A 72,089-nucleotide genomic window follows, 5' to 3' on the forward strand; every position below is an offset into this window, starting at 1 on the left:
TCCAGTTGGGTCCCATCAATGAAAAACAGCAAGACAAAACTAGAGAGTGAAAGGAGAGTGTGGTAAAGTGAAAATCTTGATTAGTCCAAAGGAAAGGATTGTTTTCTATTTTGTCAGCCCAGAGAGAGTATGATTTTCAATTTTCAAAGAAAATAACTTCCAAAAGAAAGCCTGCATAGCCAAGTCAATTAATTCTAAGCAAAAAGAAAAAAGCTGGAGACACCACACTACCTAACTTCAAACTATACTACAAAGCTACAGTAATCAAAACAGCATAGTACTGGTATAAAAACAGAGATATAGACCAATGGAACAGAATACAGGCCTTGGAGGCAATTCCACACATCTACAACCATCTGATCTTTGGCAAACCTCACAAAAACAAGCAATGGGGAAAGGATTCCCTGTTTAATAAATGGCGTTAGGAAAACTGGCTAGCCATGTACAGAAAGCAGAAACTGGACCCCTTCCTGACACCTTACACTAAAATTAACTCTAGATAGATTAAAGACTTAAACATAAGACCTAACACCATAAAAACTCTAGAAGAAAATCTAGGCAAGACCATTCAGGACATAGTAATAGGCAAGGACTTCATGACTAAAACACCAAAAGCAATGGCAACAAAAGCCAAATAGAAAAATGGGACCTAATTAAACTGCCAAGCTTCTGCAGCGCAAAAGAAACAATCGTTAGAGTGAACTGGCTGCCAACAGAATGGGAAAACATTTTGCAATCTATCCATCTGACAAACGACTAATATCCAGAATCTACAAGGAACTAAAACAGATTTACAAGAAAAAAACAAAGAAGCCCATTCAAAAGTGGACAAAGGATATGAACAGACACCTTACAAAGAAGACATATATGTGGCCAACAAACATGAAAAAATGCTCATCATCACTGGCCATTAGAGAAACACAAATCAAAACCACATTGAGATACCATCTCACGCCAGTTAGAATGACGATCGTTAAAAAATCTGGAGACAACAGATGCTGGAAAGGGTGTGGAGAAATAGGAACCCTTTTACACTGTTGGTGGGAGTGTAAATTCGTTCACCATTGTGGAAGACAGTTGTGGTGATTCCTCAAGGACCTAGAAATAGAAATTCCATTTGACCCAGGAATCCCATTCCTGAGTATATATCCAAAGGATTATAAATTGTTCTATTATAAGGACACATGCACATGAATGTTCATTGCAGCACTGTTTTCAATAGCAAAGACTTGGAACCAACGCAAATGCCCATCAGTGATAGACTGGACAGGGAAAATGTGGCACATATACACCATAGAATACTATGCAGCCATAAAAAATGATGAGTTCATGCCCTTTGTAGGGACATGGATGAACCTGGAAACCATCATTCTCAGCAAACTGACACAAGAACAGAAAATCAAACACTACATGTTCTCACTCATAGGCAGGTGTTGAACAATAAGAACATATGGACACAGGGAGGGGAGCATCACACACTGAGGTCTGTAGTGGGGAAGTAGGGAAGAGACAATGGGGTTTGGGAAGTTGGCGAGGAATAACATGAGGAGAAATGCCAGACATAAGTGATGGGGAGGAAGGCAGCAAACCACACTGCCATGTATGTACCTATGCAACAATTCTGCATGTTCTTCACATGTACCTTAAAATGCAGTAAAATATATTTTAAAATAAATAACTTATGTGCTACAAGAATATTGTAAAATTCTTCTATATTTTCTATTTATTGTGCTTCATTTTATCATTCACGTAGAACTCAGTTGAAGGGGCTAGAAGAGTACAGCGTTTTATCATCTGTTTAGTTGTTTAGCTGCCTAAAAAGAGTACGACCTACTATTTCAGTCTATCAAGCAACAGAATTTTTATTTTTTAAATTACTTCATCGGATACTACTTTTACCAGTTGTTGCAAGAACTTGTAATATGAATTATTCTCCCTTATTATGGAAAATTTGCCACATTGGTAAAGAGACAAAAATAATAATAATAGTAGCATGATGCTGGTATTTTCTTTGTTGCATGAATGCCTATTTTATTGGTACTTGTACCTTTTTACCAGTAGGTCTTCATTTATGGATTTTGGTCTAAGCAATTTTGGTGCACCCTTGTATCCAAGTTTTACATGTCCCTTTATATTATAAAAACTCCTACTGTTAGCCAACCACCAGACCAGAGAAGCATAACAAAGTATATTCCTATGGGTAGTTTCCTGTCTAGCCACTCATTCAGTCTGATGTCTATAGTCTTTTGCTTTGACAATAAGACAATAATAATAATAGTAGCATGATGCTGGTATTTTCTTTGTTGCATGAGTGCCTATTTTCTCGGTACTTGTACCTTTTTACCAATAGGTCTTCATTCATGGATTTTGGTCTAAGCAATTTTGGTGCACCCTTGTATCCAAGTTTTACATGTCCTTTTATATTATAAAAACCCCTACTGTTAGCCAACCACCAGACCAGAGAAGGATAACAAAGCATATTGTTTAGCCACTCATACTGTCTAGCCACTCATTCAGTCTGATGTCCACAGTCTTTTGCTTTGAATTAAGTCTCACTTACAATACACATCTTCAGCCCAAATTCCATTAAATTAAGCAATATTAAAGAGTGTTGTGTAGAATTTGAACTTAATATTTTGTTCATCACTTCATCTTACATCTTTTGCTGCAAGAGTCCTTGTGAACTTTTTTGACAGCATAAGACATTTTAAAATTTTTTATTTGTTTCTCAAGGAAGGTTTTTTTTTGCAACAATCTTTAGAGTCGTGTTCTACTATTATTAGAAAAATCAATTCATTTTTGTATTTTCATCTTTGTTTCTCCTTGTTGAATGAAAAGAGGTCATTTATGGCCTTGTATTTATCCAAATAGCACACGGGAGAATACCTTTTTGATGTCTTCATTGCACACCTGAACTATATTTCTCACACACACACTCACACACAGAAAATATTCCAAATATATTTTTTGGAACATTTCTTTAAAGTTTTAAACTGGAAGGCAATTAGTGTAAGTTTTAATAATACAGCATTCTAAAAAGAATCAAAAGAAGTGTAGGGCATGAGCAGATCTAGTGGAACAACTTAATCTGTGTATGATTTCCTCTCTACCATTTATAAGGTTGCTGTTCTAGGGACCAGTTCTCTATGTCTCCTTTTCCATTTGGCCCAGTCTTCAGTCTAGGAATACCATGGTATCCAATTGCCCTTTCAAGATCAGTGCCCAAGCTATTAGGAAGAATCAGTAGATCAGAGAAACATTACCACATGCTGATTTCCTTTTTGAGTAGCTTACTTTCTTGTATGTCTCCCAGTGCAGATAATTACGAAAGCTGCTTATCATAGAAAGTAAGGGTCTGGCTTGCTCGATGATGTGTTTGCCATTGCCTTCATTCCTCCCTACTGAAAATTATGAAGTGCCAGAATTTCCTGTATTTGCTTTCTTTAATGTCATACTACTCTCAGGAAGAAGCAATGCATCTTTCCTTGATTTGTTCTGAAGTATATTACTTCAAGTCCAAAGTAGACTGATTAGCCATGGTTCCTACACCATGTAGGCTCACTATGTTCAGGTTCTTTTAGACATTTTAGCCTTGAATTACCAGGTAATTAAGAGCACTAGGTAGCCAAAGAGTTTAGATATACCCATGTTTAATACATTTACTTGTCTGAAAGTCATTGTCAACAGCTTCTCCTTCCCACACATTAATTCTTATTAATTTTTAACTGCTTGGAGTCCTTTGTTTTTTGGCCTGGAATCCTTAAAGGAGTTTTTACTCACTTGATTTCAGGTGTACTGTGCTTTCACCTAAAAACTGATATAGGTATTCCAAATGTTTCATCATTTCCCATTTTCTTTTTTAAATCTATATTTTCTATATCCAATTTCATCTAGTCTTATGGCTTCAACTATATCTACTTTGTGGATGACTCTCAGATATCACTCTCTACTTTTGTATTTCCCATAAGCTCTGGTTTACCCATGCAGATGATTTCCTGCTCATGCTTGAATATTCTGGTAATATTTACTCAAAGCAATATGCCCAATATTGAGATCATCATCATCATCTATCTTCCCAAATGTCTCTACCTGTTCATTCAGATATTCAGTGGTTCATTTATTCATTGTTGTATTTAGCAAATACCTCCTTTGTAGCAGGTCCTTTTGCTGGGGGTAATCAGTGAAAGAGGTAGATAAGGTAATGCTCCTGAAGAAAATTGCACACAATTAAGAGACACACATGCATATAAGCATACAAACATTATGCAATATAAGGCCAAGATAATAATAAGTTTGGGATTGGATGAAAGAACAAAATGGGGAACCTAATCTTAACTTGGGTGTCAGAAAAACTTTTAAAAGGAGTAACTTCTAAATTGAGCACTAAAGCTTGAATAGTAACTAGCCATGTAAAGGGGAGAAGGAGAGAACAGGAGTGTGGGTATAAGAACAAACATGGCACACAAACAAGTTCTTTTTCTAGATAAAGCACTAAAGTGAAGGCAGTATGGAGTAGTGAGTTTTGAGAGTGAAAGGGTAATCACTAGCCAAATCCATAAGGGTTCTTTATGTTGTGTTATAGAATTTGGACTTTATCCTGAGAGACAGGGGAAGTATTGGAGGGTTATAAGGACAGGAATCACATGATCAATTGAAATTTAGAAAGATCATTCTGACTGCAGTGTGGAGGTTGTATCACAAGGCCAAAGGCAGGTGAAAGATGAATCAGAATGAGAGGTCTTAAATGAAATATAATAAAATATTTCATTAGAGTGGAGATATTAGAAATAGAGAAAGGTTAAAGTAATACATATTTTGAAAAATTTGGTAATTTCTCTGTTTAGGGCCCGAGGAGAAAAAAAGAGGCCAAAAATTGTGGCTTGATCATTGAGAGGTATAAGGACACTTTCCGCTGAGATACAGACCAGAAGAAGAGAACAAGGTTAGGAAGGAACACTTTCCACTGAGATATGGACCAGGTTAAAGAGGAAAACTTGAGTTCAGTCCTGAACATATTATATTTGAGTATACAGCATGGTATATGCAACATCCTTATAAATATCCTGTGGTATTTATATGCATATATGGTTAATAGAGAGTTAATGGTCTGAAGGCTAGGAGAAATATTTGAACTGGTATTTTGCTTTAGTAATCCTCAAGACACTGATATTTATTGAAGTCATGAACATGAAGAGACTTCCAATAGTCAGTATGTATAATATGAGAGACAGCCCAGACAGAATACAGTCTATTTAAGGTCTAGAACATAGAAAAGAAGTCTATGGAGGAATTGTAGGCTCCAATAAAAGTAGGAGAAATAATATTAGAACTTCATGTAATATGTTTAGAACATGTTGGTGTGCACAGAGGATTGAGTGCAGTAAGCACTTTACATGGATGCCTAATGTCAAATTGGAGAATGTGAGGTCAAGGCAACTAGAAGAAGAAAGTGTTCAAGATGGATGGAGCTGAATATAGAGCTGAATATAGCCAAGATATAAGTATGGTATACACTGAAATATATTTATTGTATTTAACAGAAGAAAATCACTGGAGAGCTTGTGAAAAGCAATTCCTGAGGAGTGTTGGGGGCAGTAACAAATGTACAGTAGGTTTGAGAAGTCAGAAAAGGTGAGAAAATGTTTCCCATGCCTTGCCAGCAACTCCGTTAGTCTATTTATCTAGGATGAAAAATACAGTCACCTTTGATTCTTTTCTCTCATTTGTCTTCTGCTGCTCATTCTAATTGCACAATGACCCTTGGTTCTCTCTGGCTTCTCTTTGCCTCTAAAAGTGGCTCTAAAAGAGCCACTTCTTGTTTAATCCTGCATTGATACTCTCACACTACTACTCCACTCTAGTTTATGGAAAATCATACCATAATTAGTTATTTAATACCCAGTATAAATAGTGCTTGATTGAGTAACCACCCCCCCAATAATTAAGCAGTCTACTTTCTCTGAACTCTTACAACACTTCGTCTGAACCCTTTTTAATAACACTTATGACTTTTTGCTTTGAGTGTAGCCATCCATATGCATGTCTTATCCCCTTTCATAGACTGTTAATATCATTAGGGAAGAAATCTTATTGATTTTTATATTGTATATATTTCCTAAAACAGAACATCTAAGTACAAATTTTGGTTCTGCACAATTTTGGCCTGTTGGACCTTGAGCAAGTATTATCCAAGTCCTCTAAATATTTTTTCTTCCAAAACGTGACAATTTCCTATGCTGCCTATTGAATATTCAAGATTGTTTTCAGAATTTATGAAAGTAGTATAATTGAAAATGTTTCAGAAAGTGATAAAATATAAAAGAAACTTTTTACATTTTTACTGTGGTCGCAGGAGTTAGTAGTAGTAAGTACTGAGAATTGCCACTCTATTTAGACATGCAGAAATTCAGCCAATCACAACTTTCAAGGTTAATTTCTTCAATTTAGAGCATAACACCTACAGTGAAGTCTGCCATTTATTTTGATGAATAATTCATGGAACATATATTTTGCTCAGAGATGGTTTCTTTTCCTAGGTGTTTATACCAGAAAACTTAGCGAATTTGATCGAGTGCCTGAGCCTAATTGATCAATTAATTTTTTTTACCTTTTAAAGTACAATATTAATGTGTGCTTGCTGTACAAATACAAACCATTCTTAAATGTATACATAAAAACTGAAAACTCACTTTCCATAAGAAACACTGTTAAAGTGTTTAGTATGTTTATGAAAATTTATTTTACACACACACACACACACACACACATTGTTTTTTGTTGTTGATGGTCTCTCTCTCTTTATCCCTGTATGTAAATGTATGTGTATATGCCTGAATATTTATATATAGTTATATAAATATAATATAATTTATATTTATATAACTTATACTAAGTGTACATACAGATATTGGGGTAGGTGGAATAATGGGCTCCCAAAGACATACACACCCTATTGCCCAAAACCTGAGACCATGTTACTTTATGTGACAAAGGACCTTTGCACATGCAATTAACATTAAAAATTTTGAGATGGGGTGGTTATCCTGGATTATTCAGTTGGACACAATATAATCTGATATCCTTAAACATGAAATAGGAAAGCAGATGAGTGGGTCGGATAAACGTGATATGAGAAGAACTGGATCTGCCACTGCTGGTTTTGACAATGGAGGCAGAGGGCCATGAGCCAGATAATATAGAGGCCTCTAGGAACTGGAAACTGCCTTCAATTTATAGCCAGCAAGAAAACATAGACCTCAGTTATGCAACTGAATTCTGCCAAAAAAATTGAAGCAAGGAAACAATACCCCAAGAACTTCCAGTAAGCAAGGCAGTCCTGGTGACACCTTGATTTTAGCACACAGAGACCCGCATCTGACTTCTGACTACAGAACTGTGAGATAATAAATTCGTGTTGCTTAAACCACTTTAACCTGTGGTAATTTATTATGCCAACCATATAAAATTGATACGGACATAAACGTCTTCATATAGCTACCTATATAATTTCACATATTCATTCTTCTTAAAAATTATACATGGACAACTTTTCATATCATTTACAAAGAAAGCTCACTGTGTGCACAGTTTTTTCTCATTAGTGGTATAGTTTTGTAGAAAAAATAGCTAAATAGAACAGTCAGAGAGTAGTGCAGCCAAATTTCCCTTTAAGAAGGTTCTATCAATTAATACTCCTACCAATAAAATGTGAGAGTGTACATATGCCATATCCTGGCTACAACTGGATATTGTCAGTCATCTTAACGTCATGGCCTTTGCCCTTTCCAGGACTCAAATTACTTTTACAGCTATTGAGTACCATTATTTCTTCTTTTTATGACTCTCACATGTATTCTAATGAGACACATTAGAGATCCACACAGGATTTTATAAGAATGCCCTCTTGTCCTAGCAGATTTTCTTAGTCTTAGATGAACTGGCCATACAAAACTTATTAATTCAGAAAACATTTTAATAAAAACAATTTTAATAACGACAATTTTAATAAAAAGGTCCATACTCCTAGGTCTCAAAGATTGTGCTTTAACTCAACTGACTAGGCAGCTAACTCTGCATTTCAACTGGACACTTCCTGTACCACAGTAGATGAAGTTACTAACACTTATCTCAAGTGCAAATTAACTCCTCAGTCTGTTGCTACCATAATCATCCTTTCCACTCTACGTTCCAAGAGTACTAGTTTCTAAGCGACCTAAATGAAAACAGAGAGGTGTCTTGGGATAATTTATGAACACCTAATAGTTAATATGCACTAAATTAAGGTTAAGTCTCCAATCAAGTATGACTTAGAAAAGTCTTTCAGGGAGAACATACTTAAAATTATTCTTGCTTATCAAGTGTTCCTAAATTCCTCCTAGACCTTCCTTTAGTTTTTAAGTGACAAAATATTTTAAATTTGCTAAACTATAAAAGGCATGTACCCACCACTAAGGTAAAATTTAGACCTATTTGCCTGAGATACAAGGTTATTTTTTTTCCCTGAATATTTTTTTAGTTACCACTTGCAAAACTTTGTATGCCTAATGGGTTCTTGCTATTATTATTTGTATTATTGCCTCTGCAGTTGATGCTATTATTATTATTTTGATTAGTGTGAGTATATGTTTGATTAATGACCCATTCCTTAATATTTATTGGTCTCTTCAGGTGTTCAGGTTTCCTATTATTTTTTCTCCTCCTCCTCCCCTCCCCCCTCCTCCTCATTCTTTTATGAGATGGAGTCTCACACTGTCACCCAGGCTGGAATGCAGTGGCACCATCTCAGCTCAGTGCAACCTCCACCTCCCAGGTTCAAGTAATTCTCCTGCCTCAGCCTCCCAAGTAGCTGTATTAAAAACAGCCACCACCACACAAAGCTAATTTCTTTTATTTGTAGTAGAGAAGGGGTTGGCCAGGCTGGTCTCAAACTTCTGATCTCGTGATTTACCCTCCCTGGCCCCCTAAATTGCTAGGATTACAGGCATGAACCACTGCACCGGGCCAGGTTTCCTATTCTTGAGTGTGCTTTTATCACTTATACATTTAAAAAAATCATATAAGTTTTCAAATGTTCTGGCACTAAGTTATTCTTAGCATTCTCTGACGACTTTTTAAAAGTTTATGGTACTTTTATCACTCCTTTTCCATTCCTGATATTATTTGTTCCTTTCTCTTCCTGCCCTTCCTCATTTCTGTTGGAAGCCTATTTAACAGCTTTTTGTTTTTTAAAGACTCTGGTATCTTTATTTTCTATTTTATTATTTTCTTCTGTTATCACTGTTTTTCCCTTTCTTTGACTTTTTGGGTTTATATTAATGTTCATATTTTAACATGAAGCCCTTTTAAAATAATTTTATTCTAAATATAATCTCTACTTTCAGTTCTTTTCCAATCCATGAATCATTGATCTGTGCCATTTAATTCCTATACCTGATGAATGGCTACTGTTTTGCTACTGTTTTTCAATTTCATTGAATATTTGTCAAAGAATACAGTTTATATGTTATTATTTGGTATTTCCTGAAACAATTTCTTTGTGGCCAAGAATGTGCTAAGGTTTTGTACATATTAATGTTTTCTTCAAATAAAGTGAATTAATTTTCAGGTACAGGATGCTATGTATGTACAATAAATTCCCTTAAGTCCTCAGTTGAAATAATCTATACTCTAATGTTTTTATACTTTACCAATTATTTCTGGTAGAAGCATGCTACAAATCTCAATATGATTATTAACCTGCAAATTTTTTTTGTAATTCTGCCAAGTTTTTTAAAAATATTCTTATGATACAAGAATAAGTTGCCTCATTTCCATGGGTGAATGTTACAGCTTCAGAAATTAGGAAGGACTCTTTCATCCACATCTTCTACACCAAGCAACTGGCTTCAAATTCTCCACTTGTTCTTGACATTTAGAATTTTTTTCTCTTTCTTTCTCTGTCTCTCTCTCTTTCTCTCTCAGCTTTGTTACACATTAAAACCAAATATTTAAAAATTACACCTGATTTAGCATTTCTTTGTGTGGGAGAGAGATTGAATGGCCACATTAGTTAGTTCACCTGGTATTGTGTTCACGAGAAGTTTTCCCTTGAAATTTAAAGTAGAGTTGATATGAAGAATCAGTGTTTCTTCTTTCCTCCTGACTGGGTATATCAGGTTGCATTGAGAATATTTTCCCAAATAGATTGTATTCTGTACTCGCAACTCGTTTCTTTATTCTATTCTGGCTGTCACACTTAAAGATATCAGCAATATGTTTTGCAAAGTTCCAGAGAATTTTTGAAGGGGTCAAAAACGTTTGGAAAGACAAGTAGAAACATATTCATTTATTTGTAGGGCTTTTTTGTTTCAGAAGAGGTATTACAGTATTTTGTACAGCTCCATAAAGAGAGCTAGGGAACCTGTATGGAAGGAACAGGGAAACTAATTTAGACTTATTTTGATAAAACCTTTGCAGTAATTTGTCCTTTGTGTGAATCAGTCACCTATTCTTGGCTGTTAAATATATAGCTACCATCTGTTTGGAGTGTTGTAGAAGGGATTGTTCTACTAAGTAAAACAAACACTGTTCAGCTCAAATTTAATGTCTCTTAATAGTCTAACATTCTATGAGTTGCCATAAAGCCAACAAAGTTCCAGCAGATGTAAGACTGCGGTAATTAGACAAGAAGTTAATACATAGCCTAAGCCAGGTACCACTGGGCAGTAAGTGTTTTTGGAGCTACAGGTTAGCATAAGTAGGGAATACCACTGAGCTGTCCACAGTAGGAGCTTGAGGGAAAATAAATCTCAGGTCTGGATGCCACTGGGACAAGTAGGAAGATGAGAGTTATCTGGGGAGCTTAAACATATGGAGAAGGAAATCACAATTGAAGGAGAAAAAATTAAGAGAAGCCAATAATTTTGTTCCTTGGTAAATAAACCCAGAATTAAATTTCCTCATCTTGTGTTTTTAAAGAGATAATACTGCTTACATTCACTTGAAAAATATTTTTACAGTCAATATTTTCACATTCTTTTGATCTTCATTCCTATACTTTTCCTGATCAAGTTATATAAATTATTAAAAAGTTAATGTTGTGGAATAAAGATATTTTGTATCTCATAACAAATTCTATACTCATAAAGGCAGAGCAAATGTATGCATGAAATTTGTATATGTACTTTTAGCACATATTTTTCAGAGCACATTATCTATTTCTATGAATCATAAGATATTAGAGATAGCACATATATAGAATACATATAAATTTATATATATAATATTATATATGAATACATATATAATATTATATATAAATACATATAGATTATATGACTACATATATATAAATAATTTATATAAATATATACATATATTTATATATAAAAATCTTTGCTGTAAAATTATAAATGGTAACTTGATAAGCTTTGCTTTTATTTTTAAAAGCAAATTTTTACTTCATATTTTTACTTCAAAAGCATATTTTTACTTCAAAAGATGAGTAGATATCATACTCAGGGAATTTATTTTGAAAGACATAAGAACAGGAAGATGTTACTACCAAATTATCATACATATGTATAAACACACACACACACACAAACACACTCACACTCTTATACTGTGTTTCCTTCATTCCTTCTTCAGTCAATAAAGCATGAATTTCTGGCCACTCAGTACATTCAATTAAATATTTCTGAAGTCTTATGATGTGGAAAATACTGTGCTAGATGCTGTAAAACAGATGGATGCAGAGAAGACTCCCTTTCAGGGGCAAAAACTCTTTTGAGATATAGACATGTACAAAAATAATTAAAGTAACCCAAATGGTGGTAAGTAGATAATCAATATAAATCACACAGTGTATATCTCTGTAATTCATGGCAGATGGCAAACTCCTAGGAGGTAGAGATTTGTCATGAATGTATGTATTCTGAAAGTAGGCACCCCTCAAGATTTTGAATAAATGAATAATCAAATAAAACCAGTTATTATGAAGCTAACATATTTGCCCTTCTCAACAAACCAAAATCAACCTAAACAACCAGAATAAATGGTAAATAAGAGTTCAGTTTATATTAATGCAATCAACTTTTACTCTGCAGATATATTTAAAAAATAATGTTTCTCTCACATTCACAGAACCAATCTGGGTATCTTACAATTAATGCAATATTTACTGAATCCCTACTGTTTATTGATTCTTTTATTCAACACATATTTGTTGGAAACTGTACTAGTTTCCTGTGGCTGCTAGAACAAATTACCACAAACCTGGTAGCTTAAATAGCATACATTTATTCTCCTAGGCTTCAGGAGGTCCAAAGTGTGAAATCAGTTTCACTGGGCTGAGCTTGAATAAAATCCTTGCATTCCTTTACTTTTGGCCTCTATCCTAATCTTCAAAGCCAGCATATTGTTTCAGTAGTCCCACTGCCTTCTTCTTTGTCAAATCTCCCTTTGCCTCCCTTTTATAAAGACAATGTGATTATATTTAGGACCCATCCAGGTAACTCTCATCTCAAGATCCTTCCTCACATCTGCAAAGTCCCTTTTGCCATTTGAATTATCATTAATTGGTTCAGAGGATTAGGACCTCTATATCTTTGGCAATTATTTTCATCCTAATATAAGCACCTACTATGTGTTGGCAGTTCAAACCTTAGCTCTGAACTAGATAATCTCTTGAACTACATTCATGGAACCTAACATTACAGGGAGTAAAAAAGATGTGCACAACACAGGCCTCCTATTTAATTGGGTTCTCTAACAGAAAAGTGTTTATCAGAGAGTAAACATACACTTTTTCTTTTTCTCCCTTTATAAGAGAAATTGTCAGCTACTTCTTATAATAAGCAGGCACAGAAAATCACCCTGTAGCTGATACTGTTGAGAAGAATTACTATGGTCTCTTTTATATAAATAGAACACAAGTGAGCTCATCTATTTTGAGAAAGAACAAGACTTTTTTTTTTCTTTTACTGACTTTTGCAAACTCCTTTTTCATGGCAGGAGAGGGTGGTTTTATGGCAGGAGAAAGATTAGGTTGATTTGGTTAAAGAACCCACAGCATCCTAGGAAGGAAGAAACTGAAACCGGATACCCCAGGAAATTCTCTGTAAAACCTGGAGTTTGAGTGATGAAACATTTGGGGAGTGGCTGATAGTGGTATGATACTAATAATCATAATACATGGGACTTCTTCCAACACACTGAGAGGCCCTATATCAAACCATGGAGTCATTTTCCAACTCAGGAAGTGCTACATCTTCCTGCTGGCTCTAGTTTCCACTAAAGACAAGCAACTGCCTTAGCTACTACTACGTCTGTGTGTAGAATAGGGCTTCCTTTAGGATAGGGTTTCCTTCAGGAGAAATGCCCCATATCTAGTAAATCGGTGCATTAGCATCTAACAGCACCAATCGACCTGAGGTTAACTTTCTGCCTTCTTTATTTGGGAAGATAGAATCCTCTCCTATCTCCTTCACTCAGGAGGGCCATGACCTGGGCAAGTACTTGGATGAGAGAATGAGAAAAACTTTCACCAAAGGGGCTTAGCCTGTTTACTTAGAAATTACCTGCACTGAGTTTAATTCTGGGTTATATAGATCAATTCTCAGAAAAGCCTTATCCAATGGATTCAGAAGTCACCCTAAAACCTGTGACCACTCTGAGGCCAGTGAATTTTAATCCTGACCAACAAAGTCAATTTTTTTCTTTGGTCTGATCATAGTTCATGAATTTATGTGGGATAGAGTTAGAATGGATTCCTTGCTATCAGGATGCTGGTAGGTATAGTAAAAGGATCAGAGCCGTAGGAGGAAAAATGAAAGTTTGGCTCTGAATTATCTGCTGCTATAAACTGGTGGAAGCTTGTGTTTTAGTCATGGCATTTCTTGGAGTTACATTCTTTGCATCCCAAACTGCGGCAAGGGATACCCTAGTTACACATTCATAGATGCAAGATATGATAAAAAGAACAGAACAATTTAGTTAATAAAGAAATTATTGCTGTTTCATTTCACTCCTTATAAATGTAACAGGGATTAAAAGAATAAAACAATCAGTAAATATAGAATAGTAAAGGAGAAAGTACAATTTATATGGACAGTGAAGGAACTGTGATGGATAATGGGACTGTTTGGGAATTTATTTTATTTTATTTTGTTACTTCTTAGAATCTAAAAATCCTTCAGGTTTTGGAAAAAATAATATATTGTGTGTTTTGTGCCCAATTTCCCATTAAAGAAGCCAAAATTTCTGGGTTCTACTTCAAGGTGACTATGGAGAAACAGACATACAGCCTAGGGTAAGTTAATCAAATGATCTCAATCCAAAATTTGAACCTTGAAGTAATGAGGCAGATAACACAGGCAGTGTTGAGAAGTCACTCATAGTGGTTTCACCAGCATTGAGTTCAGTAAAGCTCTGAAAGCAGCAGTGCCCTAATCTGCACTGTTACATGAGGCTGTGTTCCCAATTTCCTGGCCCCTCTTGGTTCCTATCCATTGCCATTACCTAATATACTAGCCTTCATCTTCATGCTAAACTCTGTAACTTTTTGCATAGTCTATTTGTTTTTAGGCTTGCTAGATTCAATTTCTATTGCTTAGAAAATATAATTCTGCTTAATGTAAGTAGAGAGAATAAGGACAGAAATTGATTTCTCATCTTCAGTTAGAGGAGTAATGAGCAAAGTGACAAAATGGCATATGGCTAGGAAATGCTATAGGACAAGGGAAACTTATAGGACAGGGGAAAACTAGACATGAAATAATCAGGAGACAAACAACAGGGCCCACTAAAATAGAGGCAAGAAAAAGATGTTTGAAGGTATAACTCTTGGCCTAGGTCTCAGAAATACAAAGAAGACTCTTCATGCTGATCCTAAAAGGTAAGATAAATGACTGCTGCTTTTCTAGTAGCAAGATAAGATTAACCTCAAAGATTTTGTGGGGTGGGGACTATGATTTTAATAAATGCTAATTAGCAGAAAATAAAGTCTACCATTAGTTTGTGTTAGAATCCTTCCTGACAAGAATTAGACAAAAAAGAAAAAAAAATTGTGTATTTTTTTTTTCTATTCTTCCTTCTTTGGATCATTTTTGTCTTTGGACTCTCAGTGACTGATTACCCCTGATGCAACACATTTAAAATGTCTATTTACTATACAAATGAATTTATATGCAGCCCTTTTTCTTTCCAAGGAACCATCTACTAGATGAATGGCATATTCTTCCTCTGCTGTATTTTTAATTAAAAATACATAAATCTGGGCTTATATTAAAAAAAATAGCACTAAAGAGAGTAAAAATAAAAATGCTCCTGCATTCTCCTTCCCTTATATCACTATAGGTAACAATGCATATATCCTGTCAGATATTTTTATATATCATACATGCATATATATATTTAAAATTTATATTAATATAATATGAACTTCTCCTGTAAGTATTAACATACTAATCCCTTGATCATTTATCTTGGGGACCTTTCCCATCAGTACTTATTAATTTACTAATTCTATGTTGTTTACATTCAGAAAATTATTGAACTAATTAAAAATATATGTATATACGGGAGATTAAAAATTGGATGTGGCAGTTATTAAGGCCATCCCATATTTGAAAACAAAATCAAGATTCAGAATGTAAAAACATTACCTATGTGATAATTACAACAAAACATTGTTTCCTTATTTTCCAGTGATGTTGAGCAAAAAATAAAACATAATCTACATAAAAACACTTTGTGAAAAAAGTGATGTGGAAAAAAAGAATATTAACGACATTATTTCTATTACTGCCATCTCAACATTCTCTGACAATAGCAGGGGACAGGTAAGCAGTAATACTTACCAGATGAGGCACTAGTAGCAATTCTAATCCAGTTTATAAACACCATTGTGCAATGAATCTGACATATACAGAGGATGATGCAACGAGAATCTACTTGTCCTAATTTATTTACACTGGCAATTATAAAGGACCCAGTTTTTAAGCAAGTGAGCACCCATTAACATTTATAAAATAAAATTCTCTCCCTCTCCTTCAACATCAGAAAATGTATTAATCATTCCCATAAATATATTAGAATAGGAAACAATGATTATCTCAGTAGATACAGAAAAAGCATTTAATAAATTAAACTGTCACTCATGATTTAAAAAAAGCAAACAACAAAAGTTATGAACTGAAAACAGAACACTTAATAATCTTGATAAATTATTTACCAAAAACCCACAGCAAACATTGTGCTTCCTTATAAAACTTTAGCAGTATTGCAGTAACCTGAGAAATGGGACAAGAATGCCATTACTACTTCCATTAAACATTGTACTGGATGATCTCTTAATAAATAAAAGAAAAAACTGAATAAGTAGTTTGAAAAGAGAAAACAAAAGAAAGAATTATTCTTATTCACAAGTAGTATGATAACCTATATAGGGCATCCAAAGATGTAACAAGGAAACAAAGCAAACAATCAAAAAAATTCAGCAAAGCTTCTGGAGAGGGTGCCAATATATAGAAATTGATGCTCTCTTAATACAATATTACTAAACAATTAGAAAACATAGTTTAAAGAGAGAGATCTGACATTTTAGTAATAAAACTAGGAGGCAATACAAGGAAAGATATTCAATAAATTACAAAGCATAATAGCACATAAGTACCTGAATAAAATAACAATACCATGTTCATAGATAAGAAGATATTTCACTAAAATAATATCTAAATTCAATTTTCAAGTTCCATATAATGCCCAATTAAAATCCAATTATTTTAATGGATCTTGGCTGGCTCATCCTAAAATTTAAATGAAAGAGTGAGGAGCCAAGTATAGTTAAGGTAATTTTAGAGAAGAACCATTAGGAGGAGGGGGTTGCAAAATGTTGCAATACATACAGTTGAGTGCATGTGTGTTTATTAGGTTATTATTTGTCCTTTTCTGTGTCTAAAATTTTTATAATTGAACTTTTAAACTTGTAGAAGAAAGAGAATAATTTATCATCTTATGTTGGGAAGAATCTTGTAAACAAGAAAGCAAAAAACATAAAATTATGATGTAAAACAGTATTAAATTCAAAAAGCTGTATACTGAAGTATAAAGCTTTTGACCATCAAGAAACATCATAAAAACTGGAAAGACAGTCCATAAACTAAGAGAAGACATTTGCAACATACGTAACTTACAAGAGAGAATTAAACTAGAAAAAAATAAATATCTACAAATTTTCAAAAGCAAGCAATTTAATAAAAAAAGAGACAAAATTAAAAACAGGCTTTTAGCAAAGGGGAAAATGCAAATTAGAGCAATCAGATGCTCTTGCCAGCAAAAACTTAAAACTCTGACAATAGGACATGTTAAGGATAATGATGTGCCAGTCTAGTTAATGGGAAATGGACTTGTGTATAGACGAACCACAAAACATCTCAAAACCTAAATGGGTAGTGAAAAAAAGGGAAAAAATGATTCACATATAAAACCAGGAAAATTGTATTTTTAAAGAATTGTACATATGTAATTACTTCAGAAATGCAAGGGAACGAGTAACATAAAAATCAGCATAATGGTGAAGGGAAAAAAGGAGATGTTATTAGAGAGGTCTTTCTAGAAGGCTTCAAAAACAGTTTTTGTTTTGTTTTCTTAAGCTCTTTAGTAGGTACCTGGGCAGTTTTCATTTTTCTCCTTTAAGATATACACATGAGATATATCCATATGTATACTTCCTAATTAAAATTGGTGTAAAAATTCCAGGGAACTTTTAAGGAGAGCTCTTACAAAACTGTTCACATCAGCATGTTCTAGCTCAAATAAGGATTTCCTGTTACTATTGTAACCAAACAAAATATAGTATTCTCTTGTTTTCTGAAACTAATGTAAGATGGAAACCTTCAGTTGTAATTCCATTTCAAAAGTTCTTGCTCTTCACATCTGACTTCTCCTCAATTATTTCTAGTATTTCAGTACCGATGTAATTTTACAGAATACATTCCAAATTAAAAACGCCATCTGCATGTGCCCACCTTAGGTTTCCAAGTAAAGTTCTATTCTTAAAAAAATCAAAACAGTTCCTCATCTTAAAAAATTTGAAAATCAGTGTACTCGGGTCAAAAGCAACTTTTGAACGTTTCACATAAAAACAAAGATACGTCCTCTGTTAAGTTAGAGCCTCCCAATAGACCGCTTTTAAGGGCAGTGAGTTCTACTTGCAGAAATAGGACTGGAGCTCAGTGTGACTCCAATTCACGTCTTTCCCTTCTCAGAACGCCTCAAACGCAATTCTGTCTTTCATCCATGCCCCTCCCGCCCTCAGCGTCCCAGACGCGCGACGGGAGGCGCCGGAGACGCTGAGCCCCGCCCACCCCGTAACCCCGCCCCCGCCCGTCCCGCCCCGGAGGGGGGGTCTCCGAACGCCCTGCGCGCGCCTTCGGGAGGCGGGGCTAGCTGGGCTCGCGGAGCGGCGGCTGTCGGCTCGGTGTTTTGAGTCTCAACCTCTCTGCTGGCCGAATTCCTGCAGGAAGCCGATTCCCCGACCCAGGTGAGTAGCTGCAGGATTCGGGCCCGCGGAGGCGGCTGCGGCAGGCACGAGGTCCACCGCAGGCGCCTGCGCGCTCTCCCGGCAGCCAATCTGGTGGACGCTTTCCTGCTAGTGCCCTTTGACCCAGCGTCACTCTGGCAGGCAGCTGCAGGCGCGGAGCCGCGAGCCTAGAGACCTCAGATCAGCTAACGCTGTCACTCTTACCCCGTGTTAGTCTGCGTTAGTTAGTTTTACTGCTTTTTACACTGCTTTATCACCCATTCCACCGGCCTCCTTGCTGCCTCCTCTTTGGACGGAACCTCCTGTCGCCTCGGTTTTTCCTTGTCTCCCCGGCAAGTTGGAAATTTCGGGACGGGTGGAATCCTTTTTTCAGCACCTTCTCCTTGTGCCCTCAGACTGCCTCTAGGCCTTGAGCAGACCGGGAGAGCTGAAGGATGGAGGCCTGCTGGGCTCAGGGTGCAGAGGAAAGCTGTCGCCTGTCTCAGTGCATCTGGGCATCGAGGAGACCGCCGGATGGCGAAACCGCTGGAGATGCTTTTTCCGTTCACCTGTTAACGTGTTTGGCACTGTCATCTTAGACTCTTACCCTTTACTAGTAAAGTCTAAGGATGCAACAGTGCTGGATTAGTGTTTTTGTTGTTCCTTTTTCCAAAGAAGCAACTTGAAGTACAGGCAGTTATAACTATTTCTTTTTATTGTTGGAAGACCCTATGGATAAGTGTTAGGGGAAACTGTGGAAATGCTATAAAACAACAAGGAGGGGGGGCGGATAATGTTGATTATGAACTTGAAAATAAGAAAAATGGGACTGGAATAGGCTTTCGTTACAGTATTGAGGCAGTAGTTTGAAATATATATATATAAAGTAAAACCTAGATATTGGTGTTACTATGTCACACTGTTTGCAAATCACTTTCATGACAACACATCTTTGTATCTCACCTGAAAAAACCAGAGTGCTGTGAATTTGTGGATTTTTAGGCTCAATGCAGAAAAACACACTCTAAAACAAACAAACAAAACACAGCAATTAAAACACCGTTTCCAAAGCTGTTGCTGTTATTCGTGTGATAAATAGTGAATATATGATCAGAAAAATAGAATAAGCTGCCTTTAGATTACGATTGGGCTACAGTTTATGAAGTAGGTAACACTTTATCACTGTTTATTAACTACATAATCTTTAATTGAAAGCATAACCATATAGCAGCAGTTTTCATCTTATGTCACAATAATAACCGTGATATATCCTTTAAATTTGATTTGTGTAATACCTCAAAGGAAAGTAGAATAGCATGAGGCCAAGAACTTGAGTTCTTGAGCCAGACTTGATCTGCTCTTTGCTAAGTGATTAACCTCAGCTGGGTTGCTTGGCCATTTACTGGCCCAGAGATTTTGGAAAAGTTACCAACTGCTCAGTTTCGTCATCTGTATAATGGGGTTAAAAATTCTACTTCATAGGTTGTTGTGAAGCTTAGAATGGAAGGATGAAACTATACCTAACTGAATTTCTGTTAACCAGCGTGTTCAAGTATTTACAGTAAAACTAATCTGGGCAAGGAAGCCTTGGTACAGAAACTGATTTTGAAAGTTACAGATGTGTCTTCTAGTATTGGGTTCTGTTTATCTCTGGTGGCTTCATACAGAATAAATTTAGAAGAAAATTAAAAAAAAAAAGCACTAGAATTCTGTGTGATTTAATTTAGTTAATAGTAATTAAAAGAGGCAGTATTTTTGGCTTTTCTGAGTTACATGGAACAGCAAATAATTTTTGAAGTACTAACTCATACCACCCTGCTTCGGAATCTCTTGGAGTCTCGTAGCTAGCTGGATATGTCCAATAATTTTTTATTAAAATTCATTAAACTTCAAATCAGTATTTCAAAGGATTAAATGCACAAAACTCACAAAATAGAAGCTATAGTTTCAAAAGAACCTATTGTATATGAGTAATGTAAAAAGACTTTTGAGGAGAAAACAGATTTTCAGTAGCCAATACTTTGAGTAGGTTCCTGTTTTGGAAACATACATCTGCAATTAACTTGCAATTTTTTCCTTATAGTGACTTATAAAATTTTTTTTTTTGAAGCTAAATTAGTTCCTCTACCCCCCTCCTGCAATATCAGATATTTTAGGGATCTCAGGGTCATTGTGGTTTTGCAGTGTTTGAAGATGATTTTTTCTATTAAATCGGATTTTTTAAATTATTGGATCTTTATGATTCTGTATAATATGTTCAGTATATACTGTAAACTTATCCAGTGTGTTTACTGTCAGTAGTCTCTCTCTCTATATATATATGTGTGTGTATACAGACACACAAATATATATATATACACATACACATATATATACTGCCCAAACAATCAAACAGCAAAGAGCCAGAAATTTATTTTTTTAAGCCGAACACTTAATGAACACTATGTGGAAGAGATGTTATACTCTACTAGAATGGGAAGATAAAGACTCCATTTCTGAAACTTAAGGAGCAATCTAATAGGGGATATAAAGGCATAGCATGATATAATCCATAAGAAATGACAATTTAAAAAATAAATACTGTTAACAATAACATATATGAAGAATAAGTACTTTTCACTGTGGAATCAGGAGAGGTATCAAGAAGAGGCAGCATTTCAACTTTGACTTGAAGGTGACTGGTATTTCAATAGTTGGTCATATAGAGAAAATAGGCGCTTAGAATAAAATGTGTTACATTTTAATTGCTTGCCAGACAACCATATTTAATCGTCATCCTAAACAATTGCTCACATTTATTTAGCAAGCCACATGTTTCTGAGAGTTTCACAATATTAACTAATTTCATCCTCACAAAATAGGAGGGGAGTTATAACTCATTTTATAGGTGAGGAAAGGAACTCAGAAAGATTAGGTCAGTTTTGTAGGTCAGATAACTAAAAAATGGCACACCTGGAATTTGGACTCAGGCATTTGACCTACAGAGATCATATTTTTAATCTCCATGTCCATCTGTGTTTATTTAGGTTGAGATTACTTAATTTGGATACAGAGGTTAAGCCAGAGCCAGTAGATCCTTTCTTAACATTGAGCTTGCGTATCATCTATAATGATGTGGTAAACACACATTTTAACTGAATCAATGAAGTAACGTAAAATGAGAAGACAGAGGGATCAGCTTAAGAAATTACATTTATAGGCAAAAGAGAGAGAGAAAAAAAAGCAGCTTCCATAAATGGACTTTTTGTGCTTTGTATTCATGTGTAGATCCAGAAAATGAACCTAAGAAAATGTTTAAAGTTTCTGTTGTTTCCTATGTTTCTTCACTTTTCATTTACTTATAAATTCATTAGTATTTACTGTTTGATTAAAACATTACTCTTTCAATTTGTCTTGCATGATTCACAGAACAGTTTTGTCGTTTGGCAAAACAGCTACCCTCTTTTTTTTTTTGAGACGGAGTTTTGCTCTTGTTACCCAGGCTGGAGTGCAATGGCGCGATCTCGGCTCACCGCAACCTCCGCCTCCTGGGTCCAGGCAATTCTCCTGCCTCAGCCTCCTGAGTAGCTGGGATTACAGGCACGCGCCACCATGCCCAGCTAATTTTTTGTATTTTTAGTAGAGACGGGGTTTCACCATGTTGACCAAGATGGTCTCGATCTTCTGACCTCGTGGATCCACCCGCCTCGGCCTCCCAAAGTGCTGGGATTACAGGCTTGAGCCACCGCGCCCGGCCTACCCTCTTTTTTAAGAAAAGGCTAAGTGACTTTCCGGGATCGCACAACTAAGTCAGCATGACTGATTTGAATTGACACCTTCGGGTTTCAAGACCAGTATTCTTTTTATTATATATCTTGATCTTTCATGCATCTCACCATACAGCTGAAGTCAACGTTTCAAAAATCAATGCCTTATTAATTTCTAAATCTGTTAGTTGTTTCTCCTTTCTCCGTAACTCTTGCAACATTCATTACCATTGATTTTTTGCTTATAGAATACCTAGGTAAACTTCTTCCTTATGAAGTATTATGTTCTAGTTTTAGACAACAGAGTAAGAAAGTATCACTGTCTCACCCAGACATAACTATTTCACATGTTTAAATAAATTTCCTTCCCTGTGCATCTTTAATATAGTTGATATGATAGTACATCCAAAATACTATTTTTGCTTCATATCTTATCAAAATTCTCCCTTTCTTTCTTTTTTTTTTTTGAGGCGGAGTTTCGCTCCTTACCCAGGCTGGAGTGCAATGGTGCGATCTCGACTCGGCAACCTCCGCCTCCTGGGTTCAGGCAATTCTCCTGCCTCTGCCTCCTGAGTAGCTGGGATTACAGGCACGCGCCACTGTGCCCAGCTAATTTTTTGTATTTTTAGTAGAGACAGGGTTTCACCATGTTGACCAGGATGGTCTTGATCTCTTGACCTCGTGATCCACCTGCCTCAGCCTCCCAAAGTGCTGGGATTACAGGCGTGAGCCACTGCGCCCGGCCAATTCTCCCTTTCTTTAAGCAAAGGGAAGTATTTATTGTGATGTCAATAATTTGAAAATTTCAGGACAACAAATTACAGTTGCATGCCAAAATGGTTGTATCATCATTTTATATCTGTTAGTGCAACAGGACTGCCACAACTCAAATGTAGAAATTTCACTTCCTAGAGTCATGCAGTGCAGGGTCTGAAAGACTTTATGATTTGGCCCTTTCCAGAAATAAGGAGGTATATTAACAGCTCATATCTTTCAATTTACTGCTGGGATAAATAGCACAAATATTTTCTGTATATTTTTCCTGCACATTCACCAAATGGTAATATTTTACTACATTTGCTTACCATTATACACACACACACACCCTTACTTATTATATGTTGCATTGTATGTAAGCATATAGTGTATGTATGTGGAGTGCATATATGTATGAATATGTGTGTAGTTATGTGTGTGTATGTGTGTGTGTGTATCCTCTTTTATTATATAGTCTGATGCTTCCTCATGATTAGTTCTGGATTAATTTTTAACAGGAATACCACAGCAGTGATTCTGTGTTTTTCTCAGTACAGCTTCTCTGGAAACTAATGGTCATACTTATTTACCCAAAATTAACTAATAAAGTCAGTTTTGATCACTATAAATTGGTGTTTTGGTAGCTTTTCCACTGTTATTATGTCCCCATTTTTAATTAATTAGATATCTTCTGGAGGAACATTTTGCCAATATGTATATAGTTATTTAAAAAAAAAATCTCCAGACCCGTCTACCTATTCCTTTACTGAAAGTTCATTTACATAGCTTTTTATTAGAGAGGTAGGGAACTGATGTGGTAGAATGCAGGGATGGGGAAGAGTTAGGATACGAGGTAATGTGTCAGAAAAGGTTTAATGATCAATATTGTTTCCTAAGAGTTTTATAAATTTTAAATACATGTAATTATGTATATATAATCATAGATATTTATATTGTATGTAAATACATGTATGACATGTATATATCATATACAACATAAAATGCTTAATATGTAAATACACACATGTTTGTGCATGTGTACATATACATATGTATATGTACCTGCATGCATTGATATATATGCACAGTATACATATTATGTATATTTAATACATATACATATGTATTCATAATTGTGTTTGTGTGTGTATATATATATGCACACCATATTTACTTAAAGTTTAAAACAGACAAAATACAGTTAACTTTAGTTAGATATGCTTGTGTGGTGGGAAAACTAAAAAGGAAGATGAAGCATAATGTTAAACATGGAAGTCAAGCAGTTGCCCTTAGGCAGGCAGAAGAGCAGGACTGGTCATTCAGAGGGAATGCAAGAAGTGGAAAGGAGCTTTTAAGCTGGCAAATTTCTTTTTGAATGTTTACTTTATATGCTTTAAATTAGACATGTCTTTTATACTATCCTTTATATTATTCTTTATATTTATGTTATTCACTATTCACAATTAAGCAAGATTGACCTTAAAAATAATTCTTATGATTTTAGCTGCAAAAGAAATACGCTTGGTTAGTTTAGTGTTTCTTAAATACACATATAGTAGAAGCAGCAGTTTGTAGGAAGTTTTGCTTGTCTGACTCTTTTATTAGAGTTAGTCTGTTTTAACTTATTTCTCTAGAATAACAGCACATGATATACCATAGAAACTCATATTTTATAAATCAGCGTCAGCATTGTGCCAAATACCTTTCTAATAAGAAATTTGTATATAAAATATTTGAATATTTCATTCATAAGATGTATATGTACTTATATACTCACATATATATATATATACCAATAATGTCTTTTCTTAATAGCTAAGAAGCACTGCACTAATGTGTCCATAAACATACTTACTAAAACAAAAACACATAGAATACCATTTTAGAAGTCATAAGTTACTGTTTGTAATCTGTGTTCAGTAAGATTTTCAGTCAAAGATTCTAGCCATAGACTCTTTTTGTAGACATTGCTCTATGATGATATAATTAATCATACTGTACTTTCTTAATTTTACCAATATATTCCAATATATTATGAAATCAGTTTTAATTATTCAACATAATAAAATTTATGGATTTTACTTTTCATGTTGAATACGTTAGAAAATATTGTTGATAACCCTAATTATCTTTTTTTCAATAAATTGCAGCAAAATACTTGCTATTTTGGAGTTTAAAGCATGTCATCATGGCAAAGTTTCGGAGAAGGACTTGCATCATTTTGGCCCTTTTTATTCTATTTATTTTCTCTCTGATGATGGGTTTAAAAATGCTGAGACCAAATACAGCTACATTTGGAGCTCCTTTTGGACTTGACCTTCTTCCAGAACTTCATCAACGAACTATTCACTTGGGGAAAAACTCTGATTTCCAAAAGAGTGACAGAATCAACAGTGAAACGAATACCAAGAATTTAAAAAGTGTTGAAATCACTATGAAACCTTCCAAAGCCTCTGAACTTAACTTGGAAGAACTGCCACCTCTGAATTATTATCTACATATATTTTATTACAGTTGGTATGGAAATCCACAATTTGACGGTAAATATATACATTGGAATCATCCAGTGTTGGAGCATTGGGACCCTAGAATAGCCAAGAATTATCCGCAAGGGAGACACAACCCTCCAGATGACATTGGCTCCAGCTTTTATCCTGAATTAGGAATTTACAGTTCTCGGGATCCTTCTGTCATAGAAACTCATATGAGACAAATACGCTCAGCTTCAATTGGTAATTGTGTGTGTGTGTGTATGTGTGTGTGTGTTTGTATGTATGTCTGTATATATGCATATAAATTTTTTTGTGTAACTTTAAATTGCTAATCACATTTCAAATTATTATTAATTATAGTGTTAAGCTCAAACCTACAAATTAAACTGTATATATTATCTTAAACATCCAGGCAACCACCTTTTAACACTGTCCTTAATGCTTTAATGTATACTGTTTAATTTTTAAATTTTGTACCATTTCTGGATATATTGTTGATTTCTTTTTTTTAATAAGCATTTTATACCTATTATCTTGGTTAATCTTCACAACTCCCTAAGGTATTTCTGTTTTCTTAGTGAGGTAATCAAAGATAGACAGATTTTTGTTTGTTTGTTTTGAGACAGAGTTTCGCTCTTGTTACCCAGGCTGGAGTGCAATGGCGCAATCTCGGTTTACCCCAACCTCCGCCTGCTGGGTTCAGGCAATTCTCCTGCCTCAGCCTCCTGAGTAGCTGGGATTATAGGCACACGCCACCATGCCCAGCTAATTTTTTGTATTTTTAGTAGAGATGGGTTTCACCATGTTGACCAGGATGGTCTCGATCTCTTGACCTCGTGATCCACCTGCCTCGGCCTCCCAAAGTGCTGGGATTACAGGCGTGAGCCACTGCTCTCTGCCCTGAGCCACCGCACCCAGCCCTTTGATTTCTAATTTAATTCACTTTCTCAATTTTATTAAATTATGATGTACAGTGAATTTCTCACTTTAAGTTTACAGCGCATTGATGTTTCTCAAAGGTATACACCTGTATGAATACCGCCAGAATCAAGAAGTAAAATATTTCTGTAGCCCAAAAAGTTTCATCATGATTTCTTTATTCAGGCCCACCTTCTCCACTACTGCTGAAAGTTGTATACATATCAGCTGGATCTGATTTTTGTCAGATCTGATTTCTATTAGATCCAGAAATGGATCTGTCTTTTGCTCAGCACAATATTTAAAATGTACTTAACTATCAATAGCTTAGTCATTTTTATTAATGAGTAGTATTCTCTTATATGATTTTAGCAAATTTGCTTTTACATTCACCTGTTGATAGATATCGGAGCTGTCAATTATATGCCTAAAATTTGAAATTTAGGCATGTAGCACATAATTTGGTCTTGCTTTTTTGTTTAAAATTATTCTGACAGTCTCTTCTTTCTTAATGTCTGTTTGTTTTCATTTATGTTTAATATAAAAATGATATGATTTTAAATCTGCCATTTTTCTGTTTATTTTCCGTTTTTCCACCTATGTTTCTTTTTTTTCTCTTCCTTCTCTTCCATTTTACATGTGTATTATTCTGTTTTATATTTTCTTCTGGCTTATGTTTATTTATTCATTTTATTTATTTTATAACTATGTAGCTTTTTAACTTCACTGATTCTTATTGTTGTTCCCACCACTTCTAACCTTTCTCTTCCCTTTCCTTCTGGCCCTCCAATTGTATATATATTTAGATAGAGTTATATTGTCTCACAGGTGAATTATAGAAAAAAACATAACTTGGTGCCTGAAAATTCTTCAGTTTGTTATACTCTTTGTAAAACCTTCCAGTTTCTGCTTTATTTATCTTGTTAGTGCCCCTACCAGTAGAGCTAGAAGAAGAAATTGGGTGTTCTTACATTTTTCTAGCTCTACATAAAGGCATAAATTCACTGTGGAGCTACTGTATATAGACAGAAACACAAGAATTTTTGATGAACAGAACACAGTAGAATTCTGTAAATCTGTATCAGATATGTGCAAGATACCTTGTTTTCCTTGTATGGACTTTTTTCCAGTAGTTATAAAATTTAACCTTCTAGTATACTTAGAGCTTTAGTTTCTATGTTCTATCTGTATTATGACATTAAAATAGGCTTGGGGAGTTAAGATAGCATTGACTTCTGTGTGGTCAGTATGTATGTGTGTGTCTATCTCTATTTTCTATTTGGAAGGATCTTTTCAAATGATATTTTTCTGTTTTTTACAAGATATTTATATAACATTTAAGTCTTTATTATTACTTCAAGACTGCTTTGGTATGGCTAAAAAACTATGCTAGATTTACAGAGAAAATCGTTCAATTAAAAATTGAAAGTTTTAATTTTCATTTGCAAATTGAATAGTATACAATGATGGTTTTTACCCCTCCAATATAAATTATTATATGAATATTTATAATACATAAACATATATAAATCATATTTATAGTAAGTATAAATTTTAGATATAAATAATATTTGTGTTATACTATGTTTGGGATAGTAGTCAAGAAGAAAAGTTTCAGTTAACATGTTTGTGCCGATCTCATATTTATAAAGACTTTTTCCCATGTATATTTTACTATTATATCATATATATGAACATTAATTCTAAACATTTACGATAATACAGTCATTTTGATTTTAAATGTTGACATCTTCACTACTAATAGAAATACTTTTTAATGTATTTTCCTCCTAGACAAAATTAAAAAGAAACCTTGATAAAAGTGACATAATCAATTTATAAATTAATACTTTCTTAATGAGTTAAATATTGGATTATACTCATTGTTAGCAGGCAAAAAATAATTTGACTGTTGGAATACTGATTGAGAACCCTACTTTAATCCAGGGAGCTGGCATGCTGACTCTGGCATTCTTTGAATTGAAAAAGATAGTAAATAAAGGCTATTTAAATTGTTATATGCTTTGACTGCATATTTAACATTCATATTTTTCCTTTGGTACAAATGGCCTTGTTTTTATCTTAAATTGAATTGTTGTATGAGGTAATTATACTGTTGTATCACAGAGTACAAGTTGGTTGATTATCTGCTTTTACAATTAGAAATGTGGTGTGCATAAACCCTAATGGCTCAACCCTTCATTGAAAAGGATGATAAAATTAAACTACTAATGTTATGTTTAAAATCCAATTATCATTATAATGTATCAGATACATTATAATAGCATGTGATAGATTTGTAACCTTTTCAAGTCTTTTAAGTAAAATATTGCGTATCATGTATTCTATCCTCTTGTATTGCTATATTACAAATCTAAAAATACCAGATGAATAACTTCCTATTTTATAGTTTTCTTAAACCACAGTAGACTAGTTAGAAAATGGCCTCCAAGGTGTCCACATCCTAATTCCCATAATCTGTGAATATATTATGTGGCGAAAGAGAATTAGGGTTGCAGGTGAAAAAGGTTGCTAATCATCTGACCTTGAGATGGTATTATCCTTCATTATTTGGGTACAGGTAATCTAGTCACATAAGTCCTTAAAAATAGAAGAAGAGGGAAAAGAGAGTCAAAGGGATGAAATGAGAGACTTGACCCATTATTGCTGTCTTTGAAGATAGAACAAGAAGTTCATGAGCCAAAGAATGTGGTAGTCTCTACAAACTTGAATGTCAAGGAAAGGGATTCTTTCCTAGAGCCTCCAGAAAGGGATGGCATCCAGTACAACACCTGGCCTTGATCTTGGTATATTAAGACACATGTCATCACTTCCGACATGCAAAACTGTACGATAATAAATTTACGTTGTTTTAAGCAACTAAATTTGTATTAATTTGTTATGGCAAAATAGAGAACTGCTACATTTAGCAAAACATAATGTACTCTATGACTTTAAAATTTTCTTCCCTTTCTTTCAGTTTAGCACTAAATATTGGCTGACTTTCCATGATGTTCCAAGTTTGTGCTAGATTCTGGGGACATAAAGATGAGCAAGTTCTTTTTTTGTTTTCATCATTCTTGTTTTACAAACACCAGATGGATGTCAACATTAGAATATTGCCTGAAAGTATGAAATACTTGTTTTAGTAAGGTTACAATTCTTATTTCTGAATTTTTTGCCTTAAAAATGTGTACATAAAAGTAGAAGTTACAGTGAGATGAATTAGATGCATAATGTTTAAATGTACATAATAACATCAAATATGATGTCATAAATTTTCCTTTTATAGTAACTGTTTGCATTGTTTAAAGTTTACGTTTATGACTGTGGAGTGGTAATATTCCATAAAACTTTCATATTGCTGTAGATGCCCAACCTTTGGTTTCATTGATTTTCCCTAGAAAAGGCATGTGTACTCTGCTGTTGTTGAATGAAGTACTTTACAAATTTGAGTTGGTTCAAGTTCTTCCTAGTATTACTAAGGTCTTTTCTATCCTTGAAGATTTTCTGTCTACTTGTTTACTGTCTACTGGTAAAGGAATGTTGAAGAGTCCAAACAAATTTGTGAATATGTCTGTTTCTCTCCTCAGATTTGTCAGTTTTTTCTTCATATGTTGCAAAGATCTTTTGTTAGGTGCATGCATTAAACATTTAGGATTGTTAAGATTTTTGGATAATTGAATACTTTTCTTACTATGTAATATTCCCATTTATTTCTGGTAATTTTATTCTGAAGTCTGCTTTGACATTAATATAACTGTCTAGTTTTCCTTGATTAGTATTTGCTAGATATATCTTTTTTCATTCTTTTATTTTATCTATGTCTTTAAAGTGGTTTTCTTGTACATTGCATATGGTTGGGTTCTCCTTTTTTTTAATACAACATGAAAATTATATTTTAACTTGGTGCCATTAGACTATTTGTACCTAATATAATTATTAATATGGTTGGATTGATTAAATCTACCATCTTGTTGAAGCTTCATGTTTTATTCTTTGTTTCTTTTTTCTTTTTTTCTGTTTTCTTTTCCACTAGTTGAACAGTTTTTATGATAACATTTAGTCTGCAGTATTTACTTATTATTTATAACTTTTTTCTTTTTTGTAGTTAACTCAGAATTCTCCAAATATATCTTTATATAATCACACTCTACTTGGAAATGATACATGCTTCATGTATAATGTAAGGTCTTCATCACTGATATTCCCAGTGTGTCCCTCCCATACTTTGCAATTGTCATAATTCTATCAGATAAGACATGATATTTTACTATCATTGCTGTAGACCAGAGGTTGGAAAGCATTTCTGCAAAGGACGACCTAATACATATTTTTGATTTTGTGAGTCCCTCACTCTCTTTGCATACCACACTCAGCTCTCTCCTTATCGTGTGAAAATGGCCATAATCAATAGATAAACAAACATATAGATGAATTGACCTGCAAAAGGCAAGATTTGGTCCTTGGGTCATAGTTTGTTGATCATTACTTTTGATAATCAGTTGTTTTTCATGATTATTGAAAGTAAGAATGTTTTTTACATTTATTTCATATCCAGTTTTCCCCATCTATATTTTAATGTAGATCTAAGTGAATGTCTAGTATCATATTCTCTCTTAAAAATTTCTTTTAACTTTTCTTGTTTTACTGGTCTCCTTGCAATGAATACTTGCAAATTTTGTTTGTATTCTTTATTTTGAAAGATGTTTCATCTGCTGTGGAATTCTAAATGGGCAGGTTTTTGGGAATTGTTTTCTTTTGGAATTTTGAAATTTTACTCCATTTCTTTTTTTCTTCTTTTTCTTCTGTCTTCTGTCTTTCATGGTTTCTGATGATTAGTGTGCTGTAATTTAAAAGTATCTTTTTATATCCTCACTTTCCTGTAAGGATATGTTTGTTGTTGTTGTTTTCTAACTCCATTTAATTTTTTTCTTTTTTTCTTCTTTTATATTTTGGTTTTTAGTAGTCTGAAAATGATATGGTTAGTTATTATTCCTGTTGCCTTTGGTATTTATCCTTCTTGGTATTCTCTGAATTTTTTAATCTGTTACTTTGTGTCTTTCATTAATTTTGCAAAACTCTTAGTGATTATTTTTTTCTTCTTTTGAGAAGGAGTCTTGCTCTGTCACCAGGCTGGAATGCCGTGGTGTGATCTTGGCTCACTGCAGCCTCTGCCTCCCGGGTTCAAGCTATTCTCCTGCCTCAGACTCCTGAGTAGCTGGGACTACAGGTGTGCACCACTACTCCCAACTTGTTTTTGTGCTTTTAGTAGAGACAGGGTTTCACCATGTTGGCCAGGATGGTCTCGAGCTCCTGACCTTATGATCCATCTGCTTCGGCTTCCCAAAGTGCTGGGATTACAGGTCTGAGCCACTGCGCCCAGCCCGATTATTTTTTTCAGGTGACCCTTCTACCTCTTCTGGGTTTCCATTTACATGTGTACTAGAACTTTGATATTTATTTCACAACTATTAGATGCATTGTTCTATTCTTTTCCCAGTCTTTTTTCTCATTATGGTAATTTGGGTAAGGTAATTTCTTTTTACTTGTCTTGAAGTTTCCTGATTGTCTCCTCAGCTCTGTCAGTGAGCTTATTAAAGGCACTAATTCATCTTTTTAAATAGTTTTTCATCCCTGGCATTTCTTTTGTTCTTTTTTTTTTTTTTTTTTGAGACTGAGTCTTGCCCTGTCAGGCTGGAGTACAGTGGCTCCTTCTGGGTTCAAGCAATTATCTGCCTCAGGCTACCAAGTAGATGGGATTTAAAGTGCCCACCACCACACCTGGCTAATTCTTATATTTTTAGTTGAGATGTCATTTTACCATCTTGGCTAGGCTGATCTTGAACTCCTGACCTCAGGATCTACCCACCTCAGCCTCCCAAAGTGCTGAGATTACAGGTGTGAGCCACTGCACCCAGCCTGTTTTATTTGTTCTTTTTTTTGTTTGTTTTCTTTATTTTAAAGTTTTTCTTTATCTATTTCTTTTTATTATTATTATTATTATTATACTTTAAGTTCTGGGGTACATGTGCAGACCGTGCAGGATTGTTACATAGGTATACGCATGCCATGGTAGCTTCCTGCATCCATCCCCCTGTCATCTACATTAGGTATTTCTCCTTTTTTTAAAAAAAACTTCTTTTTAAAAGCTCCCAGATGCCTTTAGTATGTATCCAAGCTTGAGAACCACTGATAAAAAAAACATAGGAAATATACAAAGTCCAATATATTTTTCTTTATGCCACCAAGGACCAATTACAAAATATGATACAGAGAAAATTCCACTAATAATAGTATAAAACATTCATATTAATAGAATTACCATGTGATTCAGCACTTCTAATTCTAGATATATACCCCAAATAATTTAAATCAGGAGCTCAAGGAGATATTTCTACACTCAAGTTTATATCAGTATTACTCACAATATCAAGAGTTGGCAGCCAATTAAGTGTTCATGGATGAATGAATGGATAAACAAAAATGTGATATATATTATATGATAGAATATTATTGAGTCTTTAAAAGGAAAGAAATTGTGACTCATACTACAACATGAATGAAACTTGATGATGTTAAGCGAAATAAGCCAGTCACAAATGATTGCCATTCTAACTGGTATCTCAGTGTGGTTTTGATTTGCATTTCTCTAATGACTGGTGATTATGAGCATTTTTTCATATGTTTCTTGACCTCATAAATGTCTTCTTTTGAAAAGTGTTTGTTCATACCCTTTTCCTACTTTTTGATGGGGTTGTTTTTTTCTTGTAAATCCGTTTTAGTTCTTTGTAGATTCTGGATATTAGCCCTTTGTCATATGGGTAGATTGCAAAAATTTTTTCCCATTCTGTTGGTTGCGGTTAGCTCTAATGATAGTTTCTTTTGCTGTGCAGAAGCTCTGGAGTTTAATTAGATCCCATTTGTCTATTTTGGCTTTCATTGCCATTGCTTTTGGTGTTTTAGTCATGAAATTCTTGCCTATGCCTATGTCCGGAATGGTATTTCCTAGATTTTCTTATAGAGTTTTTATGGTGTTAGGTCTTATGTTCAAATCTTTAATCCATCTGTTGTTAATTTGTATAAGGTGTTAGGAAGGGTCCAATTTCAACTTTCTGCAAATGGCTCACCAGTTTTTCCAACACCATTTATTAAACAGGGAATCCTTTCCTGATTGCTTGTTTTTGTGAGGTTTGTCAAAGATCAGATGGTTGTAGAGGTGTGGCATTTCCTCCAAGGCCTGTGTTCTGTTCCATTGATTTATTTATATTTGTTCTTATAGTTCCCATGTCTCTCTTGAACTTTCTTAGCAAAATTGTGTGCTAGGTACTTTTCCCATTAGATCCTTTAAGGTATTTATTACAATAATTGTAAATTCTCTCTCTGATGATTCCAACATCTGTCTCATATGTGAGTCTGGTTCTATTGATTGCTTTGTGTCTTGGTAGTGAATTGTTTTTTCTTGCCTTTTTCTGTACCTTTTAATGGTTTTTTAAAGGTATGTCACCCTGAGTAAGACAGTGATAGTTGTGTTTACGTCTGAAAATGATCTTGCCTTTTTTTCTCTTAAAGGTTGTAGTTTGAAAGAGTGTTTGAGATGTTTAAAAGAGTCACTAAGTTTCCTATGAACATACAAAAAATTTTTAGGGGCTCAAGGTATCCAAGTTTATCTATAATTATACTGTCTTCTTGTTATTAAATGTTATTTGTAATCACTTTTTAGGTGTTTTTACTTCGTGCCGTGCATTCTCTCATTTGCGCTTTTTAAAACAAACCTTTGGATTATCAAGTGAACTTATCCTTCATTTTACAGATGTGGAAACTTACATAAAATAATTTATCTAAAGATATATATCTATCAAGTAACAGAATAAGGACTCAATTCTCTAGGCCTATCTGATTTTTTACCCTATATTCTTAACTGTTACTTGAATGTATCACTTTACTAACAACAAAAAACATTTGACTATCAGTTATATTGAAGGTCCTGTAATAAGGGATATGGAAGGATGACATGAGCAACATGAAATGATTGTTTGTAATTAGTTAGCTAATATTTTAATATTGGACTTCAAAGAGCATCCTAGAATTTGCTAAGTAATTAGGATGACAGAAATACATAGTAGTAGATTTTACTTATAAGTGATACTCAGTTGGCTTATTTTATAGATACTTCTCTGGTTACTATCAAGGATTCATGGCCATTGTAAATTGCCAACACTCCTCAGAAGTAAGACAATCACTGGCATGGTTCCCAGACTAGTATTTATTCAGTGCTGTAGATCACTGTATAATGATTAATTGCACTATGGATCACAGTATAGGGATAGAATTAGATATCTGGAAGTCATAATTGATGCAATAAAGAAGCTAAAACATAACATTGTAAGAGAGAAGAACATTCCTTCCAAGCCAAAGAGAATACTTGCAAAGAGGGTAAAGGGGAAGAGAAATTACTAGACCAAGAATGAGGTGGTTAGTTTATTAGGAGAATTAGAGTAATCTGGCAGTGCTGTCCAGTAGAATTTTCTGTGATGATGAAAATGTTCTATATGTGTGCTGTGGAATACAGTAGATACATGGTCATATGTGGCTATTGAACACTTGAAATGTAGCTAATTGATTGTGCAAGAAAACTAAATTTTTTTTAATTTTAATTTATATGGTAGATCTGGGCATTATTTTGGATAGCATAAAACTAGAATGTAATCAGGCTGGAGGAAAAGAGTAAAGAAATGGTACAATGGAGATCATAGTATTAAGTTGCAAAAGCTCTGCTGGCACGGTGGCTCATGCCTGTAATCCCAGCACTTTGGGAGGCCGAGGTAGGCGGATTATGAGATCAGGTGGGCAGATTATTGAGACCATCATGGCCAACACGGTGAAACCCCGTCTGCTAAAAATACAAACATTAGCCAGGCGTGGTGGTGCACTCATGTAATCCCAGCTACTGGGGAGGCTGAGGCAGGAGAATCGTTTGAACCTGGGAGGCAAAGGTTGCAGTGAGCCAAGATCATGCCACTGAACTGAGGCGAGAGCCTGGTTACTGAGCGAGAGCCTGGTGACTGAGCGAGAATCCCATCTCAAAAAAGGAAAAAGAAAAAGATACAAAAGATTGTGTGTGTATATGTGTGTATGCATACTAGGAGAGGGGTATGGTTGAAGAGGGAGGGAAAAGTGTGAGAAAAAAACAGAGAACATTGTAGTTGGACCAATATTTATCGAATACTATAGTCTATTAAATGGAATTTTATTTGTGTACCTAAAATATATTATGAAAGGTAAGAATTATCTGTGTTTTGATGGCGAGGCCACTGAAGCAAGAAGTTAAGTTGCCCTTAGTTCATGTAGCTGAAAAGTGGTGAGATATTTGAATACATGTTTGAAGCCCATGCATATTCTACTATACTGCCCTGCCTCTCACAAAAAGAAATGAAAAATAGTGGATGAATTAGGAAAAGGACAAAAATAACAATTTTCTGAATTTTTCAAGGTAAGTGCTTTTTATCTTTTCTCTTTTAAACTATGAAGATAATTTTTTAAAAGTATGTGTAATGGCAATATCTAAAGTTTTCACAGGTTGTTTCTGCTGATTCTTGTGCATGGTGTTTTATTTCTTTGTGTTCTTCCTTACCTTTGATTATATACTATTTATTGTTTTTTAAAAAAATACTTTTTGTAAATAATTTGAGGCCCAAGAAGAAGGTGACTTTGTCCAGAAAGGATTTTCTTTTTCTTTTGCCTGGTGACTGTTTGGAATACCCTTTCTGGGTTACCTTAAATTAGGTTTAAAGCTAGAGGACTGTACAAGCATTGTGAACCTGCAATTCAATTCACTGTTTTGAGAGTTGGTTTACTTCTGTTAATTCTGCTTGGGGGAAACAGATCCTTGCTCACTTATCTTTCTGGGTTCACATTTTTCCTTCAATTTGGCCAGGAAATTTCTTATACTTTTCGGCTCTTTGACTTTAAGACATTTCTCCCTGTGTTTTATGTAATAATAATGGCTATTTTCATGGAAAGTGCTTGGTCTCCTGTTGGATCAACTGTTATTTTAGACTAGTCTGCTATTATTAGAAACAAGAGTCTTGTTTTATTTTTACTTTTATGGAAGAATACATTGCTTATAATTTTCATGTAATTCATGGCATAATCTTTCTGTTGTTTAATATTTATTTTTTATAATTTTTTTCTTTTTTGCATAAAATAATTTTTTGCTGGTCTCATGTCGATACAACTTTTGTTGTCTTCCTTATTTTCATTGGTGATATTCTTCGTATAAGCTGGGCTGGTAATCCTGCAAGATTATAAGTGATTGCTTATAAAATGTTGGATTAATTGTCTCCAGACACTTTTCTCACCAGCATTCCTCTCTAGGCTCTGCCTCCCTCTGGCTAGACAGAGTTTCCCTGAAGCCTCATGTATAATAGGTTTTTTCCATCTTTTGTTCTAATTGCCATTCTTCTTTTCAGAGTAGATAGGGGACGTAGGCATTATTTTTCTGTTAACTTTGATTTTGTTGCCCTAGATGTGACATATTTGTACATGGCATGCTTAGCACAAAACTTAGGTCTTAAAATGTAGTTTTCTGGCAGTTTCTTACCTTCAATTTCTTGATTTCCACATGCTTCCTTTTGGTACCATTGTTATTTATTTCCCTGCCTTAAAGAGTCTATTGATTTATCTAGAAATTAGTGCCATCTTTCTAATGACTTTCCATTTCTTTATATATATATAACGAGGCTTTGAATTAATTGATCTTAAATATTCTGTCTCTAGTTTATGATATCCATGTAATTTATGCTTCTAACATGTAATTTATCAGTTTAAAAATAAGTAGGCAGGCACTACAAAGGGGAGCAGTAATTATTTTATTATGTTCAAATCTTCTGTTAAAAGATATTGATCTACATAAAAAACAGCATACAAATGTTTATAGCAGTTTTATTCATGATTGCCAAAAATCAGACGCAACCAAGATGTCCTTCATTAGGTGAATGTATAAACATACATACAGTGGCGTACTATGCAGCAGTAAAAAGAAATGAACTGTCAAGTTATAAAAAGATATGAAGGAATCTAAAATACAAGTTGTTAAACAAATGAAGCCAGTTCTAAAAAGCAACATACTTTATGATTGCAACTACATGACATTCTGGAAAAGGCAAAATTATAGGCAGTAAAAAGCTCAGTTATTGCTAGCAGTGACAGGGAGAGGGAACAGGGTTGAATCAGTATTGCACAGTAGGTTTCTAGAGCCTGTAAAGCTAGTTTGTCTGCTACTGTAATGGAGGGCATATGGTATAATGGAATTGTTAAAACCTGTCGAACCGTACAACACAAAGCTTGAACCATAATTTAAACTATGGACTTCAGTTAATAAAAATCTTTCAATATTGGGTCATCAATTTTAGCATATATACCATACCAATGAAAGATGTTAGTACTAGGGAAAACCATGTGGAGGGTGGGGGCAGGTAGGAAGAAGAGTACATGAGAACTCCATACGTTGCTATTTTTATGTAAACCTAAAACTTACTCTAAAATAAAGTCTGTTCACTTTTACAAAAGCATATTAATGCCTTCTTATGACCTAAAGAGGTCATAAATATTGACAAAAATCAAATAACCCTATCTATTCTGAAGGAACTTAACCAAAACCACCTTGTGTAAATATGTTCTTTTATTGTTAACTATTTGGTACTTACTATGCACTTTTAAGAATATCTGCACTCATGTTCCTGTCTTTTCCCTTTGTTTTTGGTCTTTTCTATTAGGTGTACTAGCCCTCTCTTGGTACCCACCTAATGTAAATGATGAAAATGGAGAACCTACTGACGACTTGGTACCCACTATTTTGGATAAAGCTCATAAATATAACCTGAAGGTATTTTATTTTATTTTCAAGCTATACATAAGTTAATTCCTTTGGACAAGAGGATAGTAATAACAATTTTTGAAATAGTTATTTTAAGTAAAAATGATAATAACTTAGAATCTTTTAAATACTACTATATTTATTTCATACAGAAAATTTCTATAATTATAATAGGAATTTCAACCTTATCTAAATTATATTTTAGATTCTTTACTGTGTTTCTAATCATGTTTTGTATTTATTTTTATTTTATTGTAGAAAAGAGGATTTGAAAGGTTCTGTTGTGAAGATAATACAGTAGTAAAGATTTATGTGTCTAAATGTCTTAGATGTCAAACATTTACTAAAAGCTAGTAGTATTGCCATATAACTTTGCATATTTATGAAATAGTTAAAAAATATTTTTCAAAATCCAGTTTTTATTTAAACCTTATTTAACATGCACACACATACAAATACACACCTGTGTACATATCGAATACAGGTGAAAGTTTGAAGATAGAGGAAAATCAAGTATATTTCATGCAGAAATTAAGGTGTGTTACAAATGAGGGAATAGTTCTCATAGTCTAAGATTTTACTTCTTTCAGCAATTAATGAATCATGGTAAGAAACAGGAGCAATAGTTAAAAGGAATTGAATAGCACTACAAAGGAAAATTTTCTACTAAATAGCAAGTAAATAAACACTGTTTTTAATATCCAAAAATACTTTTTAAAAATTGGTCTTGTATTAGATAGCAATATTGATTCTAATAAATTCACAAAAACTATAACCAGAAAGAGATTTAAAGAATCTTAATTGACTATCCTAGAAAAAATATATAAAAGGTAATTGAACAAATGTCTTCCCCAAAGTACCAGGTTTACCTGTCAGTTGTATTAAGAATAGTGGATTTTTATGATAATTGAAATACAGTATCAACTATACTCATTATCTATTGCTGCATAACAAATTATTCCAAAACTTGGTAGCTTAAAACAATAAATATTTGTTACCTCACACAATTTCTAAGGGTCAAGAATCTGGAAGTGGGGCTTAGTTGGGAGTGTCTGGGTCAGAGTCTCTCAAGGAGGTTATAGGCAAGCTATTAGCTGGTGCTGCAGTCTTCTGAAACTGGAGGATCCAGTAACAACTTTCTCAGTAATGGTTGACAGGCCTCAGTTCCTTGCAATAGATGAACTGGGAGACTCTGTACTTCTATATATGGGCCTCTGGCTTCAGTAGAGTGAAAGATCTGAGAGAAAATCTAATATCAGGGCTGCAGAATTGTTTTTTATTGTCGTTTTTTTTTTTTTTTTTGACATAAATCTTTGCAGTGACATGTTATCACTTCTGTCCCATTGGCACAATGTGGGAGGGAACTGCAAAGTTGTGAATACTACGAGGTGGATATAAAGGGAGCCATCCTGAAGAATTGCAACCGCAGAAAAATTCCGAATTCATTCTACAATAGCACAATTTTTATTTAAAAATGGATAGAATAAGAAAGAAACTTATAGACTGATCTCACCAATAAAGATAGATTGAAAATTCCTAAAGGAGATTTTGATAAGAAGTGTTTATTAGCAAGGATTTAAGAATGGTTCTAAGCATATGAAATCTGAATCTAAATTCAGGTCTACATTCAATCTGGCTCAACCACTTTGTAGCTATATAAACGACTCATGTCTCAGTTTCTTCATTTCTAAAATGGAAATAGCAAGAAAACCTTCCTTACATACAGAGTGCTTATAAATAATATATGAGATAATAGATATAAAACATAGATTCCTGTCTGGCACAGAGTAAGCACTAAGTAAATAAAACCTCACTGGTTATTTAAAGAAGATAAAACATGATAATCTTAACAGATACTGGAAATTTTCATAAATAAAAATTCATTGTTAATAAAGTCCTTAGTAAACAAATTTCTTTAGTTCAATAAAGTGTGTTTCTTAGTATCTTATTACAAACACTATATCTGATGGAGAAAAAGGAGTGTCATGCTCATTCAACCAAGATCAGCACAGCACAAGATTATGATTTAGTACTGTTAAGGAGATTCTAAAAGCAGTTTAACTAAAAAATGCAAAAGGAAATAGTTCTAAATAAAATGATTTTATTTTCTTTGCAAATGACAAATACCTACAAAACCCCTGAAAATTGTCTAAAAACTATTAGAAATAATGAGTTTGTAAGGTGCCTGGAATGAAACTATGTACAATTCAGTAAGATTTCTATATTACAGCACAAAACAGCAAAGAGTACATTGAAAATAACATCAAATATATATGCAAAGAAATCTTTAGCATTTTATCAAGAGATATGAAAGACCTGCATATATGACATTCCGTGACTTTGATGAGAAGATTCAAATTGCAGAAGTAGTCAATCTTGCAAACATTTCTATTTCTTTTAATAACATTTATAAATTTAATGTAATCATAGGTAGAAATTCTAATGAGATTTTAAACACAGAATTTAACAGACTAATTCCAAATTTTATAAATATGTTAGAATCAAGTAAGACTTTTTAAAAAATGAGGGGAAAGTTGGTCTTCCCAGATAACGATATACACTATAAATTGGTGGAAATTAAAGAGTTAGCCTCAGTATGGGAAAAGAGATGGATACAGAGTCCTGGCACTTAATATGGGAATATAGTATGTAATTCAAAATATCAGGTATAAAAATAATATTTATTCATTATCTTGCCCTCATGAAACTGCTTAATTTTATTTTTTTATTTTGGTATTATCCTCTGTATTCTGTGTCCTTGGACATCAGATAACTCTTACTCTCTGCTTGCTCATTTTTCTTAGAGTTTATTCTTCTTGTTCAATGCATTGTGTTTGCAAATCTTAATGAAAATGTGAGGTTGGACACAGTGGCTCATGCCTGTAATCCCAGCACTTTGGTAGGCCAAAGGTGGGTGGATCTCTTGATGCCAGGAGTTCAAGACCAGCCTGGCCAACATATTTCAACTAAAATACAAAAATTAGCTGGATATAATGGTGCACACCTGTAGTCCCAGCTACTTCTTGAGAGGCTGAGGCTTGAGAATCACTTGAACCTGGGAAGCAGAAGTTGCAGTGAGCTGAGATTGTGCCACTGCACACCAGTCTGGGCGACAAAGTGAGAATCTATCTCAAAAAAAAAAAAAAAGTGATTTAGTGTCTTTTAACTGGAGACCATTTACCCTGATACCAAGATTGCTACCACTCTTAAAATTTGCTGAAGCTTTTTATTTGCTCTGTAACTTCTTGCAGTTATATTCTAATGGAAGACAGTCTGGTTTGTCCAATACTGGTAACTGAGCCCTGTAAGATATATTGAAATGTTGCATTTCAAATAAAAATATTAAACATTAGTTTTATATTAATTTTCCTTTTGCAATCTAGAAACTAAGTAGTTATTGGAGAATAGAAATGGAATTCTAGGGAGTGAGAAAGAGCTAAATAGGCAAGCATTTTTTTATTCTTGTCCGTAAAGCTGCCTCTTCTTTCTAATTTACTGTCCCGAAACTGTTAAGACAGCATCTCTCAAATTAGCTAACTAGCCAAGAGCTGTCACCTACCATGTCCCTTTGTGCCTTTCAGTGAGTTCTTATTGACATTTGAAATCTGAAAATAGGCAGGCCTCCAGGTTCTGGCACCCAGTCTGAGATTGGGTAAGTGATTGATTTATCTTCTACAAAACAACTCCAGGGCTGCTCTACTGTCTGGGGCCTGCCAAAATCCTGGGAGATGGGAACTCAAGAAACTGGCTTTTTTTTAGTGCTTTCAGGAAGTTTTTAAAGAGAAAATGAAAATGTTATGATATACAAGGAATGGTTGGCTTTTTCTCCTGTTTAAAATACCTGTGTAGAAGGAGAGTGTGATGAGCTCAACCACTAATTGCCTATTTAATATTACCAACATACTTGATCTCTCTGTGCTACAGATTTTATATCTAATGATCAGAAAAACTTGGAACATCATAGACCAATGTTTTCAAAAATTTTTAGAACAGTTTCTTGGCCTCGTGTCTGGTGAGGAGCTATATATAGACAAAGAATAGACCTGGAATCATGAGACTAGAGCTTGTTCCAACTGAGTGGCACTGGAGTCTTATATTAGTTCCTTGATCTTCTTGGCTTATCTCCTTCATTTGTACAATGACAGTGAAGTCATAAGATAGTTTTATTATTGGATTTATCTATGATTTCTGTTGTTGTGGAACAGGTATTTTTCCTAATTCAATAAAATGTAGTAAATTCTATTTTTTTTAAAGAATGGCAAACTTTTTTCTTGCTAATATAAGGAAATTTTGATATGTTTAATGAATGACAATACCTTACTAGTATTACTTAATATGCTGAGGCAATCTAATAGGAAAAGATTAATGAAGTTAGAGATTGTGTGCTCACAAATTGGAGCCTCCAATGCATATAACTGACCATGTCTAAAACTTTAGGTGTAAAATGTGTTCGTCTCTTAGTGTTCATCTCTTTTTTTCTGGCTAATCTTCAAAGCATGGAAATATTCTGCCCTTTTTCCAACATGGTGATTAATATTAATTAGATTACTCCCCTCCCCCCAAAAACCCTTCCATGTATCAATTTTATTTTAAAAATATTCTAAGGGTTTTAATGTATTAATTATCCTTTAATCTTTATTGATGTGTTTCTCCTTTAATTAGTTTTTGTTTTCTGTTTTTTTATTTTTGCTCTTTCTACTTTTGGAGGTAAAAATAATTTTTCCTTATTTTTATTCCTTTTAGTTTAGGGGTAGAGTATTTTTAAGGAATGAATGTGTCTCACAGTTAAGCTTTTGTTATAGCTCATTCATTTTGATTACATAATGTTTTTATTCATATTAGTCATTAAATATTTTCTGATCGTAATTCTGATTTGTTAACTTCAACCAAGAGTCATTTTAGGTAAGTGCCTTTTAAATTGTAAACAAACCTGCAACAAGAGCAAATTATTGGTGCTTTAGTTATTTTTCATTATCTTTAGGAAATGTGACTAGGGTTTTTTTTTCAGTGTAAGTGAGTGAAACTAAAATTTAAATTATGATTTTTTTCAAAGTGATACTTTTAAAACATACTTCTCTGCATGTTTGCTAGAAAAAAGGCTGTTGCACTTATAACTGTCATTGAGTAGGCTGGTTTTGCAGAGAGTATAAAAATCAGAGCTGGCGTTTAATTAGATCCCATTTGTCTATTTTAGCTTTTGTTGCCATTGCTTTTGGTGTTTTAGTCATGAAGTCCTTGCCTATGCCTATGTCATGAATGGTTTTGCCTAGGTTTTCTTCTAGGGATTTTATGGTGTTAGGTCTTAAATTTAAGTCGTTAATCCATCTGGAGTTAATTTTAGTGTAAGGTGTCAGGAAGGGGTCCATTTTCTGCTTTCTGCACATGGCCAGTCAGTTTTCCTAACACCAATTATTGAACAGGAAATCCTTTCCCCATTGCTTGTTTTTGTGAGGTTTGTCAAAGAGCAGATGGTTGTAGATACGTGGTATTGCCTCCAAGGCCTCTGTTCTGTTCCATTGGTCTGTATCTCTGTTTTGGTACCTGTACCATGCTGTTTTGATTACTGTAGTCTTGTAGTATAGTTTGAAGTCAGGCAGCATGATGCCGCTAGCTTTGTTCTTTTTGCTTGGAATTGACTTCGCTATATGGGCTCTCTTTTGGTTCTATATGAAGTTTAAGGTTTTTTTTTCCAGTTCTGTGAAGAGGGTTATAAGTAAACTTCAGCGCTTCTGCACAGCAAAAGAAACAATCATTAGAGTGAACTGGCAACCACCAGAATAGGAAAAAATTTTTGCAATCTACCCATCTGACAAATGGCTAATATCCAGAGTCTACAAAGAACTGAAACAGGTTTACAAGAAAAAAAAACAAAGAAGCCCATTCAAAAGTGGGTGAAGGATATAAACAGACACTTTTCAGAAGAAGACATATATGAGGCCAACAAACATATGAAAAAATGCTCATCATCATTGGTCATTAGAGAAATGCAAATCAAAACCACATTGAGCTATCATCTCACACCAGTTAGAATGGCAATCATTAAAAAATGTGGAGACAACAGATGCTGGAGAGGATGTGAAGAAATAGGAATACTTATACACTGTTGTTGGGAGTGTAAACTAGTTCAACCACTGTGGAAGAAAGTGTGGCGCTTCCTCAAGGACCTAGATATAGAAATTCCATTTGACCCAGCAATCCCATTACTGAGTATATATCCAAAGGATTATAAATCATTCCATCACAAAGACACATGCACATGTATGTTCATTGTGGCACTGTTTACCATAGCAAAGACCTGGAACCAACCCAAATGCCCATCAGTGATAGACTGGACAGGGAAAATGTAGCACATACACACCATGGAATACTATGCAGCCATTAAAACCATGAGTTTGTGTCCTTTGTAGGGACATGGATGAACCTGGAAACCATCATTCTCAGCACACAAGAACAGAAAATCAAGCACTGCATGTTCTCACTCATAGGTGGGTGTTGAACAATGAGAACTCATGGGCACAGGAAGGGGAGCATCACACACTGGAGTCTGTTGGGGGGTACTAAGGAAGGCACTGCGGGGGAGTAGGGAGTTGGGGAGGGATAACATGGGGAGAAATGCCAGATACAGGTCATGGGGATGGAGGCAGCAAACTACATTGCCATGTATGTACCTATGCAACAGTCTTGTATGTTCTTCACATGCACCCCAGAACTTAAAGTGCAATAAAATATATTTTTTTAAAAATCAGAGCTGGATCCCTTCCTCTATATCTTCTCTCCTGCGCCATTAAGAACACAGCAATGGAACAGTTTTTTTGAGTGAGACATGATAGACATATTTGGTAGGTTCTGTCATTGTTTAGCAAATATTCTGTTTTTCCTTTCCTTCCATGCAAAGAGTAAGTATCCTGCCCCATTCTTGTTGGTTTGGGTTTATGGTTTGCTTTTGCTGTGAGATGTGAGAAAAGGTAATGTTTACTATGTGCTTGCATGATTGTACTCCTATTCCCTTTCATGAGAAAAGCATGCCCCCTTCTGCCTACGACTCAGAACGACAGACACATGGAGCTGATTTGAGAGCCATCATAAGCCAATTCATAGATGTTATGTTCAAGAGGCAAATGTTTGTCTTTTAGAGCCACTGAGATCGTGGGGTTGTTTCTTACATGGCATCTTCTAATCAAAACTTGACTAAATCAAATCATTTATCTAAGTAAAAGAAAATTAGGCAGATTCACTGATTTTTTTTTGCTCAGTATTTTAGGGGAAAGAACCAACTCAGCCCTGATAATGTTCTTGCATTTTAATAAATTTAGTATGTTATTTTAAAGTAGCACATTTTCTTTCTACTTTATGCAGAAATCACATTTCTTGTATTAGGTTTATCAGCATCCATTGTTTCTTTTTATATGGCTCTAGAGACATTTTATCTGCTTTTCAGACTTTTGCAGATTTCGACCATGTGAAATGTGCATATGTCTGTGATTCTTTTTAAAATAATTTTCACCTCCATTTGAAACATGTTATATTAGTCCTGGCCTCTCCTTTTTCTTTTTCCTTGTTGTTAAATGAATATTGTGAATCCATGGCAAAACCTTTGAATCTTACCTATATCTTACCTAAAAACTTGTGAATCTATTTATGCTTGCATTCATTCATTTAGTGCCTCCCACATGCCAGATACAGTCCCAGATGCTTACAGTATTAAGAATAATAAAGTATTAACTCTGTCACTAAAATATTTTGTAATCTACTGGAGTTCAGACACAAATATCAGTAAATTTCAGTAAGAGAAAAGTATGAAGTATTATGGCACCACATAGGGGTAGGAAGACCTACCTCATATTTGTTGTGGCAGGGAATGGGAAGTGTACAGGGGTGAAAGTAGGAATGGAGTTTGAGAAGGAGGAAAATATCAAATTTTCATTTAAGAAAGTTTATTTTGTTTTTTAAAATATAGTTATTAAAGGTTATTAAAATGCAGGGTAGGGAAGAGATGGGAAAGATCAAAAATAAAAGCATGAAATGAGGAAACATTTATATTCTTATTCTCTTAAGATAACAAAGATATTTCATTTTATGTATAGTATTCTGTCATTTTAAAATTTATTTTAAAATTGATCTAATCAGTTTTTCAAAATGGAAGAGATGGAGATTAGATCACATCATTAATTAAAACTTCAAAGTAATTTTATAATTAAGAAATTAGAAATTCATGAGGGAAATTTTTAAGTATTTTATATTTATCAATAATAGCTTTTTGCATTTACTGCAGATACATGTATCTGCTCTTTACAAAAATAGCATGCTGTTTGTTGTTTGCAGCTGTAAAAGCAAATTCATTTTGATGTAAGATAGTTCAAGTTGGATACTGCTTAAATATGGTGTCCTTTATGTATAAAATGGAAATTTAGAAAACACAGTGATGTATGGGAAGGAAGAGTTACTCAAGATAACATCATATAATAGTATGAAAATACCTACACACTTGACCGTTTGCTTTCAACTGAATTTAAAAAGCAAATATCAAAACTACTGAGAAATCTAACTGCCCTAGCAGTTTCTACCCTGGCAGTACTAACAATATTTTGTGAAAATGAATTAGACCTTTGTTTTTTATGACAAAACCTTCTTTTTGTAATATTACTGCAATCTCATTTTGTTTAAAGTAGAAAAGTATGTTTTTATTAAATACTACTTAACTTTAAAATTGATTCTGTGAAAACATGTAGCACCGATTAATGTAAAATACATTTTGTTTTAATTAGGTAATTGAAAATAGAGGAGTTTCATATCACAATAGAAGTCTCTAGTTTCGGCCAGGTCTGGTGGCTCATGCCTGTTATCCCAGCACTTTGGGAGGTCAAGGCAGATGGATCATGAGGTCAAGAGATCGAGATCATCCTGGCCAACAGGGTGAAACCCCATCTACTAAAAATACAAAAATTAGCTGGACGTGGCGATGCGCTCCCGGAGTCCCACCTACTCAGAAGGCTGAGGCAGGAGAATCACTTGAACCCAGAAGGTGGAGGTTACAGTGAGCGGAGATCATGCCACTGCACTCCAGCCTGGTGACAGAGCAAGACTCCGTCTCAAAAACAAACAAAAAGAAGTCTCTAGTTTCATAAATACCTCATACAGCCCAAAACCTGAAATTAAAACAGTATCAATAAATTTATTTTAGACTGCCATAAAGATTTTTAATTAATGTTGGTAAGTCAGTAAAACTGGGAATAAAAGTGAACATCCTCATTCTTTGTTTTATGAATCTAATAGATTGTCACAAGAGAATTATCTTCTGTATTTTTTAACTTACTATTTAGAAGTGGCATACAGAATGGCTTTACTAGCCATAATTAGTTTGTCTTGATTTATGTATAGCCACCCTTAAGTTAAAAAATTTTAGTCTGTGCACAGTATTTGTAGTTACTGCTCCCTATATAGCAACATATATGTAATGTGTATATGTGTGTGTGTGTGTGTGTGTGTGTGTGTCTAAGGGATATCTAAACCATAACAATAACCTAGGCATTATGAAATTATTGTCCTTTATAACACTAATGGATATTATTTTGTGATTTTATTATAAATTCTTTAATAGAATTAAATGTAGATTATTTTATAAAATGCTGCTCTAATGATATGGAAGAATTTATCATGTAAAGACATTTTCTAATGACTTTATTTAAATTTAATCTTAATGGTCACATGCCTGAAAAGAATCCAGATATTTCTGGACCATATTTTTTTGGTCTTTTTCATAAAAGAAACATATATCTGAATATAGAATATTTCCTATATATCTTATGTAGGTTATAAATATTTAAGATACGTATTTTTATATGGAATAAACATAGAAGCATTGCACAGTGGTGCATTTGAACTCGCAATTCAGATTATCAATATTACCTCCAGCAAACCAGGTGACCCTGAGCGATTTACTGAACCTGTCTTAAGATTCTTGGCCGGGCGCGGTGACTCACGCCTATAATCCCAACACTTTGGGAGGCCGAGGCGGGTGGATCACGAGGTCAAGAGATCACGACCATCCTGGTCAACATGGTGAAACCCCGTCTTTTCTAAAAATACAAAAATTAGCTGGGCATGGTGGCGCACGCCTGTAATCCCAGCTACTTGGGAGGCTGAGGCAGGAGAATTGCTTGAACTCAGGAGGTGGAGGTTGCGGTGAGCCAAGATCGCGCCATTGCACTCTAGCCTGGGTAACAAGAGCGAAACTCCGTCTCAAAAATAAAAAAAATAAAAAAAAAAAAAAAGATTCTGTCTATCTTTGATTCCCTCACTAAGAAAATAGAAATACCTTAGGGAGTCGTGAAGATTAACCAAGATAATAGGTATAAAATGTTTAGCATATTATTTAGCAGTAAATTTTATTAGTAAAAATTCTTTGGTAGTTTCTGTATTCAATAAATATTCCTCTTAAATTAAGGTGATTATAGCAGTTACTTTATTAAATATATGAAATATACTTCTATTTTTACATTTTAGATAATTTATCTCCTAATTGATTATTTTGTTTGTTCTAGGTTACTTTTCACATAGAACCATATAGTGATCGAGATGATCAAAACGTGTACAAAAATGTCAAGTATATTATAGACAAGTGAGTTTCTTCAATATTTATAAAAATTGTTTTGCTATCCAGTGACAATTATTGTTTTAAGAATAGTACACTAAATTATATTTGAGATTTGAATGTTTACGATCTGTCATTTTTAGTAAAATTAAATTGTTAGTGAATGAATGTCACCATCATTTCAAGGAACATTGCTAAAGTTCCTTGCAATTCACTTTGTTTTTGAAAGATTGCTGTTTTTACTGTTTTACAGGTTTATAGGCTGTGTATGATTTCTGTAATTTTGATATTATAAGTTGACATTATTTTCTAAACCCTAGGACTATAGGGCTCTATCTTGTTTGTAAAAAGATTCAGATTATTAAAAGTAAACTGCTTCTTTTATTACAGTGACCTAGAGCTGATATTTTCATTTATATCTAGACTGATCAAAAAGAATGTATTAATGCAGGTTTCATTTTTTGAAAAAAATTTACTGCTAATAGTCTGTGACAGATGCCATAGTCTTACAAAGAAACTTGCCAGCAACTGTAAAACATTACTGATACATAAAAAGGCAATTTATATATTAATGTAGAAAATAATAGACCTTTTAAGGCATTAGTCATCGTTTCTAAACTTCAATATGAGATAATCACTTGTTTGATAATGCATCCAGTATCTCATTTTCTAATGTGTAAAATTAAAAATGCATTTTTAATTATTGCACTTACATAACTGATTCCCCCAAGAAATGGAGCAATGTGCTCAAACTGTACTGATTCCTTTATTTTCAGTACATAAACAGTTTTTATATGTGGCAAATTAGTTGTGAATATTCATTTCACTTTTATATATACTTATATTCTAGATATGGAAATCATCCGGCCTTTTACAGGTACAAGACGAGGACTGGCAATGCTCTTCCTATGTTTTATATCTATGATTCCTATATCACCAAGCCTGAAAAATGGGCCAATCTGTTAACCACCTCAGGGTCTCAGAGTATTCGCAATTCTCCTTATGATGGATTGTTTATTGCCCTTCTAGTAGAAGAAAAACATAAGCATGATATTCTTCAAAGTGGTTTTGATGGAATTTACACATATTTTGCCACAAATGGTTTTACTTATGGCTCATCACATCAAAATTGGGCTAACCTAAAATTATTTTGTGATAAATACAACTTAATATTTATCCCAAGTGTGGGCCCAGGATACATAGATACCAGCATCCGTCCATGGAACACGCAAAACACTCGGAACCGAATCAACGGGAAGTATTATGAAATTGCTCTGAATGCAGCACTTCAGGCACGCCCCAGTTTAATTTCTATCACCTCTTTTAATGAGTGGCATGAAGGAACTCAGATTGAAAAAGCTGTTCCCAAAAGAACCAGTAATACAGTGTACTTAGATTACCGTCCTCATAAACCAGGTCTTTATCTAGAACTGACTCGCAAGTGGTCTGAAAAATACCATAAGGAAAGAGTAACTTATGCATTAGATCACCAGCTGCCTGTTTCCTAATGCATTGATTAAAGTTTAATAGTTATCAGGATCACCTAATTTTTAAAAGTAGCTTTTGTTTTGAGTTATGGAAAGAAAACTCAAAATCAGTATACACTATTATCTTTAAAAAATATTTTTAAAATTCTTTACAGATAATATTGTTACCCTTCACAATACCACATTGAGAAAATGTCTGAGACAAAATTTGTGCAAATTATTCATTATGGCATAATTTACTGCATTTCTGACTGAAATCAAAATTCTGATTTAATGACAATTGAATTTTTATTTTACAGTAAATAAATGCTTGTGTTACCCAAAGCACTTAGCACAAGTTAAATTATACTTATATCCTCATCCCAAGGAAATAAGATTGTGTGTATATTTGGGATATCTATCAAAGAAGAAAAAAACCTTAAAGATAATGTACATGTTTTATTTGGTATTTTTAAATAATATAATCAACTTTATTATGTTAGTATTCAGATTCTGGATAACTCTTCAATAATTATGAAATTCTTAAGAGTAACAATCATTGTAACTTCCTCTCAGTTTTGCTGTGAACCTGAAATAGCTTTAAATCAATAGTCTTTTTTTAAAATTAATTATATAAATTAAGCCTTGCTATGACCAAATTGTATTAGGAAGGCCTGCTATCTACAGCACAATGATTCACTTGCAGATTTGTGGTTACCTATAGCTTGCTAGGTATTTTGGCATGTTCAGTGTTTCTACTTTACAGCGCTAAATTCTGTATTTTAGAAGCTATGGAAACTCCCTTTATGAAAGTTAATGATTGCTTCTCAGTTATTAGGAAAACAATTGTGTCACAATTACTATGTAGATATGATGCCCAAAATGTCATTTTTAGTATATCTTGTCCATTTTTAAGTTGTTACCATTTTATTATTCATGTCTTTAAATCAGAGACCAAATATTTTCTAGGAAAGAAAAATGTTATTACTGTCATTAGATTATCTTTTAATATTTTTAAGTTATTTTGACCAAAAGTAATAGAGAAAATTTACACTTAGTGTTTTAGATTTTAGAGACATGGAAATGAAAATTATTTTATATCTAGTATAAGTCCTGAAGTTTGGCTTTACATTAAGTTTAACACTGTATAATAATGAAGAAACTAATATTTTACTTAAAAGCTAATACTTTCAAAATTTTATATAATAATACCCCCATTTTATAGATGTTAGACTTTTATCATACTTATAGGTTAAAATGCTTGTGATCAGTAACTTGTCATATTATGACAAATTGATCACTTGTGTACTAAAGATAAATCTCTTTAAAAACTAAAAAAAATGTACTCTATTCTTACAATTAATGTTTATAACTATAGTAAAAAAGTTAATGTATATCCTGTTACATAAATGTTATTTCTCAGGTGTTCTGTTAAGAAGAGCATTAGGATAATGCTAAAAAATAATGCCTATAAATCTTCATAGTATTTTTTTTTTTTTTTTTTTGAGATGGAGTTTCGCTCTTGTTACCCAGGCTGGAGTGCAATGGCGCCATCTCGGCTCACCGCAACCTCCGCCTCCTGGGTTCAGGCAATTCTCCTGCCTCAGCCTCCCGAGTAGCTGGGATTACAGGCACGCGCCACCGTGCCCAGCTAATTTTTTGTATCTTTAGTAGAGATAGGGGTTTCACCATGTTGACCTGGATGGTCTCAATCTCTTAACCTTGTGATCCACCGGCCTCGGCCTCCCAAAGTGCTGGGATTACAGTCTTGAGCCACCGGGCCCGGCCAAATCTTCATAGTATTAAGTCATCCATTCAGAAACATAAATTACCACCACATTTATTATAAAATAGCTCATCAGATGACAAAATTTTATTTTTAAACAGTGGTTTTGACATAAATTATGTTATTGAAGAGAGGCATTATTAATGTTAAATTTGTTTATAATCTAGGAATTTGTCATTTCTCAGAGAATGATCAGGCCTTAGGAAATTAATACAGTAGTAGTAATTATTTTCTAAGGGAAAATAAAACAATAAATCACTATACTGATATTTTGATATAACCAAGCACTTATATAGTAATGACTATATAGATGTAACCTGTGGATTTTTTCTTCTATCTATTGAACTAGAAATATTATTTTAGGGATAATTTATAAGTGTCATACCTAATACTCTTTTATAATATACCATATTTCATTAAAGTTTTGTTAGTGAAGTATCTACCACAGAGAAATTTTTGTCATTGTTTATGTTGTGTATTTGAACCCACGATGACAGAAAATAAATTTTTGGAAATAGTTGTGAGATTAAGGGAAAGTCTATAAAAACAAGGTCAGCAAATTCTCAACACAGATACCACCACTTTTTGTCTGGTTCCCATTATAGACATGGCGAATCCACACAACATGGTTCACTTCTAAGCTTTGTTGTGATTCCTCAGCACATTACCTTAACCAGCCAGCAGTAACAGATTTCAAAGTAATCTAAAGCAGATTCCGTCTTCATTGCAAAAACTTATTCTCAATGGAAGAATGGCATCTCATCTCATAATTACTTACTAGTTTATAATTATATTAATATATGTTTTTTCTCCCTTTTTAATAAAATAATTGCAGTCATCCCTCAGTGTCTATGGAGGATTGGCTTCCAATTACCCCTATAGATACCAAACTCTGCAGATGCTCAAATCCCTGATACGAACTAGTGTAGTAGTTGCATATAACCTATGCACATCCTCCTGTCTACATTAAATCATCTCTGGAGCATTTACAACACTTAATACAATGTAAATGCTTTGTAAATAGTTATTATACTATATTGGTTAGTGAACAATGACACGAAGAAAAGGTCTGTATATTTTCAGTGCAGTCACTGTTTTGTTTTGTTTTTTTTTTTCAAATATTTTCAGTAGGCGATTTCTTGGCCATGGATGTAGAACCCACATATATGGTGAGCCAACTGCATTAGGAATTATCTCTAATAATTCTGTTAATTCTTAGAGAGGAACGCTTCTAAAATCTTCCTTATGTATTCATTATTGCCGCCTTTACCTTTTTATTTGTAACACAGTTTAAATTGCTATGATCACAAGTAAATAAGAGCAAAGAATTTATTTAATTCAAAAAAACTATGTTTGAATTCAATATGGTATAATAATTGTTAAAACACAAACTGGTGTAATTATACAATGCATGAATCATAATGGATTCTTTTATAGGTTATTAATTTTCATGGTTTAATCAGTTTAATTATTTTGTCTGTATAAACACCAAATATTTTATCATTTCTTTTAAGGACTAATGTCTAAAACTGCTGTTACTAATGTTTACCTGAGTTAACCATTTTTCTGTTTGATTTTAAAACTAATTAAAAATTACTATTTTGTTATATGGAATGGTTAAATTTTACCCAATAAAATCATATATGAAAACATTGTATTTTAGATGTTAAAGTCTATTATTTCTCTCTATGAAATGTCTTATTTGATTTCCAATTAACAAATGAGGAGTACCCAGTCATCTTTCTTTATATTTATTTTCTTTTTAGATATACAGCACTTACAAAGTGGTATCTTTAACTGTACATACTTTTTAAATCTATAAAGTTGTGTTAAACATACACACATAACATGCACACATAATTTTTTTTAATTTGGGAGCTGGTTTTCTATTTTTTTTTTCTTCTTTGGATATAATCATATATTAGCTCCAACATCCATTAGGAAATTAATCTTCTCCTAAAACAGCAAAGTAACAAACCAGTAGAGAACCTACCAAGTTCATGCACTTTTTCAAACTGACCACAGTTAGCCAATTTAAACATGGCTGCTCCTAAACTCTACAGTGCTTACAGAAACAGTCTTAAAAAAATACATGTTTAAATTTTGAATTACACTTTTACATCCCATAGTGAAAAAAGGCAAAATTTCAATTATTTTTGCAAATATTTATAATTTGCAAAAATTTTATAATATTTTTGCAAAATATTATAAAAGCTTGATGTAACCACAAGCAAAAAGTCTTTATGGCTCAAAGCATTACTTTTTAAATATTAAAATAATAAAATTTAAAAATTATACTAAAAATATTTAGTCTTTTGAAAAAGTGTACTCCAAATTCAATTTTACACTATGTTGTTATATATTCATATAAAGGCTAAACATTATTGTGAACTTGTTGCCAGATTATTATCCTTGAGAATTTAGGTACTATTTTGACTTAATTACCTTATAGAGGCTCATTCATCCTTAGTCAAATCAAAGAACTTAGTAGTAGCAATATGATATTCCAACTATCAGTTAAAGGAGGAACATTTTTCAAAGTTGATAACCTTTTTTAGTTGTTATATAATTACTACTTAAAGCATCAAAAGATAAGTACTAATGAACAAAAATAGTCATATATCCCAAATTTATTAAAATTAAAACAGTGGCACTTTTATATTGGATATTCTATATTTCATTTAAAAGATAGTGAGTTTTAGGCTTCTCAGATTACATGAAATTACCGATAAATTTAACCATAAAGTCAAAAAAATCTTTAGAAGTCAAACCCATATCAATATGAAAAAAAAGAATGATGCTCTATGTAATAAGATAAAACTGCTTGCAATTCAACTTATGGTATATGATTGTATTACATGCTTTTGTGTATTCATTTTTTGAAAAGGATAGGTTAAAAATCTGAAAAAAGTTTATTGTAAGCAGCACAGTGAAAATCATGAGTTACTCATATTTAAAATAAATAGTTGATTACAAGTATGTTCTTGTATAAAAGTACTTTTGAGTAAATCTTACTAAAAGCTATTATCAAAATACTTTATTGTTGGGTTAATTTGATAAGTCTAATGTAATACAAATTTTGCCCTGAAATTACCTTGAAAATAACAAATAAAAAAAAAAAAGAAATCTGTTTGGAAGAAATTCTGCTGAAATGCTTGCAGTAAGCTTTAGAAAGTTTTATGTATGGACACAGTCACTTAAAAGAGTAGCATGTCACAATTTTTGAAAAAGAGTATTAGGCAAGATATTTACTTTTTCCACTCTGTTAAAATACTATGCATCTCTTAGGGATTAGAAAATATATTAATTAAACCCTTAATCTTGTAAAACTGAAACTTTAAGAAAATAGCAAATATAGATAGATAGAATTAAATACTGTTTGTACTTACATAAAAAAAGGGTTTCCAGAGAAAGCCTCTTGAAATATTACTCTTTTTCTTGAAAAATTAATTGTTTTTTAAGGTCAGAAACCAAATGGGAACACAGTTTCAAGAAGTGGCAGTATAGTGCATTTATTTGTATATACATGAAAACAGTATAAAGGATAACCAATGCTATTTGAGTTATTTCTATCTTGAGAGATACAGAAAATAAGAAAAATTTCATTAACCAGAGAAAAGAAACATTAAATGTTGAAATTAGAAACTGAACAAATAACGTATTTATTAAAAAGTACTCAGATATTAAGAATGCATCTGCCATAACAAAAAAAATAAGGGAATATTCTTCATGCAGCTGGTATAGCATGAAGCCAAAATAAAATCATAGAACCATGTCATTTATTCACATAGATAGCAAAATTCTTTTGTTTGTTTGTTTTGAGACGGAGTTTCGCTCTTGTTACCCAAGCTGGAGTGCAATGGCACGATCTCAGCTCACCACAACCTCCGCCTCCTGGGTTCAGGCAATTCTCCTGCCTCAGCCTCCCGAGTAGTTGGGATTACAGGCACGCACCACCATGCCCAGCTAATTTTTTGTATTTTTAGTAGAGATGGGGTGTCACCATGTTGACCAGGATGGTCTCGATCTCTCGACCTCGTGATCCACCCGTCTCAGCCTCCCAAAGTGCTGGGATTACAGGCTTGTAATCGTGCCCGGCCCAGAGGAACATTTTTAATCTGAAAAAGGATATCTACCGAAAGCCATACCTGCAAGTATTATAATTAGTGATAAACCTTGCAATTTTTCTCTTTGAGACAGGGAACCAAGCAAGACTGCCCATTACGAATGCTACCTAGCATTGTATTGGAGGTCCTAGCCACTGCAGTAAAGCAGGAATGAATTAGTGAATGAAATAATTTGTATGTCTGAAATTCAAAATGTACAAATAAATTAGAGTATTTAGCAAGTGTTATGCACAGTCTTATAGAGAAATCAGTTATAAAACCTGGCAAAGTTCCCTTATGAAGTTTAAAATCAAAAGTTTAGGTCAAAAATATTTTTTGCATATACTAAATTTATATTTATTGAATGCTGCTTTTCTGTATATCATTTTTAATTACCCAGACTTAAATATTAGCCACATGGCAGAATATTCAGTCATTAATATTAAAATAAATCAGCCTAATCTCTGATTTTATGTAAAAAATTAACTGCAATTATTTTTGTGTGCTAAGTTCTTTAAAATTTGCTTTGCTGTAATATTTAAAGTACATTATTTTGCTGTAATATTAAAGTACATTATTAAAAGTAATATTAAAAGTACATTATTAAAAATTGCTCTTATTCGGCATCTTATAAGAAAAATAGTGACAATCATATGAACAGTAGCTAAGCTCAAATTCTATTTTTTTTACATATTAGTATTATGTGTAAAATAATGAAACACTGGTAATACAACACTATTTTCTCATTTCTTTCCTTGATTTATTCTTAAGAGTTTACATAAAGTTTCCTTGTTATTAGAATATATGCATTCTTTGCAAAAAGCATTTGAAGTATTTTTCTACAAAAGGTAAATATTACAAAATTAATAAATGATGGATTTTTTTTAAGAGAATGTCTATATATAGTACTGGTGGTATAAATGGTTGAGTACGTATTTGTGGTTGTGCTTCCTGGCAAGAGGCTATATGGCTGTTCTTGCCATAAAAGAAGCACCTCCTTTTCCATTGGAGGTAAACTTTACCTTTTCAGTACAATTTAACATAAATTTCTCAAGTATAAATTGTATAATACCTAGGGTCAAACATGCAAATGGCTATGGGAACCTGTCAGAGAATGTAAGTGAATTCATCAGGTTTAAGACCTTAGATAGTCCCAGGGACTGTGGACAACTCTCACCTAAAAGGAGTGCTCAGCAGCCCCTGTCAGCATTGCCCTTTGTTGTTATGGGTCCTTAAAATGAGGAAGTATATCTTCCTATTTGTCTCTGTAAATTTTTCTGATTATAATATGGTCAAATATTATAAAATATTTTTTAAATGTTCGCTGGTGGATCAGCTAATGGATCACTAAGAAGTCACTAATTTGTGACCTGTGATACAAAGAATGTAAAACTTATGAAAAATGGCCTCAACATTTTGTAACATTGAGAAGGGAATTTCTTATGATGAGTCATTGTACGGTGTCTTGAATAAATTCTAAGCATATAACAATAAAAGACAAGTCAGTAAAAGTGAATCCATGAGAGGCTCTGTTTTGGGGATAATTTTCTTCAGCTGTTGTCTGATGCAAAATCATAGATTAAAGCATCTAAAGAAGTGAGCTAAATGAATATCTCTGGGCTAATCTTTTCTATTACTCTTTCTAATTTGGCTTTTGAGTAGCTGATTTGAATTAATTTATATTCACTGAGAAGGACCTGGAATGCATTTATTCTATGCTGCTTATTTTATGGATTCATTTTTTTTATGCCTGCCAAGTGAATAGAAGAAAACTATTAGTATCTGGGTTTAGTTTCAGCCTCCAGTTTGCAATCTATTTTTTGCCCTTTTGCTGCCTGCTTTTGCCTGCCTGCCCACCACTCAACCTTTCTTTCTCATTCCCAGCTTACCTGCCTTTCTTTCTTATCTGCTTTGTTTCAGGAAGGATGTGATTTATTAACTGCGTAACATATGACAATATAGTTACCGTCAACAGTAGAGCAACAATAGGAACATACCTACTGAGTTCACATTGAGCACAATATTAAATGAAAACAATATTATAACATGCATTGCTATACTGGTGGTCACAAATTTAAGACTTTGAATAGCCAGTATGGAAAAGGATATCTAGTCATCTACACAGTATGCAATGTTCATGGTATAAGATACAAATAAATTTCTCAAGGCAAGTATAACTGCCTTGGTATTAAAGGGGAATTCTAAGCGTTCTCATAAAGAAGATACTGTAATATAATGTACATTATCTTGATCAGCACATTCCCTATAATAGGACAAAGCCAAATTTCATAAGATTCTTTCCTATAAGTATCTTTATAGAGTGTGATTATGATATCACACCAAAGCACAGTTCACTAAAAGTATTTTGGAAAAGGTGTGTGTGTGTGTGTGTGTGTGCACGTGCGTGCCTGTAAGACACCCATGTACCTTCAAGTATTTTTTTGAATATTCATTAATGAAATATTTCTTGGATTTCTGCCAGACACTAGCTTCCTGCCTTCATGGTGCCGACAGTTTTTAACAGTTAAGGCACTTGGTTTTTGGACATGTAGATTTATATTTATTTATTCCTTAAGTCTACTTAGTTATTCCTTTCTCATAAATAAAAAAAAATAAGCAAAAATGTTTACTAATGACTGAGCTTCCCTGTTTCCATATCTTTAAAATCAAGTCATTGAACTGGATGCCTGCTGAGATTGCTATTTAATATTAACATCATTTTTATGTTAATCATATCATTCTCATCAATACTGGAAATTTTAAAAAGTCTGCATTTCTCTAAAACAGCTATAAAACTGTTTGAAGGGTGTGAGTAAATTATATAAAATTACAAACCTTAAATTCACATTTGTTGGCCGGGTGCGGTGGCGCATGCCTGTAATCCCAGCACTTTGGGGAGCTGAGCGGGTGGATCACAATGTCAGGACATCGAGATCATCCTGGCCAACATGGAGAAACCTCATCTCTACTAAAAATACAAAAATTACCTGGGTATGGTGGCGCGTGCCTGTAATCTCAGCTACTCGGGAGGCTAAGGCTGGAGAATCGCTTGAAACTGGGAGGCGGAGATTGCAGCGAGCCGAGATCCCGCGAGTGCACTTTAGCCTGGCAACAGAGCAAGACTCTATCTCAAAGTAAGTAAATAAATAAATAACAAAATTCACATTTGTCACCATCCTGGATTTTGTTTCTTTAATCTTTGCCTTTCAAGTAACATTTCACTCACTTTCAAAAACTGCTTGGTGGTTTCCTTTAAAATTAAGCATATTTTTACCATGACCAACAATTTAGCTCCCACTAGAGTAGAATTTCTTCTCTTCGCTCCTCCTTGTCTGTTCTGTATATCAATAGATGACATTCTCATTCATGTCACACAACCAGAAACCTGGGGTCATTCTTTGCCTTATCACATTTTGTCATGCCCTAAATCCCATATAGCACTAAATATGATCTTCCTTTTTTCCCAAAAATATTTCTTAGATGTTACCCTATTCTCCAAATGCACTATCTCTGACCAAATCCAGGACATGATCATCATTCACCTGGCTTATTATATTTTAATTAATTTGTCTATATCTATGGTATTGCTTAATTTAAATTAATATCCAGAATAAGAGTCTAGGTAATTCTCTTGCTACAAATCTTTCGGTGATTTCACATTGCCTGCAGAATGACACACAAAAGCCTGTAATCCCCGCACTTTGGGAGGCCGAGGTGGGTGGATCACGATGTCAAGAGATCGAGACCATCCTGGTCAACATGGTGAAACCCCGTCTCTACTCAAAATACAAAAAATTAGTTGGGCATGGTGGCGCGCGCCTGTAATCCCAGCTACTCAGGAGGCTGAGGCAGGAGAATTGCCTGAATCCAGGAGGCGGAAGTTGCCGTGAGCCGAGATCGTGCCATTGCACTCAAGCCTGGGTAACAAGAGCGAAACTCCGTCCCCCAAAAAAAAAACTTCTTCAAAAGGTATATAAAATGTTACTATTCTATGTCCACAACTGCAATCTCAACTCCTGGTGTCGGTTACCTTAATATTTTACTTCAACTCAATAAGCAACACAACTTGTCATTTAATCACTTGTGTGTGTGTGGTGTCTTTTCCATTGCTCCTCACTAGTTTACTCCTACTGGAAACAGGACAAGAGTGGGAGAGAAGGCAACAGAAGAAAGGAAATAAACATTTGTAGTAAGTACCTAATGTGTGTCAAACACCGTATTAGGTGTTGTATGGATTATCTAATACAATACTCATTCAACATTCTAAGTTTTGTTTGTTTCATGGTTGGAGAAAAGTATATGCTGTAATTTGCCAATGTCTCACATCTGAAAAGAGATGAATCTGAACAAACTGCCCTTCTACTATAACAAATTGTCCTTCCACTTCAACTCATCCAGAAATATTTCCCTATACTCAATCCTGCCCCTACTCTCACACATATTAGGCACCTCTATTCTAGCATTTACTACATTCTATTGAGATAAGCTTCATACCAGAGTACCTTCATCTCTACTACAAGCTTCCTGAGGGTCAGGCATATTTTTGGTTTCATTTTAAGAATATACAATATTATCAATATAAAAGAAAACAGTGCTGTGATTTCAATGTATGCCCCAATGCTCATGTGTTGGAAACAATCCCTAATACCAAAGGGTTGAGAGGTGAATAGGTCAGTAGGGCTCTGCTTTCATGAATGGATTAAAGCCATAATCATGGGAGTGGGTTTATTATTGCAAGAGTGGATTTATTATAAAGGTGAGTTTGGCCTTTCTCTTTCTGCCCCTTTCTAGCTTTGCTGCCTTTCTGCCTTTCACTATGGATGAGGGAGGCATCTGAAGGCCCTCATCAGATGTGGTTCCTTGAGCCTGGAAATCCCAACTTCCAGAGCCTTAAGACAAATAAACTTCTTTTCTTTATAAATTACCCAGTATATGGTATTCCCATCTTGGATCTCTGCTCCCCACACTTAAATGTAATTTTCTTCAGCTGTTCTAGTTATGGCTCAAGTTGTCCTGGGTGTACCTCAACCTGCCACTCCAGAGAGTACAAGCCATAAACCATGGCAGATGTATAGAATGTAAGTGGTGGTGGCGTGGCTTCCTCCACCTAGATTTCAAAGGATGTCTTGGATAGCCTGAGGACCCAGGAAGGGACTTGTCACAAGACTGGAACCAGACCGTCACAGAAAGCCCCTACCAGGTCACTGCTAAGCAGAAGCATGAGGTTTTTCTCTGCCACCACAGAAAGTGGCAATGCCGTTTCCGCTAGTTTATTCCTACTGGAAAGAGAACAAGAGTGAGAGAGAATGTCAATGCCTAGTGGAGCCCTGGGAGTAGGGTCATACCTAGGACCCAAGAACTATAGTGATACCAGCTTGCAGAAACAGCCTGGGAGAGCTGCAAACAGGAGAATCCAACCCCCATCTTTCTACTGCCTTTGTATTCCAATGTTTGACCAAAGTAGGTGCAGATTTGGTCCATGTTGAATTGGGAAAAACAAAAAAGTTCACATGAAGTTTGCATATACAAAACAATGTGCTATATAGAAGTTTCTGTTCATGAATATTTCTTATTAGTTGTTATTCTATTTTCTTCAGCAAGAAGATTGTACATTTGTCCCATGATTTGATAGTTAAAGCCAAATAATAATATACTAGCATATATAATTTCCCTTTATTTTCTTTAAATAAAACATTAATAATAAAATTGTAGTTTTACTTAGTTTTTTTTTTAACAAATGAGCTATTTATACAAAGTCAATTTCAGAAAGGTATAAGAACAATCAAAAACATAAACAAACAAAATTAGAGTTGCTTACATAAATAAAGCTACTGTGTTGATTTAGCATATTAGTGGCTGAAATTCTCCATTTAAACCAACTTTCAATCAGTCATTTACTTTAAGAGTATAATGTTTGAGATTCTCTTAGCTTCCAACCTATTTGCATAATCCCTGTGCTCTTTCCACTAAATGTTTTGCTAAAATTAACACTGCTATTAAAACAGAACATGCACTCGAAATTATTTAAAAAAGTAAATATCGACATGCTTTTCAGTCAATATAACAATTTAGAAAACCATATGTTAAATATTAACCTCATTTATTCATTAATCATGATTTCTAATATACAAATCATTCTTTAAAAGGAGAGCAAAACCAATTCTTTCTGTTTAAGACGAAGTCCTAAAAACACTACTCTGAATATTTAGTAATTGACCTAAGTATGAGAATTGGGTTGGATAAGCAGTTATCCTAGGAAGCCATATGGAGAAGCTCTGCAAACTTGGAGGATATTGTTTAGAGTCAAAAGGTAGACTCATTCTTATATATATTTCATTCATTTCCTTATTTCTTCAAACTATCACTACTTTCTCCTCTATTTTTAGTTAGAATTGATCATTTTAACTGAGAAAATATAAGCAATCGAAGATGACACCTAACAAGCCATCCTTTATGTAATTCCCTTCTTTTGAGTGTGAACAAAATCTGTAATTTACTTGTAACAAAATACAGCAAAGATGGAGGCTTTTGAGGATGTAATTGAGAGCTTTAATCAGTTTACATTTATCAACAGGCAGATATTGCTGGATGGGCTGACCTAGTCAGATAAGCCCTATAAAACAGATTTAGAGGTTAGAGACAGAAGAAATTAGAGACACTCTCCCTTGGCCTTTAAGAAGTAAGCCACCATGAGTCTACAACTTCAAGGAAAGAAATTCTGCCCCTCCCCCACAAAAAAAAGTCAGCTTGGAAGAGTACCCTGAGTTTACAGGAGTCCTCAGTGCTGGCTGACACCTTAATTGTAGCTGTGTGAGACCCTGAGCAGACAGCCTAGTCATTCTTGAAATACTGACTCATAGAAACTGACATAATAAAATGTTGTTTCAAGCTACTAAATTTGTGATAATTTGTTACAGGGCCTTAGATATTTAATATGCAATCAAAAAATATCTATATGTCTCTCCCACCAAAGTACCCTCCTGCATGTGTCTGTTCTATGTTCTTCCAGTCCTTTTCACTGTGAATAAACTGTATTTTCTTTATCAAAACCAATCTTCCTTTTGGTTCTAAATCCTATTTCCTCATGTCTGCTCAAAGGCGTCTCCATGACAATGGTCCTCTCTCACTCCTTACCTTATTAATTTACCCCTTCTCTTTTCTGGTAAATAGTTCACAAATAGGATCTGTTTTCTTCCAAATTCAAAAACCATGTGCCCTCTGGTATTCTTTCAAAGAAAATAACCCCAGTCTAGACATGCGCAAAAAAATCTGACAAACCAAAATTGAGGGTCATGCTGCAAAATATCTGACTAGTAGTCCATAAAGCATAGGATTATGAAACAAAGAAAGAGAAACTGTCATAGATCAGTGGAGCTTAAAAAGACATAACAAGTAAATGAAATATGGTATCTGAAATTGGATCCTGGAACAGTAAATGGACATTAAGGAAGAACTGCTGAAATCTGAATAAAGTATGAGGTAACCAATGTTAGTTTCTTAGTTTCAACAAATATACCATGATTGACCCCACTTTCTTCAGGTCTTACTCAAATATTATTTTCCCAGCAAGGCTTTCTTTAACGGCCTATTTTATTTAAGATCACACCCCTTATTTCTATTTAATAAACATACACAGTGTGCCTACTTTTCTATGCTGAGGAAATAAAATGAATGTAATCCTCCATTCCCAAGGAGTTCAGAGTTTTAAAGCAAAAAAATTATTTTCTCCAAAGATATGTGGTTTTTGTTTTTTAGTTGTTTGTTCTGCCAAGTTTTTTTCTTTTTTAATGCTTTCTGATAAAAAAAAAAAAAATCTCTCCTTTAAATTTGAGGAACCACTCTTCCTTACTCTATGTGGTCTCAGTGGGGTCATTAACCCCTGGACCTTTAGGTTGGTCATATGGTATAAACTGGCAAATTGATCTATTCATGGTACAGTTACCGTCCAGGGCTAGGCATGTGAACCAAGCCCCAGTGAACTTTAACAATGTAGGCTTGTAACACTCAACAGATAGGTTTTGTGCCACATGGAAAGCTTCTATGAACAAAATCAATACAGAGGAAAGCAAAAGCAAGAGGTGGGCAAAAAGACAGCTTGATGACGTATTTTGAACCTTCAAATTCTGCCTGGGATTATGTCTGCCTTTAGCTTCTCCATTCCTTTAGCTGATAAATTTTTCTTTTTTGATGAAGCTAATTTAAGTGGATTTTATGTCATGAACTGGAAGAGTCCTTATTAATAAAATTTTATATAGTGTTATAAGTCTCAAAATAGAGGTGGATATGGTGGATACATAAGGAAGAGTCAATACTTTTTGAAATGGCAAAGTAATACAGAGGAGTCACACCTAAGTTTTAAAGTCTCAATAAAAACAGAGGACAAACAGCGGAACAACCTTATTAAATTATTGCATTCTTACTGTGTGCCAGGCACAGTTTCAAGTATGTTACATACATCATGGAATAGATCTTATTATTTCTTCCCAGTTTGCTAACTGAGGGAGAAGGCAGGTAAATAAACTTGCCCAAATTTATACCTGAGAATTAAACTCTTATCCACTGAATTACATAGGATGCTATTTTCAAGAAAACAAATTTTATAATGTATAATTTTTAAAATGTTTGTCATTTGTTCTGATAACTGATTAAACTGGCACACAAAATATTTATTATCAGTTGGACTATCTTATAAGAGGAATAATTTGAATAGTCTGAAACCATCTAATTTTGATTTAATTAAGGCAAAGAAAATACTGAAGACCAAAGGGGAAAATAGACATGTTGCATAGTTAAGAAAAGAAAAATTACTGTGATTTAATGATTTTATACTACATCTGGGCTTCTAATCCCTGATTGGAGCAGTTGTTGAGGAGCACGAACAGTTGTGTATGATTCCTTATGAGAATCAAGCATTTCCTCTAGTGTGGCTGACATATTTAACAAGGTAATGCTGACAATGCCTGTTTTGATGGGTTAATGGGTATTTTTTCCAGGAGTGCAACTTAGTGAAGCAAAGAAGAAAATTTTAAGAAACTTTAAGGCAATGTTTTTTATTAGTGCAGTAGTATGATCATGGCTCAGTGCAGCCTTGAACTCTAGGGTTCAAGTTATCCTTGAGTCTCAACCTTTCAAATAAAATAGCTGGGATTAGGCATGTGCCACCACACCTGGATACTTTTCTAAAAATTTCTTTTTGTAGAGATAGGGGTTTCACTATGTTGCCTTAGCTGTTCTCGAACTCCCAAGTTCAAGTGATCCTCCTGCCCCAGCCTCCTAGAGTGCTTGGATTACAGGTAGGAGCCACCACACCCTGCCTTATTTTAACAGAATAGTATGCTAAACTCCTTAAGGAAAGTGGCAAATGTTTCGAAGATTCATGAATACGCCTATAAAAAGCTGTCAGTTTTGAGAGACCTTCAGGTTTCTTTTATTTACTCAAAAAAAATCTAGTAACATTTAATACCAGTTAATAAAGTTTTATTCTATGTGCTCTAGCTTGTTTAACTTTTTGTCCCATAAATATTCCTCTTAAAAAATAAGTCATTCATTTTATTCAAATACTAACTCATATGGCTTAGCTGCATCCCCACCCAAATCTCATCTTGGATTGTAGCTCATATAATCCCTATGTGTCTTGGAAGTGTCCAGCGGGAGGTAATTGAATCATGGGAGTGGGTGGGTGGGTTTTTCTTTCTTATAGTTTATGAACTTTCCATGTTCCTAAGACCATGATTAGAATTGTATATTTGATCCCATTATCTCACTGCTTCGTAAAGGCTTTGATTGTATAATTATTTTTTCTCTCACCATCATCCTCACCATCACATTTTTTTCCCTATGGAATATTTTTCATTCATGTAGAAGCATATGTAATAGTGCCATCATAAAACAATAACAAAACTGTTTCTTGACTTCATCTCCCTCCAGATACATCCATCTGCTCCTTTTTATAGCAAATTTCTCAGAATAATGATTTCACTCTCTTATCTATTTCTCCTGCCTGCATCTTTTGGATCAGTTAATTTTTATTTTCCTACCATTCCACTAAAAAGACTATTGTTAAGGTCCCTGATGACTTCCAAATTGACAAATTCACAAGGTAATCCATAGTCTACATCTTATTGAAACTCACAGTCCTGACACAATTAATCCCTTCCTTCTCTGTGAAGCACTTTCTTCCCTTAGTTTTGGTGACATCACCCACACTCTTGGGCTCAACTGATCCTTCTGCCTTGGCTTCCCAAAGTGCAAGGATTACAGGAGTAAGTCTCTACCGGTAATGGTCCCTCCTGCCTTTCTTAACCGCCAAAGCTTACGATGCTTCAGAACTCTGTTCTTGCGCATCTTCTCTTCACCATCCGCATTCCGTTCCTAGATGTTCTTTCCTAATTCCATGGCTCTAACAATCATAGTTATGCATATAACATCCAAAACTGTATCTGTAGCCCAGAATTTTCTTCTGATCTCCAGGTTCATACATCTAATCTGCAGTTGGATTTTTAATAGACAAGTCAAATTTAATTTTTAAAAATTGAACTCATAATTTTTCCCATCTCATAAACATTTGCTTTTCCAAGAGGTGGCATCACCATACTTTCTGTTCCTCATGCCAAAATCCTTGGAATCAATTTCGATTACCCTTTTTATTTCACAGTTCTCATCCTCTCCTTTGTTCAGAATCTTCCACTTCTACTTTTAGAATATGTTCTAAACCTGAACCTTGCTCTTAGTAGTTGTGTAATCCTTTTCAAGTCTTAAGTTTCATCATGGTATTTCATTTCTCAAAACCATCCAATGACCCCCTCAACACTAGGACAAATATTCAAAGTATTTACAGTAGCTTATAAAGTCCAAATGTGTTTTTAACACATAGCTGGTTTGTGACTAGTGCCTAGAAATGGAATTATGCTTCTGTCCTAACCATTTTCCCTTCTTTCTCCCCTTCCTCACTCCACTGCAGCCATGCAGACCTCTTTGCTAACCCTAGAACATTCCTGTGCGGGTATGCTCCTCAGGTTCCTGCTTCCTTTCTCTTTGCTCTTTCCCTTTCCCAGAATGATTGTCCCCAAAAGAATCACAAAGTTCTCTGCTCCCTTATTCCATTTAGGTCTCTGCACCAAAGTCTTAAAGATTTTTCCTTGAGTATACAATGTAAAGTAGTAGTCCAGTTTCTATTTCCTCGCATTACTTCAATTTTCTTTGAGGGATTTTTCCCCCAAAAGCAATGTGATATAGCAATGATTTTAGAGTTTGTCACCTCCTGTGGCATATTAGCTCCATGTCCTTCTGGGCCCTTTGTTTGCTCACTGATGTATTGCAATGCAGACGATTTCAAGTGAGTGGGTGAAGCATGAGCATAGACGCAAATCATAAAAATGGAAATACCAAACTACCATCATTTGGTGAATTATAGAAAAGATAGGTTTCCTTTAAAATTTCTATAGCTTAATGAACAATTTGCTGTTGTGCAAAAGATCCATTACCTAAGTGTCATGATATATTTATAGCTGTTTATGTGATTTAGATGATCTCATCACATTGCTGATAGTTCCATTTTTTTTCTTTTGTTTCTTCTGGAAGGTAGGATACTTTGTCTCCATTCTCCTTGTCCTTAGCCACTTAAAATAACCCCTCTTATAACTTAGGAAACTGTCAAAGCAGTATATAACAGGGTTGTTAAAAAAATTCTCATCAGTTTTCTGTACCTAGAAAACTCTGTAGTCTCTGCCTAAAGGCTCCTAGATTTGATAAACAACAACCTCGGCAAAGTTTTAGGATACAAAATCAATGTACAAAAATCAATAGCACTTCTATATACTAATAAATAATATTCAAGCTGAGAACCCAATAAAAATTCAGTCTTATTTACCAAGGCCTCCCAAAAATAGAATACCTAGGGATATAGTTCACCAGGGAGGTAAAAGATATGTACAAAGAGAATTACAAAACATTGCTGAATGAAATCAAAGATGATACAAACAAATTGAAAAAATTCCATGCTCATGGATGGGAAGGATCAATATCGTTAAAATGGCCATACTGCCCAAAGCAATTTACTCTATTTCTATCAACCTACCCAAATACATTTTGCACAGAATTAGAAAAAAAAACTATTTAAAAATGTATACAGAACCAGACAAGAGCCCCAAATAGCCAAAGAAGAAAAGAACAAACCTGGAGGAATCACACTACGCAACTTCAACCTATGCTACAAGGCTAGAGAACTTAAAACATCATGGTACTGTTACAAAAACAGACACAGACCAATTGAACACGTTAGAGAATGCAGAAATAAAGTTACACAACTACAAATACCTGATCTTCAACAAAGTTAACCATAACAAGTAATGGGGGAAAGGACTCTCTATTCCATAAATGGTGCTGGGATAACTGGCTAGCTATATGAAGAGAATTAAAACTAGACTCTTTCCTTTCACTGTATACAAAAAAATCAACTCAAGACAGATTAAACTTACATATAAAATCTAAAACTATAACAATTTTGGAAGACAAGGAAGGAAATACCATTCTGGATATAGGACCTGGCAAAGAATTCATGACAAAGACTTGAACAGCAATTGCAAGAAAAACAAAAAATCGACAATTGGTACTAACTAAAGAGCTCTGCCCAGCGTGCATGCACACACACACACACACACACACACACACACACACCTTGCAGAATGGGAGAAAATATTTCCAAACTATGCATTTGATGAAGATCTAATAGCCAGAATCTACAAGGAACATGCAAAAAAATCCCATTCAAAATTGGCAAAAGACATTAATAGGCACTTCTCAAAAGAAGACATACATATGTCCATCAAACATATGAAAAAATGCTCCACATCACTAATAGTTAGAGAATTGCAATGCCAAACCACAATGAGACACGATTTCACACCAGTCAGAAGAGCTACTGTTTTAAAGTAAAAAAATAACAGCTGCTGATGAGGTTGCAGAGAAAAGGGAACATTTATACACTGCTAGTGGGAATGTAAATTAATTCAGTCACTGTAGAAAGCAGTCTGGAGATTTCTCAAAGAACTTAGAACCATCATTTGACCCAGCAATCCCATTACTGGGTATATACCCCAAGAAATATAAATTATTCTACCATAAAGACATATGCATGTGTATGTGCATTCACAATAACAAAGAAATGAAATCAACCTAGATGGCCATCAACAGTGGACTAGATAAAGAAAATATAATTTATGTATACCATGGAATACTATGCAGCTATAACAAAAATTGGATCATGTCCTTTGCAGCAAACTGGATGTAGTCGGAGGCCATTATCCCAAGCAAACTAACAAACTAATGTAGTCCAGATACCACATGTTCTTACTTAAAAGTGGGAGGTAAGTATTGAGTTCACATGGACACAAAAAAGGAAACAACAGATACTGAGGTCTACTTAAGGGTGCAGTTTGGAAGGAGGGAAGGATTGAAAAACTACCTAAGGGATACTATATGTTCACTACTTGGGTGACAAAATAATCTGTACACTGACCATCCACAACACACAATCCACCCATGTAATAAACCTGCACATGTACCCTCTGAACCAAAAAGTTGGAAAAAAAGAAGTATTTACTGAGAAAAACTAAAATTAGAAAAAAAATTGAGATTGGAAGGAAAAAGAAAAAAATCTCATTAGTTGATTCTTTTATGCTCCAGACCTTTCACTGAGGAAAAATATTTGGTTAGGAAATTTTGTGAAATTTATTACCCAGTCAGTAATCCTCTAATTAGTTATGATCTTTTCCAGATGACAAGAAAACATTAAAATGATTTTTGAACACAATTTAAAGAACTTCGTTTTGCCCTAGCTGACAGTACCTCCTACCTACTTCTAACTTACTCTTTAAATGTGACAATTTACCCAAGAATGTTTTTGAGAATATCACAAAGATTTTCTGTTTCATTAATTTGATTTCCCATTATTTATATGTTACAAAAGAATCCTACTCACTTTTCTGAGACTTCGTTTGTTTAACATACTTCTCACATACCTAGTATCCTCATAGAAAGTTTTTAACACACAACCAGTTTGTCACTTAGTGCCCAGAAATGGTGTTATGCTTCCAGAAAGATGAGTCCATGCCATGCTTTCACAACTTCCCAGTGCATAATATAAACACAAAATTGTCCTTTGTAGTGCTCTTACCTTTAAATGGCTTTCTTGAGTTCCCTCTAAAAATGAAGATGAGAGTCTCTTATTGAAACACATTTCTTTTTCTTTTTCTTTTTTTCTTTTTGAGTGGAAGTCTCGCTCTTTCACCCATGCTGAATGGCAGTGGCTGGATCTGCTCACTGCAACCTCTGCCTCCTAGGTTCAAGCAATTCTCCTGCCTCAGCCTCCCAAGTAGTTGGGATTACAGGCATGTGCCTCTGCGCCCATCTAATTTTTTTGTATTTTTGGTAGAGTTGGGGTTTCACCATATTGGCAAGGCTGGTCTTGAACTCCTGACCTCAGGTGATCTGCTCACCTTGGCCTCCCAAAGTGCTGGGATTACAGGCCTGAGCAATGGCGCCAGCCATATTTCACTTTCAATATGCCTAGACATCTGATGAAATCAAACTTGCACACACTATTTGTAAACTATTTACATAAAACAATACACATAACTTTAGAACTAGGCTTTAAACTTGCGAAAACCAATTACTCTATGGCTTCAAATTAGCATTTTTCCCATTACCCCATTCCTCTTTCCACATTTAGAAAGTGCAGTTCTGTACTCTGTGCATTTGAGATTAAAATCTGGCACTAAGAGTTGTTCTTATAACTGCAAATAGTTTCCATGGAAACACAGCATGGCTTCTCAAATGTCAGCTTCTCAAACTCTCACTTGCAGTTGATGAAATATCCTTCAGTGAAGTGTGACTATCTCTTCCACCTCTTTGAAATAAGGAGGGGATGCTGGAAGAGGGAGAAGCATCAAGGCCAGACTATACAGTTAAATAGACTGTCCACATCTAAAAATATGAGGTAAAAGCCATCAATTACAAATTGGTGTTTTAAGAAGGAAGAGTTAGCCTCCCGCATACTAATGAAAAAGCAGTGGCAAGGAAAAATACACAGAAAGCATATTGATTTCCTTTTTCAGAGAATATGTTAGAATAACTGTCCCCTGCCTCTTCCACTGCTCTCAAACCTATTCACATAGCAGAGTCTCCACATCCTCCCAAAGTTTTCTGGGCCTGGCCAAACACTGGGCTTAAATTTTGAAAAATGGGCATTGTCACAGTAGACACAGATGTGGGTACTGCCCCTGTGGATCTCATACAATGAGCAGGAACCCTGTGCTGAAGGAAGGTTGGCAAGTGTTAAGTTGAGGCTGGGACCTCACTCTTTTCTGATAATACCACAGAAAAACTCAAACACAGGGCTGTTTCAAGTAAAGAAAAGGGGTATGATTGGTTTGGCATTCTGTCAAACCAATTTTGGATTTTTTTTTTCATGAGCACAGCTAGATCCTTCCTGCTAGGGTGTCAGACCATAAAATGAGTCTCTCTCTGATATGGTTTGGCTCTGTCCCCACCCAAATCTCATCTTGAATTGTAACTTCCACAATGCCCATGTGTCATGGGAGGAACCTGGTGGGAAGTGACTGAATTATGGTAGCGGGTTCTTCTATAGTGGATGAGTTCATGAGTTCTGTTTTAAAAAATGGGAGTTTCCCTCTATAGGTTCTTTTTGCCTACTGTTATCCATGTAAAGAATGATTTGTTCCTCCTTGCCTTCTGCCAGGATTGTGAACCCTCCCCATTGTGGAACTGTAAGTCCATTAAATGTCTTTCATAAATTTTCCAATCTCAGGTATGTTTTTATCAGCAGTGTA

General features: G+C 34.3%; 1 protein-coding gene across 2 annotated transcripts; it reads left to right on the forward strand.

The window, feature by feature from the left end:
* The first annotated feature begins 18,404 nt into the window (after window positions 1-18,404).
* Window positions 18,405-53,792, forward strand: MANEA (mannosidase endo-alpha). 2 transcript variants are annotated; one of them, XM_035296360.3, is made up of 5 exons: window positions 18,405-18,523; window positions 25,155-25,736; window positions 38,192-38,301; window positions 48,834-48,910; window positions 49,734-53,792. In XM_035296360.3, exons 2-5 carry the CDS (start codon window positions 25,193-25,195, stop codon window positions 50,389-50,391), a joined length of 1,389 nt encoding a protein of 462 aa, XP_035152251.1. In that variant the 5' UTR covers window positions 18,405-18,523; window positions 25,155-25,192; the 3' UTR covers window positions 50,392-53,792. The 2 variants fall into 2 exon arrangements, with proteins under 2 accessions (XP_035152251.1, XP_035152252.1); XM_035296361.2 differs by having other exon boundaries at window positions 25,155-25,544.
* The last annotated feature ends 18,297 nt before the right edge of the window (window positions 53,793-72,089 follow it).

Source organism: Callithrix jacchus, chromosome 4 (assembly GCF_049354715.1).
Source record: "Callithrix jacchus isolate 240 chromosome 4, calJac240_pri, whole genome shotgun sequence".
In the NCBI taxonomy this organism is placed as follows: Eukaryota; Metazoa; Chordata; class Mammalia; order Primates; family Cebidae; genus Callithrix; species Callithrix jacchus.

Excerpts from the sequence above, each read along its gene's own strand:
- MANEA (XM_035296360.3), top strand. The coding sequence starts at position 25,193 with ATGGCAAAGTTTCGGAGAAGGACTTGCATCATTTTGGCCCTTTTTATT. Across the intron at positions 25,737-38,191 it reads AATACGCTCAGCTTCAATTG|GTGTACTAGCCCTCTCTTGG; the intron begins GTAATTGTGTGT and ends CTTTTCTATTAG. Across the intron at positions 48,911-49,733 it reads GTCAAGTATATTATAGACAA|ATATGGAAATCATCCGGCCT; the intron begins GTGAGTTTCTTC and ends CTTATATTCTAG.